The 70,764-nt window shown below is 42.3% G+C and overlaps 1 protein-coding gene across 2 annotated transcripts; it reads left to right on the top strand.

The window, feature by feature from the left end:
• Nucleotides 1–10,860: 10,860 nt before the first annotated feature.
• Nucleotides 10,861–60,763, top strand: rnf152 (ring finger protein 152). Of its 2 annotated transcripts, XM_080489632.1 has the most exons (3): nucleotides 10,861–11,179; nucleotides 43,820–43,896; nucleotides 54,905–60,763. In XM_080489632.1, exon 3 carries the CDS (start codon nucleotides 55,070–55,072, stop codon nucleotides 55,724–55,726), a length of 657 nt encoding a protein of 218 aa, XP_080345758.1. In that variant the 5' UTR covers nucleotides 10,861–11,179; nucleotides 43,820–43,896; nucleotides 54,905–55,069; the 3' UTR covers nucleotides 55,727–60,763. The 2 variants fall into 2 exon arrangements, with proteins under 2 accessions (XP_080345758.1, XP_080345759.1); XM_080489633.1 differs by lacking the exons at nucleotides 10,861–11,179; nucleotides 43,820–43,896 and adding an exon at nucleotides 12,466–12,579.
• The last annotated feature ends 10,001 nt before the right edge of the window (nucleotides 60,764–70,764 follow it).

Raw genomic sequence — 70,764 nt, 5'->3', positions numbered from 1 at the left:
CTTTCATGGCAGCATCACTGATCTCAGCTCTGGTCTCAGTGTTGTGTCTGCTATTCTTAAAAAAAGTTATTGAAAAAGTCAGTGTTTTCTTAGAAATGTAATGTCCCTGCTTGATTCCGCGTTTGGGGTGTTTTTCTTTGCAGTTGTGTGGGTTTTCTCTGGTATTGTCCCACATCCCAAAAACATGCACCAGAGTGTAATCGTGACTGTCCATGTTGTGAAAATGATTGTCTGTGTCCCTGAGTTTGTTCCATGATGAACTGTTTCTGCTATTGGATGGATGAATGGATGTTTAATGAGTGAGATTTCCTGTTCTTACAATTACAGACACTCGCTAACTGTGACATCAAAGAATACAAACAGTAAGTGTAGTTCATTGAGCCCTTTATCCTCAGTACATCGTGAGCCTGGGAATAACATTCACGCAGCCCAACATGCATGTTCATTAGTCAGGCCTCGGCGCCTCGTTTCATTGTGTGCTCTGCTTCAAGGTTGATCAGCTCATGGCGGTGATAAAAAGTGTGGCTGATGATATGGGTAAAACCGACGGCCCGCTCGCCTCCCGATCCTCGATAACGCAACACGAGTGCACGTCATAAAACCATGAGGACCGGTGATTCACTCAAGGTCAGCCTCTGCCCCCGGGTCCCGCTAACTGTAAATCACTCTTTATGCCAGCTAAATGCTTAAAGTGTACGTACATGCTTTCATCATGGTGGCGGAACCCAGTGCCAGACCTGCGGGGGGCTATCGGTCTGCGGGCCGAGGAGGAGCAGGAGGGGGCAGTTCGGCTTCGGCAGTTACAGTAATTCAGCAGATGAGCTTCAGTTCGGTCTGCTCCAGTCAGTCGATGCTGCCCTGTTGCTGTGTGTCCTTACAGCATCTCTCCATGCTGTTCTCCACATGCTGATGACCTCGGCTGTACTCATTGCGTTGCACGTTAACAGCGGCAAAACATCAGGACCATAAAATGGATTTTAGCTTCCTCATGCCACCCCCAGTAAAAACTGCAGCATGCACCAAAGATTGTGAACCACTGCATTGGAAAGCAAGTTATAGCAACAGTTCCTAACATGTTTTTCATTGGTCAACCACCCAAATTATCTTTAACAAAGGCTGCAGACTTTCTCGATGATCTGTTCAAAATATTACAGTGAAGCCAAACGCCAGTGGACACACCCATTCTGACCAACATTCAAAATGCAATGGCACATTTCCCAGAGCCCTGTGATGGACTGATGACCTGTTGTAAATTTATTTGACTTATGCAAATTTAATTCCATCCACTTTAAAGCAGGCAATGCCTTACCCACTTAGGAAATACTGTTTTCAAAGCCAAGAAAGAGCAGTGGTTCCCAATGTCCTCTTCTTTTAGGGTCCCCTCAAATCACCGCGGCTGAGGCTCTCTCTTATAACTGATCCCACCAAAAAAATTGCAGTGAAGCCAAAATCTAGGGGGGGAGGGTACACCTACTCACAAAAATATTACAAATTGCTTTCAGAATAATAGCATTCGGCAGTTTGCCAGGTCTGCACTCAATTCTAAAAAAAAAAGGTCTCAATTTACATTTTTTATTAGTTTTGCAAATCTAGTTTTGACAGCCTGTATTCAGGCAAAATTACCAAGATACCAGGAAAGAATGGCACACTAAAAGGTGGAAGTGGAGTGCACACGCTCAGGAAAATATAGTCTTGTTTGACAAGACAAGCGATATCTCGGAACCTGCAGGGCAAGAGGAAACGAGGCCGCCCCCAAACTGAGGTGGACACGATCAGCGAAACAGGGACCGCGTCAAACTGGGTCAGACTGGCAGAAGATCTCCCGATGAGCTCACGATCATTTGCCGTATTTTTGCGTATGCTCTATTCACGTCTCAGAAGCGAGAATGATTCTGGCAAACTTGTGGCCACGTGTGATCACTGACGTCCATATTTAATGGAATCCGCCCAGATGAAAATAGTGATTGTTGTCTCTTAATTTGTCTGATTCAGTGCAAGATTGGATTCGGCAGCCATTGTATTGATGGTGACAAGCAAATCAACATCAATTTTTTTTCACATCAACAGACATGTTTTAAGATATTTGGTCCAATTAGGACTTCAAAATGATCAAAATCAGACCATTGACTCGTCTCATTTTGTCCCTATTATACTGTCATAAAATTAAACAAACCTCTTGTAAAAGGCTTAAAAATGCCAAAAAGTCAATCCTATCAATTGAAATTCCAATGACTATACTGATAAATCATTCAAAACATTTCATAGCATATCCACATGGCCGTGCTTCCAAACCAACTTGGATTATTTTCTTGCCAAACACGGCTGTGATTATTCCCTTGCTGCATCATTTGCTGGAGAATAAACATAACGAGCTCGCCGGACAAAAGGTCGTCATGACCCCCTTTAATGTGAAACCAGTGGCCCGGGAAATTACACGCTCCTCACCTGCGACTTTGAAAGGCTCGACCCGGTAAATAAACAGTGTCTTGTTTGCTGTCTGCCATTTTCAGCTGATGCCTTTACCGCATGAATACTAACTAACAGGTTGACAGTAGGCAGAATTTTAAAAGAGTTGACAAAAATTGCAATGTTTTTTAACTGAAAATGGTCAACTTCGGCTGCATTTCAGTCATTCAAAACCTCTTACCGGGGTAGACGTGCTGTAATATGCCCCAATAGTCTCTGTGTTTGAAATGTAGGACAATCATAGCAGAGACTCAACATCATCGCGCTCTGGGGAAACAAACACAGCCACTGATAGTGTCCAACAGGAATTCACGGCAACACATCAGTGGAGGCAAGTCCACACTGGAACCATTCATGCCGATTCTCCCGGGGAGAACGTCACATGTATCTCATGATAAAACACAATCAGCTGGTAGCATCACATGGGAATAGACGCCTTCAGGATTCGGAAAAAAAAGAAAAAGAAAACAGTCCGGCCCGGTAAACTTCTCATGGGATGCGATCAGGGGTCATCCTCATCGGACGAACCACCTCAACTCACTCCCCTCAACCTGGAGGAGAAGTGCTTCGACTTTGAATCTCTCCCGAATGGCTGAACTCCTCACTCTATCACAAAAAGACCTGCCACCCTGCGGAGAAAACTCATTTCGGCCGCTGGTATCTCTTTCTTTCGGTCATGACCCAAAGTTCATGACCACAGGTGAGGGTGGGGAGGCAGACCGACTGGTAAACAGAGAGAGTCGCTTTCCAGCTCAGCTCCCTCCGACATGGAATACGAATGCAGCACCAATATAATATGAAAATGATACAAGACACTGATAAAATACTGATATGATAGCAATACGATACTGATACGACCACAGCAAGTTACTGGTACAGTACAATACCCCGATACTTTGTACTGAAGCCTGTGTGAGGGAAACTTCTAAATTGAATGAAAAAAATAAACACCTAAAAAAAAGGTGACTGCAATGTCATTTTAGATATTCTAACACGACAGTCGATCCAAAAACAGACTTTTATATACGCAGAAGTTCTGAGGTTTTGGTACTGATTATTTGTAAAATGGTTCCTGAGGTGCAGCCAAAAGCTGCAGCCTCCTCCTAGATTGAGAGTCCTCAGCATCCCACCGTCTCGTCAGCTCGAACAGCTCGAACAGCTCGGAGAGTTGAGAGCGATCATGTGCCATCCTGTGCAATCAGCCTCAATCACAAAGCAGGACTGTAACGCCGGAAACTTCCCCGTTCTTCTAACAGACTTCAAGATGAGAAAGTTTCTGGAGACTTGCAGATAATAGGCAGTGTGCGCACGCACACGCACACACACAATCCAAAGTGTGTGAGCAGTGTGGGGGCGGAGGAGGTTTCTGCCCTCCGACCATCTGACTGAACAAAAAAAAAACCCTCAGCGTTTTATTCTCTGTTACAAAAGCACATTTCCTAAAATATATCAGTCTTCTTTTTCATTCCCAGTGTGAGCTGTGATGTGCACTTTTCCCGCTTCCATTACACCCAGGCTGAAATTATTGTGCGCCGCCGAATGAAAGGCTTCTCTCGAGCCGCTTTTGTCTTTCATTTCCAAGACGTTCAATCTCACGGCTCCACGAGAGAGAAGCGCCGCTGAACTCTCTCTCTCCCCCGACAAATTGCTCGACTCGCTGCTCTCCGTGCAGTCGTAACGGGGAACAAACGCCCGCTTTCCACTCGACACGCATCGCCTTTCCACTTGACATGCACTTTACACGACGGTGGGAAGATACGTGTGGGAGGGGAAATCATGTGTGAGATGTAAAGCTCAAGAGTCACTTTCTTTTTCTTTTTTTTTTCTTTTTCTTTTCCAGGATGCGGCTTGTCATCGCACATCAACCGGACAGCCGAGCCGCAAACACAACAGGCAATTAGAAGCTCCCATGGCAGCAGTGAAGACTGGGTTTATTTATGGGGTGGAGGGGTGGGGTTATTGTTGGATGTTGCATCCTTTGAAGAGCCTGATCCCAGCAGGGGTTGAATCACCTTTATTTACACGTGGGCAGCCGGAGGGGCTCGTGTTTGTGTCGTCGCTGCTTATGAACACAATTGCACAGCAGTAACACCTTCTCCTCCGATCAGCCGGCTTGTGCGCAGAAACGCGGGCGATCATTTACTCCCCCTTTTCCGCCTGAAGTGGTGCCAGGTGGTGGATGCTTTGTGGTGGATAGCGTCGACAGCGGCGGGGAAAATTTCCACACAAGCGTGTCGGCTTTCATCCTCGCCGCCGTCCCATTTGGAGTCTTTGGAGTCTGACCTAATTCTCCAGGAACGCGAGCGCTCCTGCGTCTCCACGAGAGACAGCTGTCGAGTCACAGGACGCGTGCCAGCGAGCCGATTTCTGACATTTACACGGTTTCAAAGAAAAAAAAAAAAAGTCACATTCGTCATTCGGTTTGATCTGATTCGTTCCTTGCTTGAGGTCAAATATTGAGCTCATTTCTAAAATGGCCTCTGAACGTTGGAGATTCCCTTTTTTTTTGTAAGTCACTTCCTCGGAGAAGTCCTTGTTCCAGTTTAACATTTAGACATCCTTGTGCAAACACGGTGCATTGTTGACGTTGTCTTTATGTTAAGATAAACAGAAAGTGGGTATGAAGGCCATCTTATGGTAGCGCGTCACACTGACATCATTGTGGTGAAAAAACTCTGCATCGCCGCAAAAATCTGAATAGAAAAGTAAATTTGACCCCATTTGCCCTTTATTCTTCAACGCCTCTAGTTAAAAATAGAGGCAGAAAAAGTCCCGCCCGACATGAAATTTGCTGAAAAACCCCAAATTGCTGACGAGGCGATTTGCTTAATCAACAAACTCTTCCCTCTGATCACGTTTTCAATCTGCCTGATTTGAATTTGTAACGTCTTTTCCGGCCGTAGAATCACAAACCTGCGAAGGTTTCGGCGTGTCCGGCGAGCTGCTGCAGGGTTATCGATCGGGGCGAGACGTAGCCCCGCGCTGCCTGTCTGAATGTTTATTTAGCCTACAGTGAGCGGGAGGGCACGTCCTCCGGACGCCGATTCACTCCGCGACGGTCAGATCGTCGATGACTGGCAGGCCCGTCAGGCCGGCCGCGCGCCGCGTGGCGGCTCCTTCAATTAATTGCCGGCGGCTGGGCGGACGAGGCGAATGTGTATCGCCGGGCACGCTTCGTGTAATTTGGGTTTTTATTCTCGAGGAAAACAAAGGGAGAGAAATTGGGGCAGAGCGAGCACTTTCTGACAGAGCCCCTCCGCTCGCTTTGCACAATTGATCTGGCGAGTGCAATTTGCTGGTTTCCGCAGAGCAATTTGTGATTTGAGTGAGGACAGGATGTTTTTAACGGATGGACCGAGGGTGGGAGGACGATGGGTCCTGCAAATATGAACCAGCATGTCAAAGGGAACATAGAAAGATTCATTAAAACACGAAACACGTTCACTAAATATAAGGCAAGACTGTAACCCATTCCCCCGTTCAATTGAGTTGGTTATGCCTTTAGTTTGTTTATAAGTATATTCTCTTTTAAAATCCTTTAGTTTGGAAAATAAAACAAAAATTCAATCATTTCCATCATCAGTTAAATCTAAATTCTTAAAATGTTTAATAAATGGCGTCCAGATTCCCCGCATGTAGAGATGAGCCTGTGACCGAGGTGTGCATGCGCAGCAGGAGTGTTTTAGAAAAGTTGCCTTTCACACCCGGTTGGGAGCCGTTTTTCCAAAAAGATGCACTTTCAGTTGGCTGTGAGCACCGCGGCTGTGCAAACGCACCGCCGATATGCAACCAAAATGTTGGCGCTTTCACTTTTTGTGTAAGCGAGGTGTGAATGCGATACGACTCTGCTTTGTGAGGATCTTAAAACGCTCTTAACCGATGCGTCTCTGCAGTTTCTATGCAGATGAATTTATGAACAAGCCTACATGGCTGATGAGAAGCTGAGTTATAAAGGTTAGCTGAGGGGCTGCAGCCTGATTGAGGCACCAGAAGCCGACATTAGCATTTCAGAGCCGTATCTATTTTCATGAACTCAGTCGGTGTATAAGATTTCTCAAACTCCCACCGGAGCCCCCGAGCAGTATCAGACATTTGTGCAACCCAGGGGGTGGGGGGGTGGTTTGTGTGTGTGTGTGTGTGTGTGTGTGTGTGTGTGTGTGTGTGTGTGTGTGTGTGGGGGGGGGGGTGGTTGGGTTGCCATTTCAGAGTCTTGATGCATCACATTCAGCATCATTATCCTCCATAATTAAAGCAAATATTTTAAAGTCTGCTTACGCTGCAGTGACTCTGTCAGCAAACTCTGGAGGGGCCGCGGCTCAGGCCCCCGACTCAGGTGCTTTCTAATCTTAAACACACACACACACACACACACACACACACACACACACACACACACACACACACACACACACACACACACACACGCACACACACGCACACGCACACACACACACTAAGTAAACAGCGCGGTGTCAGATGCATCCCCACGGTTCCTTTTAAATAATTTAACCCCCAAACTGTGAGCTTCCTCTGTACGTGTCTCATGAGATTTAATCGCATATTTAAGGTGTTTAGCCGGATGCTTTTTCAGAGCGAATCGGAGCTGCAGAACACAGTGCTAATACTTTCCAGAGCGACAGAACTTTCTCTGAGGGAACACAGTCTCACAACACTTCTGTGTCGTTTCCTATCAGTGGCTCGTGTTAGTTTTCACGCTGGCTGCTTTATGTAGCTGTCGTCCACAGTTGAGTCTTTTTCATTCATAAAAAGATGAAACTGTCTCCTCATATCACAAAAAAAGCATTTTCTGACCGATACAACCAGCTAGAAAGTATTAAAGTGCAAATATAAGATACAATAAGATATTCTCATATTTCTTAACTCCACATAGGTGAATATGATCATATTTGTTTCATTTCTGGTCTATTTGATCGAACTGTACATTTTTATTTTACAAGAATGCTTTGTGTGTGGTTTTACAAATGTATACATTTTAAAGTATGCAGATGCGGTCTATTTTTTTGAGTAACTTCAATTAAAAAAAAAAGAAAAAGTCCAAATATAAATTTTTAAAAAAACCTTTAAAGCTAAGATTTGATCAGATTACATGTGTTGCCTCATAATTTGCCCCACAGAACCATATTTATAATATATTACCTCTTTTTTCTTTTGAGCCAATATAGTCACGTTTTGCTTTATTATCAGTGGGACTTCTATTATTTTCAGAGGTTTAGACTTCATATTCAGTTTATGGTCTGTTATTGACTCATTCTTATTATATCAACAAACACTTTCCACATATAGAAAAAATAGCTAGAAAGCAATGAACTGCAAAAATATACATTTTTAAGCTTAACTTTGAGTACATTATAGTAACTGCTTCACATTTTCTCCTTAAGAGCCACAATTATGTAATTTTTATTTTTTTTAGAAAAAAACAGGTTTTCATTCTACAAAAAAAACCTTCTGAAGATTTCTTAACCTCTTTTAAGAGATTGTAGTCATACTTTTATTCATTCAGGTATATTTCATCCAAAATGACTCTCTCATTTGACAGCCAGAGAGCCTTTTTGTTTGCATGTTTGCAGCTGTGGTCTGATTTCATTGATATCATAGAAGACATCTAGATAACCAGCTAAACTGCAATAACACGGGAAAAAATTAAGTTTTTCAAGCTCAAATTTGATCCAACTTTGGCTACGGCCTCAAATTTTGTTCCACAAAGCCACATTTGTAAGATATCCACATGCTAATCATGCCCTCAGTGGTCCTGGTCCAATTGATCAAACACTACTTTATTATTTCACTCCAGGAATGCTCTGTGCTCTTTTTAAAGATTAATATGACTCTGTGCCTGCAGCTGTGTTCTGTTGTAGAGTAATCTTTATTCAAAATGAGAATAAGATGTGTTATTATATCACAGAAGACCATTTTCTTCAGCTTAGCAGGAACAAACTGCAAGAATATCAATTTTTAATGCTTGAATTCGATCAGATTGTGGTAATTGCCTCACACTTTGTACAACAGGACTACATTTTTAACCTTTTATGGTGCAACTAAGCATACAGTTACAGTTTTTAATTGTTTTATTTAAAACTAACTGATATAAGGCAATAAAAATTATAGAACATTCTTTTAGCAGGACTTTATGTGGTGATTGAGCTGAAACATCAGGACTGGGGAAACCGCCCATCGAGAAATTGAGCCGATTTTTACATTTCTTTTCCCAAATACTTGTGAATTGTGAGGTTATTTTTGTATTTTCAAATGGATTTACTAGATAAAAAAATAACATCTAATTGTGTTTTTATGTTTAACACCTACTCTAAAAAAGGCCAAAATATATATTTTTTTAAAAAAAAAGGTCTTGAAATATTGTTTTTTAACACGTAAATGTTGAAATTAATTTCCAAGTATTTCCATACAGACTGAATACAATGTGAGAAGAAAAAGGTTTCCTTTTCAGATTTCTAGGTCAACCAAAAGGGGCATTAAGACAGATCCAAAGGGATAATTCCCTCATCCCGAGGGGCATTTTTATCAACAAAGACTTGCCTTTATGGCAGAAACCCAGAAAAATGGGACACTTGGACTCATCAAAGGGACGACAGAGTGGCAGGAAATACACTTAAGGGTTATTCAGGCCGACAAGCGGAGCGTTTGTACTGATCACAAAGGGGCAATCTGAGTGACAAATGGAACATGGATGTACTTGGAGGCCAGTAGAAGGGGATTCAGTTTATATTTAAGCAACGATAAAAGCACCAGCAGAGCTTATTGGTCAAATTAAGAGGCAGTTGGATTTGTCAAATCAGCAAAAACACAGAAAATAATGTTACAAGAGGGGTATCTATTAACCCGAGTGACTTGAGGGGTATTTAGGATTAAGATGTAGTTTGATCCCTTTAAAAATCCTAACCTACCACAGGGGCAGTTTGGGCTAAAGAGACGTTCATGAGGCTATAGAATCAGAGGTGTGTTTTATCATGTAGAGGAGGCACTTCAGCTTTGGGATAAAGGGGAAACTAAATATTTGAAGAACCTCTTGAGTGACTGGAGGGGTATTTAAATGAAAGGGTAACGCCAGAGGAGCAATCCAGCTGAAATTAATTACCCTGATGGGCAGTTTGGACTTAAGAAGGCATACATGTGGACAGAAAAGAGGAAGAACAGGAACAAGCAGCTGGGAAAAGACCAAGTTTACAACAGTTTGTTACATATAGACAAACTAAGGATAAACGTCTGAAAAAGAAAGAAATCTACACTTTTTAGCTCTTGAAGAACCTAATGAAACACTACACACCAGGGCTGTCAAACACGTTTTAGTTCAGGGGCCACATACAACAACACACATATTACGATTCGCTTGGTTTGGAGCTTCTTGTGGGCCGTTTTTTCCCCACGGGCTTTATGTTTGACACCCCTGCTATACGCTGCATATCACTATGTCACTCTATATCCCATTGCAACTATATAAAGTATATAAATAAAAATTTTAAATAAATCATGGTTAATTATGACACATGAGTCATGTAAAACTACTCCTTTCTTGTCATGTATTTTCTTAATTTCTTATTTTAATTCAGATTTCTTTTCCATGTGACATCCAATAATGTAATAAAAAAAAATAAAAAATTTGTAAGCTTGATTGAGGGCTGCAGAGTTTATGTCCTCATTGAAGTGAAAGTGACTACTATTGTCTAGAAAAATACTAAATCGGTCACATTTATCAATTTCCCCTTGGGGAAATTTCTTTTTCTGCATTTAAACAACCTGTTTGCAGGATGCGGAGGTGCAGCCACGTCAGGGCTTTCCAGGGAGCTGATGAGGATCCAGGGTCTTGTTCTGGGACCACTGTGGAACTCAAACATGTGAAAATATGATCCCAGGTTCACCTCATGGATCTCTAGACCACCACACCTATCCCATCTGCTCTACTTATTTCTGATGATCAAATCACACAAAACCAGATAAAAAGCATTAATTTGGTTGTGGCGCTGATCAGTATTTCATTTCTATTGGTTCGTTGATGCCGGTTGCAGTAGCAGCAGCATCCATCTCCCGGAAGTTCTGAATTTTATCACAGGTTGTCTTTGGTCGCAAGACCATGACCGTCCTTCAACCAGTGCATGTGAGACCTCTTGAAATCATCTTGCGACCCCTCTGAGGGGTCAGGACCCCAAGGTTGAGAATGCCTTTAGGAGAGGAGTGCAATATTTCACCTTGTACACTGATAAAACTGTTTCCATGCAGCTGTCTGCGCTTCATGTGGATTAAAACAAGATCCAACATTTTGTCGCGACTTCACAAGAGCGCGTGCCACCATGGAGCCCCCACCCACGCCACCTCCCACAACAAGCAGCAGAAAGCAGGATGGGCATTACTTTGCGGTGCAGTGGGAGCCGGAGTCATCTCCGGTGCAGCAGCAGCAGCAGCAGCAGCCGTCAGCCGCGCACGGAGGAGCGGCGCGCAGTGCACGCACCGTGCGCACCGCGTGTCACGGAGAGGGCGGAACCGCCGCCGGGAGGAGGCTGAGCGGGGCCGGAGTGGGAGGGCTTCTCGGTGTTTTTCTGCTGGTTGGAAACAAGAAAGAAGCCAAAAAATCCGCCACCCACCTAAAACAAGCCCGAGGAGCGCAGCAACAGATCCTCCAGCAGCGCCGCCGCGTGAGCACACGCTGAGGAGCGCACGGGCGCAACAGCCGACAACAAAGGTGAGAGACGCGTGCGCAAACGGGCACCGATCACCGCGCAAAGTCCGCACAAAGGGCTCCAAGAAGCGCGGAGGAAATAAGTGTTGTTTGTGTCGCTCCGAGCTGCATCTCCGCTGTTTGGCTTTGTGTATGCGGAGTCCTGCGACACCCAAACGCACCACGGAGACTTCAAGTTCAGCGCGCATTTCTGCACCGTTTTCTGGGATTTAATGCTGCATTCGGCATGTGTTTCTTTTTTTTTTTTTTTTTAGCTGTTTGAGACTTTTGTTTTCTGCGTAAAAATGCTCCCCTGACCAGTTCATTCCTATGATCTTGTCAGATAATACACACCTGATATCCCCTCACTCACACAGGGTGTTTTTTCTTCTTGCTCTTTCCTTTTGTCTTGATGAGCAGACACACGAGTCTGCACACTTTTCATGAAAACGAGACTTCAAGTTGTGTGCAAATGTAGGAATAAAGCCTGCATTTCTACACAATACATTTGGATATACTCCTATTTTTTTGGGGGATGTTGGCCACTTCTTAATAGATTTCTTGAAGTTTGGACTGATTAATCATCTCTAATGCTGCTCTGGCCAGATCCTCCAGTCATCTTAGACTCTATGTGCTCTTTGTTTCCATTTCAGTTGTCTATGTGTGCACATTCAATTTGTCTGTGTACTTTTTCACCAAAATCCACGACGGTTTTGTTCATGTTTTATGCAAATTTAACAGGAAAACGTCTATTTCTGCATGTGTTTGCATTTAGTGCCGTTGCATACTTTTTTAATGTTTCAATTTTATTGTGCTTAAAATTGATCACATAGCTTAACCTCCCTCTACACGTCTTTTTTTTTTTAAACGATTTCTTGGTACTTTTAGTGACATTTTGGACACCTTGTTGCTATTTTATACAGTCTCTTCTCTTGCTTTGCTACGTTTTCAATGATGGACCGTTATTCTGTAGACTTTTGCACCAAAAATGCCCGAAGGAGACGTCATGCTGCATGGAGATTTAGGAAAAAAAGCATCAATTTCTGCCCCATTTCTTGGAATTATGCTGAATTTTAATACATTTGCATGTGTTTGTTGCTCTTTGACCCTTTTTCAAATATCTGATGTCTTCACTTGGGCCACCTTGTTGCCTTTTCTTTAATTTTTTATTTTCGAGAGCTCTTTCCATCTTTCTATCTGTGTGTAATCATTGACAGTGGAATAAAAATGCATTTTATTCAGGTGTCTTGAGCAGGCAGTTGAAGCGGACGGAGGAGGGAAAGTGTGTCAGTGTCTCTCGCTGTGTTTTCAGGTGGAGTTACAGGAGCTCCAGCTGTGCCACATGCAGGTCACTGCTCTCCGTGTTAAAAACTGCGTGCTGTTCATCTCAAATGAACGTTTGGTTTCGCTGCGTTCCCCATCAGGTATTCCTCCTCCAACAACTGTGCAATCCCTCGTTTCTTTTTTCTTTTCTTTTCTTTTCTTTTTTTTTTTTTTTACTGCCGGACCGCATCCAACATTTGGGATGTGTCAGCTCTCGCTTAATTCTCAACTACAGTAATTGCCTGCAGGATTAATGTCTTCCAACGGGAGTTAATGCCAGCAGTAAACCTTCACTGCTCTGTGAGCTGTTCCCTTATTGTTTTTTTTTTGTTTTTTTTCTCGTGATGTACAGCTCGAGTCTATCGGCCATCACACATGCGAGGAACCTTTAAACTAAACACTTTGAGGTTGTTTGGAAACAGCATTTAAATGAGGATCACGGTCGAGATTGTCTTACTAGAACTGGTCTGGGGTCTTGGAGTTTCTTCAATTGTCTTTGCAGTTTCCCAGATTTGATGTGTGATGTTCAGACTTTGTATAAGTTACAATAAGATCATTGAAGTAATTATTATTAATATATTATTCAAATTGGTATTATATAGATTAAGACATATATTGTCAAAATATGCACATTTTTGCATTTTTGGGCTCCTAAAACGCAGCACTGTGTGGATGATCGGCCAAAAGCGATGTTTTTTACATGCAACAGCGTTCTGGTGTGGATAGGCCTTTACTTTTCGATCCGCTGTTACCAAGTTAACGTCAGCTTTCCCACTTGCATACGTTCACTAATTTATCTTTACTGAGTAGCTCATCAGTAGCTCTGTTTATTTGCGATCTTCCATTAGTTTCATCATCTAGGGCCAGTAAGCTCACTCTAAATCACACCTTCGATTAGTAAGATAGCATCAGTTACTTCTGATGACCAAATCAATAGATTTTGGCCTTTGGCAATCTGATATATTTAAGTCCAGTTAGCTCACTCTTAAATTGGCCAATGATTAGTAACATAACATTATGTACATATATTGGAGGCATCCATAGTTTTATCATGTAAAGCCCTTTAGCTCACTCTAGAATAGTTTTTTGAATATATATATATATATATATATATATATATATGTATATATATGATAAAATCCACCTTGTCTGTTGTTCAGTTGGCTAATGTGTTCGAAGCCAATCTTGCATTAGATGTTGTCAATGACCCGCTAGCTCCCTCAACAATGAATAATTTGTAATAAAATATGTTATGCAATGTTTGATTAAATTATATGTGAGCAAAGCATTAAGAGCATTTGTTTAATGAATGATCTTACTTGAACCTTGTCGTTCAGTCTGGAAAAAGTCTTCGATGAGAAGCATACCATTAGCTAAGCCTGTGGGGTCAGTACGTTCAGTTTTTCAGTCTTAATGCATCAATCACTTTTGCTTGGACGCCGTCTCATTGTCATTTAGGACCAGTTAACGTCTCCGTAATTCAATTTTGACTAGTGAGATCACATTATCTTTGTTTGTTGGGTCAGTGAGTCCAGTTTGCTCAAGTGTGCTAATGTTTTAGCACCATTAGCTTTACCTTACTTTCAATCTTGCATTAGCTCTGTTGTTTAGGGCCTGTTAGCTCACTCCACAACGACTCTTTAATTAGTAAGGCGCATTAGCTATGTGAAATGTTTGACCGAAATTATTTATGGGCGAGTCTTCCGCAGCATTTAATATTACCAACCTTCCATTAGCCGTGTTGTTTATTGCCAGTGAGCTTACCCTAAAAGAGATTATTCTTTAGCGAGATAACATTACCATTGTCTATTGGGGTTGTAAATTCACGGTACGTTTCATCTTTGTTAGTCTACGTTGTGTCGCGCTAATTTGGGGGAGATTCAGTAAAAAATTGGCTGCACTTAGATTTTTATTGTCTTTGACTTCGTCTTTTTTTTTTTTTTGGAGGCAATCATTAGTGTTTGTCAGAAGTGATGAATGCTCAAGGATCTGTACTGGAGACAACCTGTTGCCATGGTGACAACAACAGGAAGTTGTATTGATTGCCGGAGAAAGACTAAAAAAAGACTTTCTGAGAAGTTTGCTCACTCAAGCACAGACCTAAACTTCATCGTAAAGGACATATTGTCAAATTGCTTGCTTTGTTGTTCTTGGACAACATGACTGGCTGATTTGAAGTTTTGTGTAGTCCAAACAAATCTGATTACGCTCTTCAACTTCAAGTGAAACGTGATGATATGTCGAGGCTCAAGCGGAACGCGGTGGTGCTACTTTCACCTGAACAAACAAACACCAGGAAAAGCATTGCGTTCCTCCAAACGTCGGACATGTTTTTGAAGCTCCCGAGGTTTCTCTTGGAGACTATTCGCTTTGTTTTAAGCTGACTGAGAAAGAGCAGAGGCCAGGAAATGGTAACCTTCATTTGAGGAAGTTGTTAGAGAAAGATAACAAAAAAACAAAACAAAACAAAAAGGGGACTTATGCAACGGTTTTGAAGTTGACGCAGTGAGTGAAACATATCGTATTTGTGCTCTGAGATTTGGTTCTCTCCTTGGACCAAATTTGAACCAGTTGCACCATATTTGTTTTTCTTTTTGCCAAATGTGTTGAAATGGAAACATCTTCCATCGCTATTTTGAATGTTGACCGACAATAAATTGGCGACGTGAAATGGAGTCAGGTTGTAACAGCGAACTACGTCTGAAATATACTGCAGACTGTACCTCAACGCTTCCCATGTGTACACTGATAACTCCAAAACACCAACGAGACTGAAGTATTTTACTGCTCACATTTTAATTACAAGACACATAATAACGGTGGTGTAGTGGTTAGCACTTGCCTCATTCCAACACGGTTTGATTCCAGGCTCGGGGGCCTTTTTGTGTGGGTGGGTTCACTTTGGGATCTCCGGTTTCCTCCAACAGTTCAAAAACATGCGTTCGCGGTTACTTTAAACCTGCTAAATTTAAACTTTGGGCTGCAGCCTGCCTGGAATCGGCTCCATTTCTGTCTCCGCCGTAAAGCCATGTAAAAGATAGACGGATTAAATGAACGCGTAGAACTGGCACAAGAGCCACGTCACTTCTGCACACTCGCTGTCCCAGCTGCAGCCTCATTTGTGGGGGAAATCAACGGCCTTGTTTAAATTTGCATGGCAGCTTTTCTCTTTGTAAGAAGATGCCACGGGGACGTTAAAATGTCAGCAGGATCCATGAGATCCTTAATTAAAACGCCACTTGCTTGGTAAAGAATGGCTTTAACGTCCCTGCCTTGTACTTAGTTCCCTGCATCCAAACCTCTAAGGGAATATGTCGCTCGGCATCACGCTACATCTCCCAATATTTACTTCTCTTTATCTAACAGCTGCCTGCTTTGTGTGAGCAGTCACAGGCAATAAAGGTAAACTTTGCCTTTGGAGCCTTGGAAACAGTCAAGGCTTCTGAAATTGTCCTTCAGAGCTCAACTTCTCCCGTTCCGGCAGTTTTTCCTCTTTTGCTTGATTTGGCTGGACGAGACGATTTGAATTCATGTTTTTGAGGGGATTTTGGAACGTCGCTTTTTGTCCAGAGCCAACAAATATGGTAGAATTATGGCTTTAGTTTGTTCCAGGTCAAATTTAGTCGATTCTCTGCTAATCCTGGGATAACAGTTCGACTCCACTTCCTGTCAGGGTCACTGGTAGGTTCGCACAATTTATTGCAAAGTCATCCCAATAAGAACTTAGACAACATAAAACAAACAAAAAACTGAACTGCGTTAAGATGTTTCACTGTTCTACAGACAGAATTTTAAATATTCATGAAAAGTTATAGGATTAATTTACAAAGAAATGCACAGTCACTTCCAATTCTTTAATTGGTTATCACATCATTTTCATGAATTAATCATGATTTCTTGCAGGGAAACGGAATTTACTGCCGTTATGTCACACGTGTGATATTGCAGTAATGATACATTTGCGATATGTTCTGGAGCTCTCCTACAAACAATGTGATTTAAAACTCTTAAAGTTGAACAAACCTGTATAAATGAACCCTTTGTATAACTGGGTACACTTAATCTACCTAAAATTGATGATTTCTGCTCTAGATATTACTAAATAGGGCAACATACTACAAACTGGTTGTTATCGCGATATCAATATGGCAAAAGACTGACTGAACTGTAAATATTTGTCTTTGTATACCGTGTGTATTCATGCTCTGCATACTCAAAGTTTTTGCCTGGACGCACTGATAAAAGAGATTATTAATCTCAATGTGGTTCTCCTGACTAAATAAAGGCTGATGAAAAAAAACGAATAAACAGAATATTATATAGGAAAGAAAAGTGCCATTAACCATGACTAACTAACATATTATAATTAATTGACAGCCATAATTATTTGATACCTGGTGTGAACAGAGTAGAAGTCTAACAAAAAAAAAAAAATGAAGGTATAAATTTGAGACAAGAGAAAGAGCACTGTTCTTTCATGAAACATAAACATGAGCATCATCTACATAAGTAATTGTTTAAATTGTTTCACTAATTTGATGCATCAGGCCCTACCTCTGTCCTTCAGCGCCCCCTAACTGTGACATTGACCCCAGTTTGGGCACCACTGCAGTGGATCGCTGATTTCACGGCGCTCTCGTGTTGACCGCATCACCGTGATGTTGCCGTCGGCTCATGCGGGATTCCACAACGTTCTCCATCACTCCATCGCTTCGATAACCTTTCGTTGGGACCCCCGCTCCCCCGCTCCCTGCACTCCCCATACATCATTTCCCACTTCGTTCTCCTTCCACTTCCAGAAACGCACCCCGGCTGTCTCCCCCATTAATTTCTCCTCTCCCAGGACGTCGGCAGGTCTGCTTCCACCTCTCCCTCTGCTTCATTTGCATCTCGGCTCCACACGACTGCCCAAGTGTTCTCTGGGAGTCAGGTGGCTAATTGGTTCCCATCTGTTGGGAGAAAGTGGCCTTTACGGGATGTTGCGTAATTCGCGTCAGGAGTTTCAACATATTGAAACATAAATTCCGACAGTTTTTCCTTCATGTTTTTACATTTTTTTTCAGAGAAAGACCTTCTCAGGAAATACACAATCATCTTTATCTTTCACAGAAGTGAAAGGAAGTCGTCTGTTATCCTCTTCAGCTACACATTTCAGCGTGCACTCCCTTCTGGGTTAATACTTTCACTGTCTGTATCTGCAGCGGGGGTTTGTTACTGTGTCAGACGATAAGGTTTGTGCGAGGAAGTGGTAGCGTCGAGCATCGGCCTCGCAAGTCAAAACAGGAAGTGACAGGAAACACGGCAGCGCTTGTTCAGACAAACATGAAAAGGACCGTTTGTTTACCCAAGTGCTACCTGAAGTTAAGCAAACGGCAAATAATTTCACCCAGCAGCTCCTCAGACTGCTGGCTCCCGTCCATACGCCGCTTTACTGCACCTATTTAACATTCAGCGCCAACAGAGGAGGCTGTGTTTGGCCTCGGGGGGGGGGGGGGGCGCGACGAGCCAAATCCAGCTTGTTGATGGTATCGAGAGTTTGCATTTTTTTTTTTTATTATAAATGCTTGTTTGGTGTGTGGGGAATTGTAATTTCCTGAAAATGTGAATGCAGTTTATGGAAACATTCATTTTGCATGAAAAGGTGGATGGTGCAGTGGGATGAAACAACCTCGCCCTCAACCCGGAGGCCTTCTGTGTATCAGTGAGACACTGAGTTCAAGTCTTTTCATCCAAACATGTACAAAGTTATTTGTCAGCCACTCTTTGTGCAATGTGTAATGCTGAATAACTAAATGCTGTGTGTATGTACAGGGAGAGGCCTGGGTCACCGCCCCACCTAAACACTGCATCTGCTCACGTACAGGAATGGTCGTATGTCAACCCTGGAGTTGAACGCAGCCTGTGTACTTCAACACAGCCTGTCTGCATGTCGAATGAGTTTGGCTCACTCTTGTACCTAAACACGTCTGTGTATATAGTATTTGTAAGGATGAGTTTAGGTCACTCCCGTACTCAGACGCTGCAAATCCTCATGTGCACGGTGGAGCCGAGCTCACCTTGTACTTGAACTTCGTCTAAGTTTGTACATGTGTGAAAGTGACACTAGGTTACTTTTCTCCCTCTGTACATGTATAACAATGAGCTCAGGCTACTCTTGTGCATCAGTGTCACCTGTTTGCATATAGAAGAATGACCTTAGATCACTCGTATCTCTGCATGCAGCCTGTGTATAAAGTATTTATAAGGTTGAGTTTAGGCCACTCTTGTACCTGAAGCAATTCTGCTTGTACACTGTGGAGTTATCACACCAGACTAACGGTGTCAGTGGGCTGGAGCCAATCTCAGCTGAATGTGGGTGAGAGTTTCGACAAGTCAACAGTAAAAAAAACAAAAAAATATATATAATGTAGTGTTTGATTTGTTCTTAAGCATTGTATGAATCAAATGGTTGTATGACTTGCATTTTTTTTCTGTGAGATTTTAGGCTCCAGCGTTGAAAATGACAGTAAAAATCCTTCATGAGATCGATGGATTGAATAAATAGAAGTGGCATAAATTGTGCGTGACTAAATAGTCAAAATGTGAATTCAAACCAATAAGGTTTCAATATAGTCCTATGTCACCGTAGGTTTCGGCTGCAGCCGTTGCCTCCGACTGTTTATGCTGAGATTTAAATCACTTTACGGCTGCATTTCTATTCACAATATCCGTCGCACTGAGACCCCCGAGGGAGCTGCTCGTGATGAATCAATTTCAAGCTCTTTTTGAGACCCTTCTGACAACTGATGGGTTGCCGACGCTGACCTTCAGAGACGAGGGAAGGTCTGCATATATCTGGCAGATATAAGGAGAAAAGAAAACCCAGCGAGTAGCAGGAGGCAAAGGGTGAATGGGCAGGCTGAATAGCTTAGGTAAATCTAATTTGCCCTCAGAGAAACGGGGAAGAGGAAGAGATGAGGTTTAAAGTGGCAATCGAAGCGAAGATGACAGAAGTTGCCAGAAGTGCTAGACCTCTGCAAATTGAGATTCTTTCAGGGAATTACACACATCAGGATATTTAATCGTTTTCAGTTTCCTGATATCGAGGATTGGATTGTGTGCGTGCAGCAGCTTTATGAGCTGATAGCACAGTGCTTTCCTCCCTGCTGGCTGACACTCCATTTGTTTAGCCACTTTAATCTAAAATGACTCGTGTGCATATGTACAGACTCGTTCATCCATCCTCAGCAGCTACATTCAATGCTGCCCTTTTTTTTTTTTTTTTCTGGCCCAGAGGAGGAGGAGGTGGTGGTGGTGAGGGGGGAGCTGTGAACCTGCAGCCAGGGATTCCTGAAAAGGATCCAGTTCGAATCAATCACCCTCTTCCGTGGTGTTCCTGTTGTTTTGCGGGCGTCTCCGGCGATGATCGATGCCGTTATTTTCCACGCGCGGGATGGATTGTAAACAGTGACGAATGGCGAAGGCTAATGCATTGCGCGTTGTCGGAGGGAAATCACTTACCTTGCCTCCACAATCCATTAAGTCGATGAGAGGGAGAAAAGTTGGATGTGCGGCTGTGGTTTTGCCCTGGAAGTTGGATGGGATGTGTGGATGCTGCAGTCTGCTTGTAATACATGAGTCTTTGTCCACATGAATTTCTGTTTTACTACGGGAAAGTGTGTAGAGCATTTGTTGGTTGGAGGTTGATAAATCTCCCGTTAAAGCTATTTTAATGGCTTTGGCCAAAGCGATAATGGAAGTAGTTATCTTCTTGATGAATTTGGGTAACTTCTGCTCCGTTGCAACATGCAAATGCTGTCCTTACAGCAATTGAATCTGATTTGACGTCAACTTCTACATGAAAGGTTGCCTTAAGTACTCAATTTTGCATAATTATTACTTAGGCACACCCGTTCAAAGCAAAAATATCACTGCTTTCACTCCTTTTGATGGAGGCTTTTCTTCTCCACTGGAAAGTATTATGGCTTGAAGGATAAACCAGCATGTGTGCAACTGAATACAGCTTGTTCCAGGCTACAGCATGAAGGTCCTCACCTCTGTGAGTCACCTGCAGTTTCCTGTCAGACGTGTCATTGGATTTTTTTTGTCGTCCCCTGAGGACGGACCTCCAATGTGAAATCACACCTGGGTTCTCTGGGATTTTATTGGATTGTTGTTTTTTTATACTGTTCCAACACACCTGACAATCCATCGATCTCACTGACAGCGACTCCAGGAACCCAGAGGGAGCAGGGGTTTGCAGTGAAACTTGAAGGATGGGCTTAGAGATGTTATTTTGGTCTATTCTCAGTGGTCCCACGGTGTGGTGTCTCGCGAGTGAGTCCAGCATATTTGGCTGGTGGGACGGAAACTGGACCAAACCTACCTTGAAGTGTTGATTCAGAGTGTCCGTGAAAACCGTTTTCCAGCTCATTGCATCCCTGATTTTTGTCTTGTAATTCGGATTTATCTTAAACCAGATTCTGCAACATGCTTGATATAACTTTACGGTTATTTGTGCTTGTTTGGTCGATGAGTTATTTTTGTCTTATGTTGGCATGTTTCCCATAATGCCATTGGTCTCACTGCACTCTTGTACTGTTGAGGGCTGTCAATCGTTTTCTGCATCTTATTCAAATTTAATTAATTATTGTCTTTAATATTTGGATTATATTCATATTTTTTTTATTAAAACAGGAATTAAATATAGACTAATCAATAGGCATCTTGTATTTACAGTTTACTTCTTTCAAGCAGTTTTTGCCACGATAGGACAATCAATACATTTTTAATAAGTTAATAAGTATGGGTGCAAAATAAGGAACTTTTTAAAGTGTAAAAACACAAAAGACACACATTGCATTCTGCCCGAGAATGGTCGAGTGTCCAAAAAAAATTAATATTGTACCCTTCCACCATTATGGGTCTGGCAGGTTGAGTGAATAGGAGTGCCCTACCAGAGGCTCCACACTAGTTATTACAAGATGAGGATTCACGAAGCCTTGAAGCTTTCCATCCAGTTGATTCATCACAGGCAGAAGCGTCTTTGTGCTTCATTTGCCCTAGTTTGCTGTCAAGTGAACAATAAATATAACATGAGGGGAGTGATGATAATGAACTCATTGGTTTGTTGTTTGAAGCTTTGAAATGAATTGTTATTAAATCATGCCAATATAGAAAGAATATTATGATTATAATAGTGTCTATTCGTCTGATAGAATGATGGCTGGGATAAGTTAACAACGGCCATATTATGCTAGTTAGTACTCTGTGCATCTTTTATTAAAATGAATCAGCTCATTTTGTTCCCAGACAGACGCAGTTCCTACTGGTTACAACAAGGTTTGAAGCGGAATCCATCGGTTTTGCTGCTTATATTGATTTTCACAAGCCAAATCAACAGTTTCCTGAATCACTCGCCAGGTTCAAATGTCACCACAAACATCAGCAACACAAGCTCTGATAGATGCTTTACAAAAAAAATCTTCCTGGATGGCCTCACGTCGCCATCACCGACATCTCAGCAGTCATTGTTGATTACACTAGTCTGGAAAATCCCTACATTAAACAAGCCTTTTCCCACAGAGAAAAAAATCTTTCCAGGAAGGGATCCTGAAGGAATTCAAGGTAAAATCTCTTCTCTGCATCAACAGGACCTTGAGGTACAGGCGTCTGTGTCTTTGCCTTGGTGGCGTACTCACAAGACTCCGTCAAGGACTTGCTGGAGAGATTATATAAGATGGAGGAGGTTGGGTTCCTCCGGAATTATCTCGATATTGTGCCCATGTCGACATGGCAAGCGGCAAAGATATTCAGTATGTGGTACGGATATTCAATACGGTTCATGGAGCCACTTTGATAAGGTGCGAAAAGTCCAGTTGTCCTGATTCAGATGCCTCAGTTGGACAAACGAGAATATTGAAAGACAAAAAAATTGTTTTGTTAGAAAATAGATGGATCGAAGCATAAGGAGAGTCTAATTGTGTTTCAGATGAAGTGCAAATGGAAGTATTGTCATGCCATAAAGCAAACCGTGGTGCTCAATAGTTGTAACAATGTGGAAAAGCCAAATGGATTAAGTCAAGCGTTTTCTTGCTTTTTGTATGACACATATTTTTAAAACTTATTTTCGGTGTTTGTCTTAATAATGTCTAACGATAATGAAGACACAAGAGGGCTCAGCATGTCTGGGCCTAAAATGTAGTTTATTCCGGCCATCTTCTACACTGCTTTATCTAACTCCCGCTTGTGGCGCCGAATTGAAGGCAGGTTACATCCTGAACACAGGAGAAACACAGAGAGAGACACCATTTCAAGAGAAAATGCCTCGTTTATGCATTTTTGTTTCAGAAGTATTTTGCATTTACACGGCAGCGTTTTGAAAATGATGCAGTTGGCATGACAGGCAATGGGGTTGGTGCAGTTTTATTTTATTTTTGGGAAATGAAACCACGAACACATGCGCGAAGAGAAAATGACCCCATAAACATCAACAATGGTGAGTACACGGATATTCGTATGGACAGATGACAAAGTTGGATCACTATTACGGGTGACTCTCTACTATAAAACGATCAAGTCCCAGGAGAATATGGACTGGGAGTCATGACACGATGGAGACCGCCTTTGTTGTTGTTGTCCCATCTACTCACGCATGTGCAAAAGAACTATTTACTACAGCCAAGATGCACATGAACAGTAGCAGCATTTTCAAAAAAAATATTTAAAGTTTTCAGTGGTTCCGAGCTCTAAAACCACGCTACGGAGGTTTTCTGTTTTCACTGCAAAAACATTGTGTAAACTATGCAACTGAGAACCCCGTCGTTTCTGTTTCATTTACAAATATGATTTAGTTCCCTTTTCATTAGAAGCGTCTGGCAGAGCTGCGGCAGTCAGAGCCTCGTTTGAGTGTATGCATGCATGGCGTTCAGGTGCAGCATCGATCGCAGGTCAACCGTGGTTCGGATGTCGCTCAAAGCTCAGTGCACAGTAATCGCTGCATGTGCATAAGCTGCGAAGAATTAGAAAATGAACACTGAAAGCGAAATGTAAAGCAAAACAGCTTTAATTTGACAGCTTTGAGGCTGGAAAACCATTATTCTGTTGATTATTCATTGACGCTCATTCAGTTTCATGTTGACGAATTTATCCATCCTGGAGAAACATTCTGATTGTGAAATGTGCATTACATATAGAACATAATTCAAAGAGTTATTGGTTCACAGTATTTGTGGATGAAAACCGGCAAATCAAAGACGATCAGTGACCCTGATGGCTGCTTAGAGGCATGAATAGATGTATAATTAAGTTTTTTTTTGTGTGTGTGTACGTAAAGATCACTTTGTGTTGATGATTGTCATTTGTCGGATTGGGGGGGGGCTTTAATTTGACGAGGGCGTGGTGCATGGTCCCTCAAATGATCCGGGTATGATTGACGAGCGGGATTGTTAACGCTCGATTTACGATGAAAGAATCGTAAACACGGGGATCTGCTCGACGGTGCGGCTGGTGGCTGAATCTCGGTCCGGGAGGCAGATGTCGCTGTGGGGGTGGGGGGGTGGGGGTTGGGGGGCGTGTGTGATGGATGTGTGCTATTTCAGATGTATGAGCCTGCGCGGGAATGGTGGAGCTGTGAAGGTCCACGGCGCACGCCATGATGTATGGAGGACTCTTCCGTGAGCCATTTACTCCGCGACAGAGGTGATACAACTCTGCACCTCACCTCTTGACCTTCTGATGAACTGCAGCAGCAGCAGCAACTAATCAGGCTCCCGATTATCAGCCCCCCCCCCCCCCCCCCCCTTCAAGGTGCAACATTTAGCATGTCGATTACATATCGACAAATTCCCATCGACCCCTGCGTGACGGGGCCAGATGCTCGGCTCGCTCGCTGCACTGTCCTGCGCGGAGCATCAACGAGACACCTGACCCACTTTTCTTTTATCCCAACATCTGGGGCCGTCTGCATCGCCTCGCCGGCTCACACACGCCTTCATTATTCATCACTGCGACGTGACACAATCCGAGGCAGACGCTCTTTATATGGACGCATCACCAGAGCAGGAACATCGGCAGCATATGGAGGCTTAATGACGTTACACCGGGTGTGAAGGATAATTTCTTTTGTCTTGTTCTTGCAGGCAGGTGTAAGGAGATACCTCCCTGCGACTGGCCGCACCTCTGCTTCTAATTTGGATTTCAGATTTGACTCGGGGATGGACTTTGAACGCGATTCCGGCTCATAAAATCTGGCTTGCACTGGTGGCAGCCAGACTGGTTGTTAGTGTTTATTTTTTATTTGGCTCCGGCAGGCTGTGGCCCGCGAGGAGAGTTGTTAATACGGTTGTTATCTCAGGAGATGTTTGTTCAAATCTAGGTGTTATTTTGGGATTTTTTTTTTTTTCTTTTCTCAGGGTGACCTCATCTTTTTTTCTGAACCTGCTGGATTTTTTATTTTTTTTCTTTCTGTGGAAAAAGGCTTCAAGCTGGAGGGTAGAGGAGTCACAAAACAGGCCTGCTGTGACTGAGCTTGTTTTAATTTTCTCTCCACCTCCTCCTCCCTCGTCTTTCCTCTGGTGTACAAGGATAGAGGGCCTGAAGGGACACGACTCGACGCTGCTGTGAGGAAAAGATGCACGATCAAGGAAAACTCGAGAAGAAGGACAGATAAAAGGTAGAAGATGAGCTGGGCAGTTTGATTTAAAAAAAAAAAAAAAAAATTCAGTCTAGCTTCAGGCTCAGTCCAAAGTCTGTCTAACTCTTTGGTCCAGATTTAAATAACTTCTCACAAATCCACGAAAAACCTTTACTTCGGGAACGAAGGGTGGACATGGAATAAATTTCACAACATGCCAATGACACGGAAGCTTTATTACCATTCATCACCAGCACTTTGTGCTGAAACAGAAATAACAGAAGTGATCTGTTTTGCATTTTTTTGGTGCATTTGAGAGCAAAATGGATTTAAAATAACCAGATCAGCGGGACAGCTGAGGGGGGAAGCAGCAGTTTGGAGAGAGAGCTGGAGCTTTCAGGTTGAGATGGTTCAAACATGTGCTGAGGAGAGATAATAGATATATTGTAAGACGGTCGCAGGAGATGGAGCTGCAGAGCAGGGACAGAGGGAGAAGACCAGGGGATGGTCGCTCGAGCAGATTTCAAGAATTAAAAATAAGTAAGAAAAGAAAACGTGTTAAAGGAAACTCTTTCATTCTCCTGCACGGCGAGGTGAAGGATAACAGCAATGGCCGCCTCCAAAGTGTCCCGCCTCCCAGTCCGTAGTGTCCTGGGACTTTCAGTAGTTTTATAGTTAAGGTACCTTTGACGTCCGTTCAGATGAACTTGTTGAGTGAATCAGTCATCGGATGACCCACAGGGCGCTCCCGGCTCTCTAATGTGATTGGCTACATCTCTTTGGCAGGAACTGTTAAGTAGCTCCTCCACTTTTTAAAGAAGTAACTATTGACTGTTATTAAGAACAAATCTTCAGTGACTTCCTCAGCACTGATTTATAAGATTTATTCAAGTCAGCTGCCCAGATGCATTCAATTGACTAACTTTGGCTGTGGATGATTCCCCCCCCCCCACTGACGCTCCCTCCGTTTTCATCTGTGAGCCCGCCGTGCTCATATTTCCAGTCGGATCTCTGCGCTTCAGCCATTTACACCCATAATAAAGACGTACTTTCTTCTGGATCCGCCGCTGCTTGGCTGCGCTCGGCTCTGCGAGCGCAGCCAGATTTATGTGCTTGGCAGCGGCTCCACAGATCATCGCCGGACATAAAACAAGTCATGGGTGGCGGGGACGGAGGTGGAGATGGTGTCGAGATGAATAATCTTCATTTTTCTTGCGGAAAGGATACAGTTCCGAGACGGGACCACTGGAATTAGACGCCACATGTGCGATCGCCTCTTACACTGATGGAGGCGTCTGTCACATGAGTCTCTGGAGAATATTGTTTTCTGTGTGACGCGGGAGTGAAAGACAGAAAGGGGGGGTGGGGGAGGGTCATACACGCTCATGCAGTTATGAAATGTTCTTTTAAAAGTGTCCTCATCTCGTCTGGGCCTCTGAGGGGTCTGCAGCAGCATCACATTTACTTCATCCAGCAGTAAAATCCTCCACCGGGCCTCTAATGTGCCTTTACTGCTGCAGGGAAGCGCTTCACTGACTCCGTCCGCCTTTCTCTTTCGCGCTACCTGTTTTTAAGTCTGAATCAGCACACAGACAGAATGACAAACCGGGCCAGGCTGCTTCCCCCTTCTGCTACATTAGCCGTCTGGCGTGGCGGCCCGGCGAGGCTTGGCCCGGCACCTTGCCGGCGGGGAGGTCGGTGGTTACGTGTGGCGGCGCGGCGCAGACGGAATGTTTTTAGCTCAGGAGCACAAAGCGAGACGAGTGTATCTGTATATAGCTTTGTGTCATTGTTTAGTTTAGTTTAACCTTCACATTTGACTAGAAAGTGGAGCTGAAGTCATTTATTTTACGTTTGCATGCACAGAAGAAGGGAAAAACGACACTGAAATAATCACAGAAAAATCAATCTAACCACATGTAATTTCACGTCAGCAGCTTATTTTTGTTGAAGGTCTTACATATTTGGCTAATGCAATTTATTCTTTGAGCAGACTTAAATGAAACTGTCCCTGAATACTATTTTTTAGTCATGTACACAGCTATCAAAGGAATTTGATTAGAAAGTTAAATGAATGTTGAAAAGAAGCTGAAGAAACTGTCAGAAAGATCGAAGACGATTGAAAAGCGTAATAAATATTAAATGAATTACTTAAAATGACATTTTTATCACGAAAATAATTCAACCAGCAAACTGGACACCAGTTATGTAACGTAGAAATTAACCACAATAGAAGTTTTCATGAAATTGTGTCCAGCAAACTTTACAGTAAAGATCAACACCGAATATTATATGTGCAAATTTTGAAGCTTGTGTCAAAGTTTATATATCCTAGAATCGGTAGTTATCTGCTGCATCAATTGATGCAAATGTTTGAAACAGAAATCAGCCTTTCTTTATTAAAAATGTTTTTCAAAAATGTCTTTTTTAGCATCTGTTTTCCAAGATGGTTGCCTGTTTCTGTTGAATGTTTTGCATATTTGACCACAAGACTGAGCATTTTGGACAGATGTGGATTAAGATTTAGATTTTAGAAGAATCGGTTGCATGAGGAAGTCACATTTACATCTTTGAGAGTTGTTGTTGATGTAGGAGAAATCATTTTTAACAGTCGGAAATCATCAGAATATGCTTCGACGCTTGTGTCTTTATTTGAATTATTCTTATGAAACATGCCGGTATCTGTTGCTCTCGCTCCAAGTGTCTGGAAAGCAGAAATTTCAACATCAAAATATTCAATTTGGCAGCCATTTTCCAAGATGGCCGGCTATTTCTGCCATGGTATTGCATATTTGGCCACGTGAAGTAGTTCTTTGTTCAGTCAGTCACACAGTTAGATTTGTGAAGAAGTACAGCTTTCAGACTTGTAGTCGAAACGCCTCATGTTTTTAAGTAAAAACTGAAAACTTTTGTTGTGTTTTGGGTGTCTGTTTACACAACAGTGCAGCTTGAAACCACTGCAAATGCAACTTTTTGAAAACGGCTCCCAAGGCGGAACTTTTCAAAAATGTTTGGCAACTTTCTTTTAAACTACCCTCGTTCTTCCTCTAAATTCCAAGTGGGCATTGTTCTTTATCCGAACAGGAGTACCCGAGTGAAGAAAATATGTGTGCAAATATTGACGTTTGTATCATAGTTTGAAGGATTCTCCTGAAATATGCACTTATATTCAGCAGTATTTGCTGTGAGTGTCTGATAAGTAGAAATGAGCCTTACTCAAAACTTCGAAACTTTGTGCTCTGAATCCCGATTGAACCTCAGTACCTTTTATTCCCCCCAAACAAATAACCAATTCAATGCTATTACTGTCTTAAAAGCTTTTATTGTGTGCTGAATAATGAAAGCATGCTTGTCAAACACATCAGGTGTCCCCCCCACTGCTCCAAACCCTCCTCGTTTGTCTTTTTCTTAATGGGACGGCCGCTTGTTTTCCTCCTTGTGAGCATGTTTCCACACAATTTGAATTAATTGGATTGTAAATTGATCCCACTTTGGAGCCCAAACCCTGGAAGCCGGAGCTTTTGGCCGCATACGACGGTTTAATCTGAATACTAAATGTTATTAAAAGCCTCCCCTGCCTCGCCTGTGTAGGACAGTGTGTACCTGGTAATGAGAAAAAAGCCCCCAGGGCCTATTGCATTCATTGTGCACCAGCATGGGATAATTCAGTAATTAATTGCCTTAGTAGCTGGATGGCGCTGTAATGGTTTGAAGATAAACAATATGACTTACCTTCACCGCTGCTGATGCTGTGTTTATGTCGTCCGCCTCATCCAGAAAGGCCAGCAGGACGACTTGTTGTCAAACTGTAATGTTTTTATAATGAGGAGATCAGAACTTCAGGGTGATATTGCACATGTTCCCGGAACAAAGTCACTCGGTTCAAAAGAAAACGCAGCGCTTCAGCGAGTGTTTTATTCACTCAATAATAAGGCAGGAATCACAGCTGAACTTTAATACTTTAACAATACTGAGGAAATTGCTTTGATTCCGTGGCATAATTAAAAGAACACAACAGCTTAGGAGGGAAATATGACTTTAGTCATACTGTGCTGCAGAAATTTAATTCAGTTACAATACAGTCACAGCAATGAATGAATAAATAAATAAATAAATTGGTCAAAAAGTTGAAAAAAATGAAGAAAATATATTGTACATTAAAAATCTTTTAAATGTAAATAATAAAATGAAATAAAAATTTGAATTGATAGTGAATCAAGCAAACTAAATGTATAATTCAGTAAAAAGCTTTTTAACTATTATTTATTTGAGCATAAAATTTATATTCTCGCCTTATGTGTATTACCGTACAGTTACCAATAGACGCGCAGTGCACAAGGGCAGGCTTTGGGGCGCACGTTTATTGAGGAAACGACCGCAGACCTGACTCGACCCCCTCCGCCGACCCGCCTTCCACCCGGCGACAGACACCGCCCCATGAGAAACATCCCGCGACACGGAAGGAGGGATTTGGTTTAGGGACGCCTGCCGCCCCGGCCACGGCGCGAGCCCAAATAAGAAATAAAATGACTGTTGTTTCTGCATGTTTGCACCCAATGCGAAATATCATATTTTATCAAGTAGTGAGGTTTGTTCTTTCTTCGTGTGCTCTTTGATCTTTGAAAAAGGGGGGGGTGCTCTTCTCGTTAGACGCTGCTCCTCTATTGGAAATTATACGGTATCTAGTCTGTTTTATTGACTGATGGTAGACTAAACCTGTGAGTACATAATAATGGAAAGGCCATACAGTGTTATCGCTGATTGTTTAAAGACTTTGGTTGGAAGTCCTACTGTGTGATGGGTTGCGAGCGTTCTGCATGGTGGTAGTATATCCAAACAGCAGTATTACAGCATCATGGTAACTTTCAAATTTTCTAATCCATCTAAATTGAAGTTGAAAGTAATTGATGTAAATATCACCTCCTCTGGAAGGACTGTTACCTGTCCATATGCTGTTTTGTCTATGTTTAGACCAATATCTGCATTTGAAGTGGGATGAGTTCTGTCATTACTGCTCACAGTGTCTCTTCGTCTTTCTCCGTCAGTTCCCAGACATCCACATCTGCCCCGGTGCTCCATCGGTAACTTCCAACTCGGGTCTGACCTGGTTGACGCTGTCCCCGATTCTGCTCTTCCTTCCAGCACCTTTGTTTTGTTTACAGCTGTCAGAGCTCCATGTGTTGTTTGTCTTGCACTGTGGGAGCTCATTGACCTTAATTTGTATGCAAACTGGGAGGGGCTGCTGGCATCCTCTGATATGGCCTTTGTGTGGTCGCCGCTGTTTGTTTGCATAAAAAGTACTTGATGAAGGTCGGAAACAAGATGAAATAGTGTTGGAGCCTCTTGGTTTGCGTTGCAGTTAAGAGTCCTTTCTCCTCTGCGTCTGTCGTCTATTTTACTCATAAATAGATAAAAGTGGCAAAAAAGAACTGGCAAGTCAACTTGTTCCGTAGTCTCAGTAGGTTCTATGCTGGAGGGCCTTCGTGGGAATCAAACTCTCCCATACTCCAGGTCAAGATGGAGACGGGTTTATTTGTATCCGCATATATTTTTTATATTGACTAAGCACTTCACCCAAACAGCAACTTTTTTCAATCCACAGTGGTTCAAACTAAAAAAAAAGAAGAAGAAAAATGTTTTAGCTCTTTCGCCAACCAGCATGTTTTCTTCTCTGCTTTTGGCCTGAGATGAAGACGGCAGCGTTTTTCGCGGTTTCAGGTTGACACGAATGCATTTTGTGTGCAGGGAACATGTTTGCTCGTCTGATAAGTTTTTGTCTCCTAACCTGGGACGATGTTCACTCAAAGATGAGTGATAGCCGACGAATTGTGTTGCACAACTACTTTTAAGACATTTTTTTTAACGAAAATCTCTTTAAGTTTGACTTGATACTGTAAACACAAGTTATTCACAACTTAAATGAGTTTCAAAAGTAGTTAAAGAGACTTTTTTTTACTTCTCATCAGTTATAAAACGGTAATCAGAAAGCTTCTGGGAATTTGTTCATGAGCCACAATCATAGTGATGCTGGCCGTATGTGGCCCGCAGGCCACCCATGACTGGTCCAGTGACGGGGGGGGATGTTGAATCTTTATTTCTGCCTCTCTAAAAAGCTCCTTTTATGCACCAATTATTTACTATTTCAGTCTTTTCTTGTTCGCTCCCAGCTATTTGACTATACGATTGTATCAAATGGTAAGAAGTTGTTATTTGGACATCTGATTTATTTCCTATTGAGACGACAGTAGCAGTTTCGAGACTTTCAAATCGTCGTGTCCTGATTGTATTTGTCTTCCTAACATTTTCCCAACAGTTGTGGAGCTGTAATCACAACGAAGAGCCACATTTTAAAACCCCAGTTAAAAAAAAAAGAAAGAAGAAGAGATGTTTCACTCTACAGTGTGGGTGGCTGATTTTTATATTTTTTATATTTTTGTGTGTGTGTAATCCCGTCCCTCTGAAACCTCCTCAGCTTTTGTGCTTCCCCATTCTTCTCATCTCGCCTCCTCTGCTTACACAGCCGAGGCTCGGAGGAGGCGCAGACGCTCCTCACAATGTAGATGACAGGATAAAAAGAGAAGGAGCCGGCGCGGCGGAGAATGAATGAGGAAGGGGGAGCGAGGAGGACGGAGGGAGTGATAGAACGAGGAGGGAAAAGGCCAGGGAGGGAGGATGAGCCACGTCTCCCTTGTCTTGACATTTCTCTCCGTCTCCTCTGGGAATGAATACCCTGATATAAATGTTCCAAACTGATGATGGAGTGGGGCAGGAGGAGGGCGAGGAGGGGCTCTTGTTTGATGTGCCTTAGTTATTACACAGTCGGCGTTTATAATTTGGTTTCAGGTTGATGTAATTAAAGGGATCGGGCCTCTGCAGTTTTGCGCGGACTAATTTGTTTAGGAAGCGCTGATTCGCCGCCGGTGATGAGGGCGCTACTACGGCTCCGCCGCCGCAGCTGTTGCTGGTGGTCATGGCAACAGGAGCGGACGATAACTGAGGCGGGCTTTTGCTGGGGGGGGGGGGGGCCCTCACAGGTGTCCATATTGACGTCTTTGTGGAGGTGAGCGGCAGTTTGCAGCAGGTGCTGCTGCTCCAGGAAGAGACAGACGCCGACTGGATCCTCTTGTCTAATAAAGTTCAGGCCTCCACCGGCACGTCACCCGTGTGCTTTCATGTTAAATTACCACTGTGCTCACAACGTGTGGAGCGAAAGCCAGAAAATGCCTCTTAGAATGATTGGAAGTACAACCATCAATCAATCCCATTTTATTATAGACTGAATAAAAGTGCCCGAGTATAGTTAACCTTTAAACACAATTTTTTGAAAAAAAAATGTGTTTTAGTCCTAAGAGGTAGAAATAAATCACGGCAAATGTTGCATATGCTTTTTTAATTCTTAGTGCAAAGTACAGTAAAATGCAAAGAAAACTAGTCCTTTGCACCATTTTGCTGCCTCCATCGTGCACGTTTTTACAAATTCACCCTCAAGCTTTGGATACGATGCGATGAATTGTCATACAAATCAATGCAGTAGCAAAATGTATGTCTAGACTTGGTTTTCCTTGTGTTTTATCCTTTCCTGTTACTAAAACGACATCAAGTACATGAGATAAAATCTAAAGTTAAAGAATTATTGGAAATTTTTCCTGAGATTATTAGGAATCTGTTCTCCAATAGGCCAGATTCAAACCCTTTGGGGTTCAGGTTTCAGCCTACAACCCCTGATGTCTGACACCAGCCCTGTGGCAGTTGGATGTTAGATACTTAAGGCCCTTCCATACTTCCGCAGACCGCTTTGACTTGCACATGGACCAAGGATGTGCACACGCTTCCATTCATACGACATTTCAGTTTTCACTTTTGGACACAATGTAGTTGATCTTTGCAGCCGCTGCAGCTTCTTTCTGTATTTGATTGTTAGAAATGCAGTGACACCTGCTACTTGACACCCTGATCCTGGTGTCCATATTGTCTTTCTATATCTGTGTTGTTTAATTTGCGTTTTTCTGTATCAATGTCTGGTTTTCCCATCCTTCTTTTCAAGGCAAATGGGAAATGCAGAGTTTGTTTGCCCGATTTTTCTGAATGGTTGGCGTTTTGACAGAAACGTGATTGAAGCACTTTTGATATCAGGTGAAAAATGAAGGTGTTGATGCAGATATGAGCTGAATGTAACATTTTCACTGGTGGTGGGGAAAAAAAATGACTGACGGCGCAAAAGCATTTTATTTGTTATTTTTTTCCACTTTGTGCGACATTCATTCCCATTAACTGTGATAACATGGAGTCTCTCCAAATTAGATTTCTGGCGCGTGCTATGAACACGTCCTCGTTCACAGAGAAGGACGAGTCGGAATTAGAGAGCTGTGCGTGTTGGACTCGGCTGCGTTAGATGTTTCTGCCCGTGAGCTGTTTTCCCGGGGTTCTCTTTGGTTTAAAGCCCCTCCGTTTGGCTGGGACGCCGGGCGCCGGCGTGCTGCATTCCCCCCTCGTACTTGATGTCACCTTGCAGGATTTCAGGCTATTGATGTTGCTCAAAAGTTGCCTCTCGCTGGTGTGTGGAGCTGCCAGCGTGTGAAGTTCAGGTTTGAATTTGTAAGCTCAAAATGGAAATGCAGCATTTTTGAATAATAAACCCGGTTTCAGTTTAAAAGCTTCATTACAAACTCGCAATTTTTGTACGTCTTATCAGAGCGAAAAGTGCCACATTTCCAAGGTGGTCTTTGAAATTGCTGCCATTACGTCTGTTATAATTTAACCATTTTGGCAGCATTAAGTCAGACAGTTCTGCTGTGCCAGACTGCGGCTTTTGGGATTGCTTTTCTCTGCGAGGTGCTTGATAAAAAGGAAAGCTTTATCTGCATCCAGAGGCCCAACCTCAGCGGGCCGGGCACTGATCCTGCAGCTCTGCTTCCGCTAAGACAGCCGATGATAATCTGCCCGCTCCTCAGGTGGCCTCGGCGAGAGCGGGAGCCGGCTGTCAGATCAAGCCAGCCGCCCTCCTGCCTCTCCCCGCTTAGTTTTCTTGGGAGAAAAAAAGAAAAAGAAGAAAGAAATATCTTTAACTTTTGCAGGCACACGAGGCAGGTGGAGTTTTCATTCCATAAGCTGCAGGTTAGATAATAATTGAATCTGGAAGTGGTATCGATGGGCTTCTTCGTCTTTGTTGAATTGCATCCAAATATACATGAGATGTCGCGTGTTGTTGGAGATCCTTCGAGCGTCAACATCTCCTGTTGCTCCGTTTACAGACCAGCCAGGTTTTCATGTGCAACTACGCTTATTAGTTACAATCACTCGGCACGCTGAGGCAGCGGCTTGCACTCTTTCCTTAAACCAAGCGCGGTCTGGTTAGGTTCCGGGCTTTGAGCTTTCTGTGTGGCGTTTGAATGTTAGCCCTGTGCTTGCTTGAGTTCTTTCTGGTCATTCCAGTTATACCTTGCAGCTGTCTTACAACATGAACACAAAGGTCAATTGGTGTGAAAGTCAGGATACTGAAATGACCTGTGATGTAAGAGCAAACAGTTAACTATATGATGTGATTAGTTTTTACCGATAACAGTGCTCTCTCTGTTTTAGGACCCACTTGTAATCAGATGCAACTGTACTATGCTTCTTTTTTTTTTTTTTTAATATAGATTTATATACTTTGGACTTTTGGCCTGTTGCTACCAGGTTTGTTGAAATAATGAAGTAAGTTGTCAACACAATCTAGTGTAGTGGGACAAATATGTTGCCATGCAGAGCACGAATGCAGTTTCTTTGGTATTATGTATATTGCAAATGTTGATATTATGATTACATACATTTTTGATTTGTTGTGCAAACGTGAGCACGGGAACCAATAACTTTATTGGTGTGTGCAACAGTGAAGTTACTGCCAAAATGTGGACCCGTCTTGAAATACAAATATAGTAATAGAAGAATTTTCCCTTTTTGCCTTTTTGAATTTGGGAAGTGTAAATTGTGACTCCAGCCAATTGTTGAAGATCAGAATGAAGAAGAACATAGTGGATTCCAACAGTGGAAGAAGAAGACGACATTTCAATCCTATAAAACAATAAAATGAAATAGTTTAACTGTGACAAACACACAAGGCAGGAAGCCATCTATCTTTCTGACTTCCTACTGATTACACCAAACACTCACGATACAGAAAAGCTATGGAAACTAGTTTACGCAATAGAACAAAGCCATGTTATCAATGTAATCAAGGTTATCTTCTCCTCTCCCTCCTCTGGGCGAGGTCGGCGGTGGAGCAGCCAATCCTGGTCTGATGTTGTAAAGGTCACCACTGTGGGTCCCTGAGAAAGACCCTTGACCCTGAATAAACATCAGTTAACTCTAGTCTTTTCTTTTTACATTTTGCGTTCTTGTGAAAACTGTGTTGAACCGAGGTTTGAACCAAACCGTGGAGTCAAATCCTCATTCAGACAAAGCTGTATCACCGGTACCAAAGCTTTGTTTGTTGTCTTTGATTCAAGCAGGCGACTTCTCAGAAAGCAGAGTCAGTATAAGTCCTCTTAAGTGTTTTGATAGTTGAGTTCCATGTTTTCCGGCAGAAGCATCGAGTGTATAAGCAGAGAGGCTTTAGGTCTGTGAAAGCTTCCCAGCTCAATGTTGACGTGTGTCTTTAGTTCCTGGAGTCTTCGTGGCCTCGGTGTGTGTGTGTGTGTGTGTGTGTGTGTGTGTGTGTGTGTGTGTGTGTGTGTGTGTGTGTGTGTGTGTGTGTGTGTGTGTGTGTGTGTGTGTGTGTGTGTGTGTGTGTGTGTGTGTGCAGCCAGCTTGTATGTTGGCCTGTTGATTGAAATATGGCCGCAGTCTCACTCCGCCGCCACTCAGGCGACGCTCGATGCCAAGTGGCTGATTTATGACCTCTGTAGCCCACCGACGCTCCTGCTGTGAGAGCTCCTTCACCCCCCCCCCCCCCCCCCCCATCTGCTTCCGTCTGAGGAGTATTCAACTTTCTCCCCTGACGTTGACCCTGTTTAACTGCTTTTCTTTCGCCCTGCTGGAGGCGGTTCAGCTCTCGCTCGCCGCTTCGACTGAGCCGATGCGCACTTGTCTGGTCCGTTACGAGCGCCGCCGTCAGATGTCGCCGCCACTGATTAACTCCGCCGGCCTCGTCGAAGCTTGTTATCCTTTTCAATTTTCTCCCCAACTGCTCAAGTCATTAACATTTAGGGTTGGATGCAGAACGCCTCAGCAGGTGTTACTGTAGCTGCTTTTTTTTTTTTTTTTTTTCCCTTCATAGCGCGTCCGCCTGCACCTGCGCCGCTGTCAGGATGCGGAAGTATGACAAGGACACGCAGCAGAACCAAAACAATGTCAAGTATGTGTTGTTTCTTGTGCAGCTGCATCCGTTTAGCATGAGTGATGTTATTATTAGTACTAAACATGGACTGACGGCCTCTAAACCAAGGTTCTGTTTACATGGCGACGTTTTTCAAGTGGGGAAAGAAGGAAACTTTCATTGTGTTTTGAGTGTTTACACCAGGACTGCAGTTTTTGCAGTACGGTTCCTTTTTTTTTAAGGGACGGGGAGTTACGCTACTCTACAGTTTGCTACTGATCAATAGTGATTAGAAACTTGGGAATGTAAATCTCGTGTAAGTTCTGGATTAATCCAGGAGTCCTTGTTGTCAAGCAACAGTGCTAAGCAGTTGTCGTTATCGCGATATCAACATTTGCAATATATACGTATTGGAAAGCCGACTCAAAAGCTATAAATGATTCAATGCACTGTGCGTTGTCGCTCTCCATATTATTACTTTCTCCGTTCTTTCCCTCATCTTGACTTGACTCCCTTCAGCCTGGACTTCTTTACTTCCTTGCTCTGTCCATTATTCTGGATGGTTCCCCCCAGATTCCTGAACTTATCCATCGTCTCTACCGCTAATCTTAACATCGTCACCTTTCCATCTGCCTTCCTCTCATTCACTCACTGTGTCTGGTCTCTTCCAGCTACATTACTTTTCTCTCTGTCGGCTTTGGGATGTTCACTCACATTGGGGCTGGCGTGCAATTAGTAGTGAAAGTAGTCGAGATTTGCTTAAAGAACCCTGCAGCAGGAAGGGATGCATTCAAACTGAGGGATGTGTCTTTGTCTGAAGGCTTTGGATCTCCTCTGCTGGCTGAAGCACAGCATGATCCTCACGTCAGTGTTAAGGTTAGAGGGGCTACATGTTGTTGACCACTGCAGCTGTCAGCTGGAACCCTGACGGCTCGTGCAGAAACCGATTGTTTCCTCAGGCTTCCCTTCTGCCAGCGTCAACAACAGAATGAGTTCAGAGAGGCTTGGCTCACGAAGCAGAACCAGTTTCATTAGAGCTACCTTGGAAGCGTGCGGGCGCAGGTAGCCTTTCCCATATTTGGCCTCGGGAGACGCCGCTGAAGGTCAGGTGTGTCAGCCGTGTGTGTGTGCGTGTGTGCGCTTTATATTTGACATTTGTCTGCTTTGTAGCTGCGGGACCTCCCTCTGCTCTGTGTGCTTCAGAGAGGAGGGCAGCGCTGCAGATGAAGAGGGAGATAATCACAGGTTTGTCAGCCGCCGTGTTGGCGTGACGCGCGCGCAGGTCGGAGGGCGTCACTCACCTCATGTGGATGAAGAGGCAGAGGCTCAAGCTCCACTTCCTCCTCCCTCGTTTGGTTCTTTTGTCTTTTCCGCCCACACGTTCTCACTCCGCTGTTGGCTGGCTGCGCTGCAGAACGTCTTGAGTACGACTTTGTGCTTTACAGCGTCTATCCGTTAGGCAAAAATGTAGGAACTATTTTACCATTTATGTCGGGCTAAAAATGCGAAATTCAAGATGCAAATTCAATTTTTACATGAAAATGTAGCATAAAATTCCATTAGAAAAATAACATTTTCTATTTGATTTGTCATTGAAAGTGATTTTCTTCATCCAAATAGAACAACCTTTTATGATTCCAGCATCTTAAGTGTAAATATTTGTTTCATAATATTTAGGGATATATATACATATATTAGGGTATTAGTTATTATATTCTATTTGACCACTTTTTTTATATGTTTTAACTCTTAATTTGGAGGTTTTCATGCAAAAATGCTCAGAAAATCTATTAAAAATATTAAATGTGAGCAGCTTAAACATGTAATATTGATCAGAATAGGAATGTTTTATAAATAATGAATTCAACAAATAAATAAATAAATAAATAAATAAATAAATAAATAGTTGCTAAATGCACTTTAATAACAATAAAGCAACCAGGTTTGCTCCGTCAGAAATCCATATTTATTTTATCAACAACCCTTTAAGACATTTTTCTCACTGAAAATGCGTCAAATTAAAAGGTTTAGACTTCTTGAAAAGGACTGAAAGATTTTGTTTACTTGAGAGTCCATATATTTATTTATCATTTGCTAAAGCAATGCTATGACCTTCTATCTGAACCCGTTGTCACCATAGCGAACAATTGTTTCTTTTTCAATTCTATTCTGCAAAAAAAAATGAAAATGAAATTCAGCAGCTGTCTGACTCGTATTTTCAATGGTCTCATTTATATACCATTGAATTCAAAATGAACAATACAATTGCAGGGTAAGTAATCATTTATGGAATTTTATGCATTTTCATTGTTGGAGGATTAAATATTTTAGTATTTTATTTTCCAAAGCCCCCAAAAATATTGAATTTCAATAGTTGTTGGATGGATTAAGGAAAATATTAATTGGTTATAGCATTGCAATGTAAAAATGGGAAGTGTTAAAGCATCAACTTTGCTGATTGGCAGTATTTACAGTTACTTAATAAAATTATCTATTATCTGCTTTTTGAGGCGGCATTTTCACACTTTCTAGTTTTGTTGATAAATTGGTCAGCTGACATGAACTCTCGCATTAACAGATGACGATAACGACTGTTCTCCATCATGTCTGTAACGCCACTCGGGAATCAAACGCAGTTCCTATTGACCCCGTCATCACCACTGTGGATTCCCATCAGCCTCTGGGGGGTCGTGAGCAACGAGCTAACGACACATCGCGCAGCATAAATCCTGACAAACGGCCATTGCGGCGCCTTCTTTTTCTGAAAAGCTTTTCACCTGCGTGCGGCTCCGTCTCCCCCAGCTCGGCCTATTATCATAAGTGGGTGTTGATGGGCTGCGGAGAGGCGCACTCAGGAGCCGTTTCAGAGGACCCGTAATGGAGCTCCCAATAATCTGCCGCAGGTTCGCCTGCATGCACTCGGCGCGCAGATACACTGTTTAGGCGAGCATGAAGGAGATGCAGGGCTTTGATGTCAAAGCTTCTGTGACGTCGCCATCACAGCTGTCAGACGCGCCAACGTCGCGCTGCGAGTTTTATCAAAGGCCTTTTTATTTGGAGACGTGTACCGCCGGGCGATTGGAAGAGCAGCTACTGAAACAGATCTTAAAAGTGTGACTAAAGCGCGTGGAGCGAATTCCTCCGTAAAGGGGCTGATCTGCGGTCTGTGTGTACAGGACTGCTTCTCGTTTCCGCCTCCGTGTGTGAGATGGTGTGTGCAGAAATGATGAATAATCAACGCTGCTCTTTGGAAAAGTTCTTCACTTCAGACTCACCTGAACATGCTTACACGTCGTGAGCGACTCCTACGACCCTGTTTACACGACGGTGTTTTCAAGTGAAAACTGAAAACCTTTATTGCATTTTGAGGGACCGTTTACACAACAACGGGGCTCGGAATCACTGAAAACACAACATTTTGGAAAACTGCTTCCAAGGTGGAACTTTTCAAAAAAAATGCCCCGACTCCATCTCCGTGGAAATATGCAACTTTTGTGAAACGCTGCTACTGTGCATGCGCACTATGTCTGTAGTAAATCGTTTTTTCTGCCCGTGTGCGAGTAGATAGACAATAATAACAATGGCGGCCTCCAGAGTCCCAGTCCATATTCTCCTGGGACCTCGTAGTTTTATAGTTGAGAGTCCAATGATAGCAGTACAACTTCATCATACGACCATACAAACGTCCTTTTACTCGCCATTGTTAATGTTTATAGTATATTGTTCTCTGCATGTTATGTCTGTGTGGTCTCATTACAAAAACAAACAATAGCACCCACTTGTGGCCCTACATGGAAACTACACTTGTCGCGTTTTCACTTGAAACATGTAAATCGTACATATAAGAATAAAAAATCCTGAAAAAAAATGTTCAGCTCAGAAAAAAGTTTCTATTTAAAAAAAGAAATTAATATCAGTAAATCACAAATACAAGTAGTTATTTTCCTTATGAATGTGTCTTGGTGCTGTGGAGGTTGCGGCTGCAGGATCTATCACAGTATCAGTCTGTGCTGATGGATTTTCCTCAGAAGACTCGGAGAGCTGAACGTCGCTCAGCGTATCGACCCGTGTGGAGACTTCGCCGGCTGGAGGCGCTGACATCGGTCTCTGTGAGATATTCCTTCTCTTGGCTGGGCGTCGTCCTCGGAGCTGAGAGAGATGTACAGGGAGGGATGAAGGGGAGGAGAGGGGAGGGGAGGGAGGGTGGGAAAACAGCCGGCGGAAAACATCTCGGCCATTTCTCAAACTCCAAACTGCACCAGCAGGTGGTCGAGCGATCGCAGAATCCACTGTTTACTCCAGTTGACAGACTTTCATCTGTCCGCCGTTCGTGGATGTCGCCCTTCACTTTCGGCATTTCCAGTCCGTCTTAATGTGTGTTTTCTGACACGGCTGGCCTCGGTTTCCTCTCGGGGACTCTCCGGCTGTTTTCTGAATGATTTCTGCGGTCTGTTTCTGAAGCCACGTCGGCTTCCTTGTTCTAAAGATTTCAATTTGCACTTTAAATAAGAAGGATTAACTATTCTGAACTGGTTTATTTTCATCGGATAAGAACGTGTATTATAAGGAAAGAAAGTGAGTCAACTGGCTTGGAAACCTGAAGAAAATGGGGGGAAAAGGGGGGAGTACTCCAAGCTGAAGTAACGTGTAGTCCACTCACCGCTGAGCAGCTTCTATTGACTGGTAATTAGAGTCCAGTCTGAGGAGCAAGGTCATCGATTCTCCATTGATAATTAGAAATAGGTGGGGTGGGGGGGGGGGATTTTTTTCTGAGGTACAAAGCAGCGTCTGAGGGTAAAACGCCTCGGGGGGGAGGTCGAGTGGGGGGCCGTCTTAGGACGGAGTGTCTGACCATTGTGTTCACGTCATGTGGAAGAAAAGCGACTGGTCGCAGAGATTCACACTTTCTGTCTCTTACTGTCGGGCGACTGAAGAAGCTTCTCGCTCATTACTGGAGATTATCGATTGAAAACCACTCACCAAACCGCAAAGACACAATCGAAGGCCCTGCTGCTCCCCAAGAAACTGCAACTATGAGCAGAGTGGGAAGAAAGTACTTTTCTAATTACTACAATCAGGTTTGTGACTGGAGTTGATGCGTGAAAAATGGTTGTAGAGCTGCTGTCTCTCTCCTGCTCGGCCCTGTCGTCCATGACCCTAAAAGGTTAGAAAACGTCACAATTAGACACAAAAGGATCCAAAAAAACTGATAAAAGAGCAAAAACAACTGGATAAAGGTTTTAAAAACAAACCCACTAAGTTCCACAAATCTAACAATACATCACCAATGAAACAAAATCGCAAAACGACCACAAATTGACAAAAATGGTACGATTGGGCAAAAAAAAGGTTCAAAATTACGCAACACAATGAAAGAAATGCTGAAAAAACTACTTAAGAGTGATACACAGTGTTACCAAAAACACCAAAAACCATAAAAGGAGGAAAAACATTTAAACTATAGACACTAAATGATTAAAAGAAATATGCAAAAATGACTTAAACAGATAAACCGACGAGAACAAACGGCTCAACAAGAAAAAGAGACCAAAATACTCAGACAGATTTTTTACAAGAACGGGAAAACTCCCACAAAAAGGGTACAAATATGATCATTTTAAAGAAATCTGACACGAGGCACAGAATGACAAGCAGACGAGAAGCGTGAGTGCAGGTGTCCCTCGCTTTGTGGCTGTTGGACGTCAATTGAAAGAAGAATGTACAGATAATGAGCCGTTCGGTGAGACTCGGAGACCGGGCAGAACCTCCACTGTACATGTGTCCCATGTTAATCACGTCTTCAGCGATCCTGCAGCGGTGTAAGCCGGTTAATTGTTGACTCTGCGCTGGTTTCTTCAATGGCTGGAGGCGGAGTGTTGACGCAGTGTGGATTACCGAGCTCACCGCTGTCATTGACAGAGGATACAGTGTGAAACCTCTCTCCCTCTCTCCCTCTCTCCCTCTCTCCCGCTCTCTTTCTATCTTCCTCCTCCTGTGGACGCTGGCTTTGCTTCCTATCAGCAAGCCACAGCGCTCGCTCCATCAAACCTGCACTCCAGCCTCCTTTCAGGCCTCCGCGATCGCTTTAATTGGCATTTGAAATCACGATTGCATTAAACGGAAAGGAGCTGTTATGCACGAGGTTTAGTGGAGGTTTCGACATGATCTCAGCTAATGGGGAGTCCGGGAGTGAAATAATCCTCCATTTAAAAACCAGCAAGAGGACTTAATGCATGAAGGTCAAACTCACTGCGGAATGATGTGTTGTAGGCGAGCTGATTGGCTCTGAGGGTCGGCGACGTTTTTTACAGCATTAAATGATACAATGATACTTGTGGAGGAGGTGGGTCACGGCGCAGTTCGGGGGGGGTCGTCCCCCCGTGATCATCATATTCCCCTGTCACATCGATTGTTTTTAACAGTCAAGATCATTTGATATATGAAAGAAGCAGCGCTGCCAACTTTGGATTTTGTCATTTTTGGTTAAGTTTATCTTCCTCCTCAATTTGCAGCATTTTCTTTCTTTGTTTCCAGATTAGATTACTGTATTTTCTGGATTATAAATCACACATGCAATTTATTTTAGGAGGACTTATATATTAAATATACCATCTGTGACCACTAGATGTCACTGCATGACAACTGAACACTGCTGCAGTGCCATAAAAAAACTCATTATTCTGGATTATAAATCACATGTTTTTTAATTGATTGCTTATGTGACTTATATTAAGAAGCGACTTGCATATCAAAATATAACTGTAGTTACCATTTACGACCATTAGCTGTCACTGTATAACAACAGAACAACGTTACTGTACCACTGAAAATCATCCGATATTACAGTATTTGACTGACATAAAAAGCGAACAGGAGAACGGTGGAAAGGAAAAACTCCTTTTTAACACGGGGAAACGTGCAGAACCAGACTGAGAAGTGGAGATTTTCTGCTGTTCTTGTTTGGAGGTTTGAGGATAGAAAGAAATAAAAGGAAAGGACGGAGAGCAGCAAGCAACAAAGATTGTTAGAAAGAAAAAAATGGTTTTGAACCAACTGAATGAAACTCTGTCGTCACGCTTTAAATTCTAAATTATATATATAAACATACATTTTCCCCTGCTAGTAATGTTGTGATTGACTGCAAAGCCATAGCTTGTATTTCTTTCTTTTCTGAGGAAACGATTTCATGCCGATGTACGAATTACCACTTGAGTCTTGAGTTTCTCCCGGGACTATGAGAAGGACCTGGCCTCTAGCGAAGGCTAAAAACATCCGTAAAAATAAAGAGGCTTCTTCACATGTTGTTTAGCAGATTCCCCGTTTAAAACCCCGCGGTGGTTTTTCTCCTCGAGAAGCGTGGTATTTAACCCCGCTTCACATCTTCAGCTGTCACCGAGTGCTCATATGTTGTGTCTCTTGTCTGTTTCCTCTTCAGACTCCTGTGTTTGCTGCCTCGGTGGTCGTTCAGTATTTTGGTGTCACAGCAGATCGGATCAGTTTGTTCCAGTCTGGGTGAGTTAATGTCGACCGTACAGACACAAAATTATGTTTTATTGGGTCAGTTGTTTGTACTTTTGTAGTCGTTATCATTCATTTCAAGTCATCTATTGATTTAGTGTTTAGTTTTCCTTTTTTTGTAGCAGAGAAAATATACATTTACTCATGTGCTTTGAGTATTTACTGGATCATAAGGCTTCTAACACACTGGAAGTTGCAACAAATATTTGGGGCAAACATTTTGATCAAAAACAAAACGGGATCTACATCAATATGTCTGGTATGAAAACACATGTAGTCCACTGTTTTTCATCGCCAATAGTTCAAATCAAGTCTTCTTTCAAATTTGCAGATTTCAAGCTGACAAATATCAAGTTTTTATTTACGTGTTTTCAAGTGAAAACAGGGCGCCTTTGTTGTATTTTGGGTTGTTTGTTTACATGATAATGGCGCTCGGGACTTGGTAGTTTTATTGCTGAGAGTCACAGTAATAGCAATCCAACTTCATCGTCTGTCCATTTACACACATTTCTTAATGTTTAAAATGTGTGTGTGTGTTTTTATTACGCAAACAACCAACAACAAACACAAATCTCTTCTCAAACGAAAATGTACAAACAATGCATTTTCACTTGAAATGTCACATAAACGGGGCCTTTATTGTGACATGTAATTACTGTCGCCAATGAACGTTGGGGTGAAGGTTATCTTTTTGTCTGTGGGTATTTATCTATTTATTGGTATGTATGTATGTATGTATGTATGTATGTATGTATGTATGTATGTATGTATGTATGTATGTATGTATGTATGTATGTTACCAACTTTTTGCAAAAACTATTGACGTGATTGCATGAAACTTTCAGGGCTGACTTGTCTTTATCCAAGGATGGTTCCATTACATTTTGAGAGCTATTGGGTCAAATGTCAAGGTCGTGGATACCAAAAGGTCAAAACACTTTTTTCGTCACAACCCGATCAGTTTCAATCCGATTGACGTCAAACGAATGCCAAATTTTGAAGTTTTGAATTCCCTATCCGCTGATGTGCCACATGATACAGTGCGATTCACAAAGAAATTTTGATATGTATGTACATCAGTGTCAAACAATGATAACATGAAGTAATTCAAATAACCATGACAAATGATACAAGGAGTGGAGTGGTGGATCAAATAAACTTGCAACCCATTGGTTTCCATTGTGACAAATGTGGCAGTGGCGAAGCGAGTTTCTTAATGTGTGCTTTCGTCCAAATTTTTTATCAAATGAAAAACACTGCGTTTTTTTTTTTTTTTTTCTGTCGTTCTCAGGAGTTTAGTTTAATATTTTTTAAGAGGAACCACAACCAAATGTAATCCTTGGGTTTCATGGTGGAGGATATTAATAGTTTCACCCTCCACCTATCTGTTCTGCAACGATTTCTACCCAAAAGGATTTAATCATATTGGGAAAAGGAATCCCCCTGACCCCAATAATGCCTATTAATTCCATATATAGCTTTTAAAAGTGTATCTCGCAATCATTTTCATTATCTTGGAACACGTATTTTTTAATGCTTTTCCTCCTCTTGAGTTTGAAAACCAATAATAAGGAAACACATGCTCAGATACAAATGTCACCGACTTTCATCATAATTAAGTCGTCAGAAATCATCAATTTATCTGAAAAATATTCTTTGTGCAGAGCTTATTCATGCTTTCCCCGGGCCAGCCAGATGTGTGAGTGTGCGAGATTAGTTTGTGGGGTCGAGGATGTTTTTTGGGGCATTTCATCGTAATTAACGTGTCAAAACTGCATCAAAGACATTGAGGCGTCGATGGCGACAAGGTGACACCGAACGGTTGGCGAGCAGCTCCTTAAATGCGGCGCGTCGTCACTTCTACCACCTCCGGTGTTCCCCCCCCCCCCCCCGACGACCTCAGAGTGCGAGCGCCGACAAAGCGGCAGCGATACGACAACGTCTGTCTCCGAGCGTCCCGCCAGATTTCCCGTCTGTGGTTCAAATTGAGTGACAGACTCTTGAAAGCGTTCGCTCGCAGCGTCGCCGTGAGTGCGGTGGATGCGCGAGTCGTGGAACAGAAGGCTGTACGTGTGAAGAGTGCCTAATCGAGTGTTTTTATGCCCCCCCCACCCCCCCCCCCCACGTCTACCTGCTGAGTGTCTTAAAGACTCAAGCTGGGCGTTTTTGAGCTCGTGTTGCCTGATGCTCGAGCACACAATCATCCATAAACGCCCACCAGCGCCTTCCCGCTGCGCCCGCTCGCCGAAGTGCGAATGAGCTCATAGTCGGTGGAAGGAACGGGGGGTCGGAGTGCGTTCACTGCAGCGGTGGGAAGACGTCCTCGCGCCGCCAACGACTCTTATTTACCACTTTCTCTCAGACAAACCCAGATGCCAGGATGCAATTGGCAGAGGAAAGTTCTCCACAGACACCTGTGAAGTCCTTCACACTTTTCACCCGCTGTTTCACAAAGTTTGTTCGCTGATATATGATTGACTGTTTCGTGTATTTCACATGGATATATCAAGTTGAAGGGACACAATGATGAGGAACACAAAAACTTACAACACAAGAGCAAAAGACAAATCAGGATGTGAAATTTAAAAAGGTTGCCAGATGAACGCAAAAGCTAAAACACAAAACTTACAACACATGTGCAAAAGCAATGTCGCTGACAACGTAAATATACACGCTGCAACATAAATTAGAAGGAAACTACGCAGAAACAACGGTCAAAAACATGATTAAAGAAGTTGCAACGCAAATCTATTGTAAAATCTGCAACAGAAACACAAGTCACAACACAAATACAAAAGGTGATAACAAACATACGCAAGCGGCAACATAAATTACAAGGACAAAAACACCAGCTAAAAACATAAATACCAAAGAATTCAACCCAAATACAAAAGTCAAAATCATGAATCCAAAAGCCACAGCGTTAGTTCATGAGCGATGGGTTGTTGTTTTTTTGTTTTTTTCTGGGAGGGGGGGGGGCACGAATGAAGCGTTTTGACCAAAGTTTGTGGTGTTTTGTTAAAACTTCTGGGCCACCGTACTTCTGAGGAAACAAATCACATCATTTCCTGCCTTCAAAGTCCTGAGACACTTTGATTTTTGAGCCACATTGTGCTGGAGAGCCGTCTTTCTTATTTATAAACTTTCTGAACTGCTTCATGAAGTCATTCAAACTGTCGACGGTCTCATTGTCCCGCAGTTAATAGTTTTTAATAAATCCTCATTTACATAGTTTCTGTAAGCAGCCTGCTCGCAGATTAGCTTAATTAAAAGTGTCAGCGCTGTTTGAAGATTTGGGCCGCGCTGCCGCGCTCTCGCCTTTATCTGGCGCCTCCTGGATCTTTTATTTGAATCTTCCAATGGAGATTGAGCCGGCAGCTGGTGGAGTCGCAGCATTCATCTCTTTCATCTGCTTTGAAAATGGCACCATGTCTCAGTGAGTGGATGTCTTTCATCAGAGAGCCGAGAGGGCCATTGATTTATGTTGCTGATGAGGGTTTTCTTTGACTCCTCGTGACCTCCATGAGGATTGATGTGACGGTGCGTGCAGGTATGTTGGAGTAAATATTGTGCACAGGACTCCTGCTGAGAAGAAATGAGACCAAATGTTGCATGTTAGAGTACATAATGACCAAAATCGGTCAAAAAGCAGACAATCAACAACCACAAAGTAATGAAAACCAAACAAAAATACCATTTAAAAAAAATGAATAAATAAAGATTCAACATGTCTCAAATGAAATCTAGAATAGTTGTAAAAGATAAAGGATCAAAAATAAATGCAAAATGGACATATATTGATCCAAAACAGCAAAAATCACAGAAATTAAAAACAGAAAATTGCAGCAGATGAAGACCAAAGAGACAAACAATAAAAGTCAAACAGCAAACCTCTTTCACAAAAACAAAGAAAAACACCAAAAGGAGATTCAGAGACGCCACAGATGGATGAAAACGAGAAGAAACAGTGTTCGATGAATTAAGTCAAATAGCGACAGACATGAGTCTTCAAGCATCATCAAGTGATCGAATAACGAGGCAAAGCATCCAAAACACTGAGTTAAGCAGAGAAGAACCAAGATTAGGTGACAATCTAAACTTCAAATCAGCAGACTGTTTTTTTCTATAGGTAAATCTTTAACTCTGCTTACGTTTAATAATAGACTCGAGGTGACAGAATTCCCAACAATGAGAATCTTTTATTCAGGATCCTCCATCATTTATTCACGTCCGTGAGGAGTTTTGTGCTGAAAAGGCCGATTCTGAGCTCTGATTGGTCCAAAGTTTGGTCTGTTGCACACGCCTGGATGCAGTGGAAGCGCAGTCTGCTGAGGTGGAAATGAACAGCCGTGACTGTGGCGGTGAAGTCGGAGTCAGTTCTACTCGCACGTCGGTAAACTCCAGTTTTTCAGGCTTCTGGAAAATATCTGCTGGAAGTCAAGTGTTGTTGTTGGAGGGCAGAGACGTGGTGGTGGAGGATGAGGACCGTGGGGTGTGGGGGGAGGGGGGGGGCTTCATCCAGCAGTGGCCCCGCCGGCTCTGACGCTCCCTGGATCCTCAAGCTGGAAATTGCCATAATGTGTCGTGCAGGGGTCGACTGCACAGGATTCTATTAGAGGCTCCATCTGCTGTGCTCACACACCCGCATGCACACATACACTGACACACGGACACACGGACACAGGCATGCATGACACACCTACGTATGTATACGCGATCCATGGACAAACTCATCCTCAGACACACATGTTTACATATACAACCTTGCAAACGTGCAACAGATACAAGCACACACTAACACATGCCTGTAGAAAGACACAAATTCAGATCCTTTGCTTAAGTTTTATATTTTGATATAGTTTTGATTGTCCACTCTCTGGGATTTTGTGTATTTGAAGACCAAAGGAGTTTACTCGACTCTTTGGTCTGTTAGGAAGATATTAGGACTCAGATTTTCTCTTTTCTCGCTCTCTCTCTCTCTCACACACACACACACACACACACACACACACACACACACACACACACACACACACACACACACACACACACACACACACACACACACACACACACACACACACACACACACACACACACACACACGCAGAATATATATGTATTTCAGAGTGAATCATTTCTCAAGGACAGGCTACTCTTTGTCCTCATCGCCTGTGCAGTTAACATGAAGTGTGCATGAAAAATGAGCAGCAGTGTAAGTTAATTGAAGTGTTCTCATTATCACACACACACACACACACACACACACACACACACACACACACACACACACTGCCGAGGTGCCTTTTGACCTCTGCAGCTCCTTCATCGCTGCTTTATCCGTTAAATGTACTCGGTGGCAGACGTGTTGACTCCCGTCCAGACTTCTCATGCGTGGGCGAAGGAAATTGACACCAGCTTCATGCTAATGCTAGCTCAGCATGCTGCCCACAGCAGAGGAGACCACAGAACCTTCAGCATGCTCGTTTCTACCGTTATCACTTGTGTTACTTGCTGCACAGATCCCATGGATCAGAAGGCAGCAAAATTAACTTCTAATTAATAAGTGACACAGAATTTCTATCATCTGAAGGGACAACTGCCAGGAAAAAGCCAAAGCATGCAAAGTGTGTATGCTTTGCTTCGTTTATGAGCTCCACTGTCGCGATGGGCAGGTCGACAACAACATTGATCCTTCCAATCGATTCTCATCTTAAAATATCAGTCTTATCTTTGTATTTGCTCTAGTTAGTTAATCTTGATGCTGCCAATACTGTATAAATGCTAAAGCTTGGGATCATCATGTTTAAAGCTGAGATAAAAAGCAAGAAAGTGTAATGTTGTCTTTTTAATAGCTGTAATTTAAAATGAGATGCTGCACACTCTTTTCTTTTAACACTGAAGCTTCAGTTACCTTCAGACATTAAGCTGATGGAATATAGTATTAGTATTACTTCTGTGTCCGTGATAGCGGCTACGGTTTTGCTTGTTATCAGATAAAGGAAATCGGTGGTATCGCACATTACTACTTTCTAGTTGAGCCACACGAGTGTCTGTTAACTTGAATGCTCATCGTTTTCCAAATGCAGATGGGTCCGTTACCATGTCACTGCTGGAAATGGTCCTATCACAGATGGAGCTTCTTAATACTTGTGGCGGCACAGCATAGTCACAACAAGGACTTGAGACCATTTCCACATTAGGCATCGAGTCCCCGGGTCAGTCTTTTCCTCGATGATATGACCTCCTGGAAAAAGACGTTCCTTCATATTTGATGTACTGTGGTGCAGTCAGTATGATCTTGTTAGATATCGTGAGCAGAAAAGTCACTAAATTCTCTTGGAACGTGGAAACGGGGTAAAATGCAACATTTTTCTAAAACGCTGCTACTGTGCATGCGAACCACAGCCGAAGTCAATAGTTTTGCGCGTGCCCGTGCCCGTGTGGTCCATGTGTGGTCTGTTTATTTAGATGAATTTCCTTCGCAGCAGCCATTAAAACTTCCACCTCCTCTCTGAGGACATTCAAGCGGCGTTCAAACCTCCATATCTGTAGTTACGTCAGCGCCTCGGTGACGTTTCGCTGATTCAACCCGCCGGAGGCTTGGCGGTCTCTCCGCCACGCTGCTTCAAGCCACTTTATTATGTCGGCCATGTCGGTTCTGGTGGAGCAGTGTGTAAGTGAGTGTGTGTGTGTGTCTGTCTGTGGTTATTTTTAACTTGAGTGCACTATCTCCTCGACCGATTGTGTGCGGAGGCCCTGAGGGGATGTGTGCTGCCCCCCGCCCCGCTTCCTCCTTGTCGGTTACTCCTAGAGGACCACGGGGTGTGTGTGGGTGGTGACGGAGACCGCCTGCCGGTCACTCTGCATCGTTACTAAACCAGACGCACAAAAAACGTGCCGTTTCGCTCAAGTATGACTAAAACTTCCCCGTTTCCCGCCCCTGAACCCTTTCCGGGGACGCTCTGGCGTGTAGGTGTGAAGGAAAGTGGGTCAGGGCTGGCGAAGCCTCGGCGTGACCGATTAATCACACAGTTAATCCACAGCCGTGATTCCTGGCCGTCGCGTCTTCACAGACGCCACACAGCGGTTTTCATTGTTATCTCATGTGATCTGAGTGAATTGAAACAGCAGCTTAACTATGATGCAAAACATTCATTAATATAAAAAGATTTTTGTAAGATAACATTTTCTTTTTCTTTTATATTTGTTAGATTAGCTGCACTAGCAATATAGAGCATAGCAATTTTATGTTTTATTTTCAGATTGTTACTTTTTTGGAAGATCAATTGGGACAAGACACTGATAATTAGAATAAGGTAGATCTGTCGTAGGTAGGTACGTAGGTCGGTATGTAAATAGGTGAGCTATAGGATAGGCGGGTAGGAAAAGGGAAGGGTACTGTATATATGAAGGTAGGTATTTAGATAATAGGTAGATGGATTGGTAAAAAAATTAAGTAGATGCATTAGTGTGTACTAAGGCAGACAGATTTTTAGGCAGATAAACAGATCTATAGACAAGTAGGCAGATTTTTACATGGGAAAATGGAAAGTAGATATGTAGGTAGGTAGGCGATACGTATGTTCGATGGGAGGTAAACAGGTCTGTAGATAGTGAGGTACATCATGGGTAAGGTTGATCAGTCGATGGATTGGTTGGTAGGTATTTATGTATAAATGTATATATATGGATGTATAAATATGTAGGTAGGTGGATAGGTAGATATTCAGATAAATAGATATGTAGTTATGTCGTTAGATTGGTATCTAGAGAAGAAGAAGAAGCTTTGCTTCATTACAATCTGCAGGTTTTTGGAATGAGGTTTTTAATCTGCCTTTGAGCACAGCACAACTTCAGCTGGAATAAAAGGTTGGGGAAGTGACTTTGTGTGAACCCAAAGGTGCACCTTTTTTGATATTCTGCAGCTTCCTTGCCATCCTTGACATGTAGGAAACGCGGGGAAAGGAGCCGACAGGAGTGGGGGAAAGAGAAAAGTATGAAGAATTGATGTAAAGTAGAGGAGGAAAAGCTTTTCTGTCAGAAGAGGAAGACAAGAGGGAGAGCGGTTGGCTGTCTGGGAATATTGAGCCACAAAGCATTTATGTCAGATCAAAGCTAATCCTTATCTTTGGGAGAAGGATTCAGTAATACCCCGGGCTGTCTCACCCCCTCAAGGGCAGGTCTGTGCCTCCAGTCTCCCTCAGCTCGTCTTCCTCGCTTCTCCGTGGGGCTTGTGGGATTTCTCAGCACCTTTTTTTTTCTTTTCCACGACTTTCACTTGGCGTGGAGAAACTAGGTCAGTTGGGGTGTTCGGGTGGGGGGGGTTACGGAGAGGAGTGTTTTGCCTCAGGGGGCTGCTTCACGAGGCGGGGGTAGGAGATGTAGAAGATGCTGCAGATGATGCTGACGAGAGCGGATCGACTTGACGGGTTAATGAGGGTTCACTCAAGAACTCGTGCCGGAGAGTCTGAAAGACTGAGAAAACCTGGTAATCATCGGTGTTCCGACTTACCACTACTTTTGACAGGAAGGCACAATAATACTATTCTAAAGTTAACAATGTAATTACAGTCACCTAAGTTTCACGGGGCGAGTTGCTTGGCATTTTTATTGTCGGTAACACTCGATGCTGCAGAGCTGCTGTTTATCGGTCTTGTTGCTATTGTTAGCATTAGCATTATTTGGGCTTGTTGGTTCACCATTGACGACCTGGCCCCGGTTGTTCAAAACTTTGTTATTTTAACCACTGGTTAAACCCTAACGGCCGAGTTAAATTCTTAATGGGCCGTTAGCTAACCGACCGTTAAATACGCGTTGTTCAAAACATGGTTAGCCGTCAGCTAACGGCACCGTCAAAATTAACACTGTGGTTAACGTCATACGTTAGCGCCAATATATCCCACAATTCCCCAATTTTTTTATATCTGGTATTGCAAAAAATGGATAACCAAACGATGTCTTCCACGCTGAGGAAAAAGCAGAAATGTATTTATTTATCTTTAATTTGCTGAACATAAGAGAAAAAGATAAAACAAAAACAAAACGCACACAAACACAAAACAAATCATAACAAAAGTGCTACTCCCGCCTTATCAAAACATAATCTTCCCATATTAAACTTAGAAATTTCAAAAATAAATAAATGAATAAATAAAGTCAATTTTAAGTGTTATTAAGTTAATAACAAAAATTTAGTCGAAAAATAAAGTCTGAGGAGTGTTCATATTTGGGGTCTGCATTTTTCCCAGTTGCTCCGTCGGGTTGCTCTGTTGGATGTTTAATATATTGAATCAAAGCCTCCATATACTCTCAAAGATATGTGGTTTAGACTTTAATATACTGTATATGTGACCCTCTCTAATGGCATGCCGGCAACCATCTGTCTTGTCCACTGTGTTATAGATGGTCTCTGAATAGTTTTTCAAACCATTGCGATGGTTCGTTTATTAGCAATTTCTGTAAAAGTGATATTTAATCCCAAACTTTCACTTTTCTATCACAGCCCAAATGAAGCGAGATCAGTCCAGCCTCTGCTCCCAGCATACTCGGCAAGAGCTCGCTCTTATCTGTCAATGCCACCTCGGCGTCCCCACGGGGCGCCACGACAACTTTAATTGCCTGAGATCCTGTTTTTGATAAGAGACCGATATGTACGGTGCTGCAGAGCAATCAGTGGTCACCTTTTCCTATTTTTGCCACCACTTTATCCTCCATCCCTCCTCCACCTCCTCCTCTTCTTCCTCCTCCTACTCCTCCATCTGTCTCGCTCTTCACTCTTGCCGTCTACCCACGGTTGTGCCCGGAGGTACGGCGGCTCTGTCGACATGGCAGCAGTAGAGAAAGTGAAAGAAAGGAGAAAATAAAGTGAAAAAATAGTAGTCTCTCTTTCCTCAGCAGTTTTCACACTTGACGATTTTGACAAAAAATAAAGCCCCTGTTTGGTATTCATTGTTTTCGTGGTGCTATTTTGACAGGGTTTAATCATTCGTAAAAGCAAACTATCACAGCTTCTGCATGGATTAGCACGGTATACGTGATTATGCAGGGACGGAGGAGGGGGTAGAAAATGTTTATTGAGGAAACAGAAGAATTACCTCTATTTGGCACATACTGAGGCAAGGGAGTGTTCTGAATTTATCCAGGCTGCATGTGCAATATAGTTAAAATATAGTATTTGGGGAGTGATAACAAACCTCCAATGCTAAAGGTGGCCTTTTGCAGCTGAGGAACAGGTCCTTCTTTTTCAGCAGGAGGACCTGGAAAAGTCATGCATATAATAATTAGCTTGAGGCTGAATCAGGTCACACTTTCCCCACCCTGATTACAACTGGTTCAAAAATGTTGCTGCTTTTTTTAAAAGCAGTACATGACCTAGTTCACCTGTCTAAATGTCTCTGCACTGACCTACAATTAAATCTATGGTCCATTAAGGAAACATATTTTATACAGAATTGTATGGAATCTGGAATTCTCCAATCTGGAAGCATTAATTTTAGCTTTAGTTTTTTGGCTGTTCTTGCTTTTTCATTTGTTTGAGTAGTTTTTGTTCAAATCTTTGGCTATCTTTAGAAGATTCAGCTCTATTATTATTATAGCTATTTTAGCCTCTTATTTTTGCTGTTTTAGCCGTTTTGATTGCTTTAACAGATCTGGCCATATCTATTACTATTTCTGTCGTTTTAGTTATGTTTTGTTGTTTGAGTTGATTTTGCTTTATTAGCGGGTTTAGCTAACTGAATTGTTTTCACCATTTTCGCTGAAGCTATTACACTTTTTCCCCATTTCTTACTACATTATCATGGATAAGACTTTATCTTTGTCTCTCTCATGCTGTCTTAAATTTTGTTAGTTCTTCGGTTCTTTTCTGTCTTTACTGTTCCCTCATCCTAACTGGTCCAGACAGATGTTCCCCAAACGGATTGTTGATGAAACGATGGAAAAGAGAGCCTGAAAGATGCGTCCCTTAACAGTGCTCTTCATTTTTCTTCTTCTGTTGCAGATGAAGGGCGATGTTGCCACAAAAGGGTTGTGACCTCACCGAGAAGTCGACGGCAGACACTGCAGAATCCTTTCGACTTACTTTATAACCTTCATCGGAGCAGCAAGACGTTTCCTCTAGACCTGTTTGATTTAACCGCTGTTGACTGCCAGTGACTTTTTAAAGATGGAGACTCTTTCCCAGGACTCACTTCTGGAGTGTCAGATCTGCTTCAACTATTACAGTCCCCGGCGGCGGCCCAAGCTCCTGGATTGCCGGCACACGTGTTGCTCGGTGTGTTTGACCCAAATGCGCAGCAGCCAGAAGGAGATCCGTTGCCCCTGGTGCCGCGGCGTCACCAAACTGCCCCCCGGCCTGTCCGTTTCCCAGCTCCCGGACGACCCGGACATCATCACTGTCATCGCCATCCCCCACACCTCTGAGCACACGCCTGTCTTCATCCGCCTCCCCAGCAATGGCTGCTACATGCTGCCGCTGCCTCTCGCCAAGGACCGGGCAATGGGGCTTCCGGGCGAGCTTGGGTGTCGCTTCCTGCCTGGCGCCCAGCAGAAAGGAGTGACGGTGGTGACCGTGCCCGAGCAGCAGCCTCTGGGTCTGGCCATGGGTCTAGATGGGATAGGGATGGGGATGGGGATGGGGCTGGAGGGTGGCGAGGGGGAGAGCAGAGTCACCGGCCCGGTGGGAGGAGGGGGGAAGGGCTCCACGTGGTCCGGTGTGTGCACGGTGCTCCTGGTGGCGTGCGTGCTCCTCTTCCTCCTGGGCATTGTCCTGCACAACATGTCCTGCATCTCCAAACGCTTCACTGTCATCTCCTGCGGCTGAAAAAGGCCGCCGGGACCACCACAGACCTCTCCCTAGATCCCTCAAACCGCTCCTCGACGCCCCATCTGCCCTGCTCAAGGAAACTGCAGAGCGATGTGGAGAGACATGGTTGCCGAGGACAAGGGTAGGAAGGAGATCCATGATATCCCATTTTTATCTTTGGAATTAAAACCACCACAAATCTCTCTGCTGGTCTCCCACCACCCTCCATTTCCTCCATTTTTTTTTCCCCCCTGAAAGAACGTTTCAGGAATCAGCCCAGATCTGACGGACCTGTTTAGTCTGTGGTTCATAGAAGTTCATCAGTTGTCGTAGAGTTGTATAGCGAGTGCGTGCTCCTCCAAGCTGGTGCAGGGGTACGGAGAGTCGGGACTTAACGACCCTCCATCCTCTGATGCTGCAGGAATTAACGTCCAAGGAACCAACGTGTCAACAATCCCAGGAACTTAAAGTCAACAAATTTCTTAACTTTTTTTTGTATTCATACGACCTATTCAGAATGAAGTGGTTATAGATATTTAAGGGGGATAAAAACACATCTGGACTACACAGAGGTAGAACTTGCTTAAAAGAAGACTAAATGGAAATTACAATTCATTTCAGTTCAACTTTATTTACAGTATATAGCACCAAATTCAACACAGTCATAATGATCTGATAAAGTTAAATTGTCAAGTTCCAGCCTTGCCAACGTATGGATTTGCTATTTCCGGTTTTATATTTATTTTGATATAGATATCTTTGTATTTTGGCCAGTTGGTTACAACTAAATTTCTCAATAAACTTTTCAAGGTTGCAGTTTTCTGTAATTCCAAAAGACAGGGTTGTGAGCTGATTGCATAAAAGGGCTTGAATTACTTACAATTTAGGTCCAAGATACAAAACTTTGTTGGCCTTGGACTAAGACCTGAATCAGGAGATTGATCACATTTTATCTGTGCACTTTCTAGTGGCAGTGGATAAGTGGTCAAAAGGCCGGCATTTTTTAAGGTTTGAAAGAAATTGTCAAAGTCTCATTTTCTTAGTAAACACATAGTACCAGCGTTAAAATGTCTCAACTCAATACTCAATATCTTTTAGATCCTAAAAGCTGTTTTGGTATTTCTGACTTTTTTTTAATCTTCTGGGTTTATATCAATACTTTCTTGTTAGCAAGCGAGCATGTGCCTCTCCATGAGTTACATAAAAAATACGGTCAAGATATAATTCTATACGTTGAAGGGAACAATGTGGGTTAACACAGTATACTAAGTATTAGTATTTATTAAACAGTCTAAATGGGGTGATTTGTTCTGCATTTTTATTTTTGGGAGATATATTAGAAGAAAATTAAACATAACATAGAGGTTTACTTGATTTTTAAAATTTTTATTTAACTTTTTCCTCATTGCTTACTAGCGCAGTAAGTTTCTTAGGAACGTTGCCAGTATGCTAGCCTTCTTAGCAACCTCCCTCAACAATAGATTTTCTAGTATTTAGAGTTTAAACAAAGAAACTGAAACTCGCTGAAGATTATTTGAGCACTTTATATATGCTGCTAATTAGGAGGGTTAACCATTTTGTCTATATTCTTTATGTCTAGCATGCTCACTGCACGCTAGCCCTGAATGTAAATCCTGCCAAAAATGCTCATTAACTTTACATTTGTCGAGTAAGAAACACATGAGGGAAACATGTTTTTCTATAAATTTAAGACAGGTTTTAAAAGTTGAACGAGAGGCCGCCGATGGTATAATTTGATTACATGTTACATGCTATACCTCATATTCTGAATAAAACCTATATTTTTTCCCTTTACTGTTGATTTCTAAGGATTATAGAATAAATAAAGGCTTTCATGTAATATATGTATATTTTTGAGTTTTGGGGAGATTTTCCTTTACTCCTACATGGCTAATTAGGAAGTTAGCAAGCTATTTAGCTCCTATAAAAAGGACATGTTTACTATTTATGAGGGTATGTTAAGTTAAAACGTGTTGCAACTGATAAATCTGTGTTGCAGCTGTTAGAAAATGAAGTTTGACACCCTAAACGCAACAAAAGTTTTCCGTATTCACTTAAAAACCTTGTGTAGCTGGAGCCTAAGCTACAGTCTTAAATGAATGCACAGATATGAGGATGGTATTGATCTTCGCATTTTAACAGCAAGAAAGCCAACGAGCCAAAATGCCAGGATATTTATTTCAGTAGAAATAATGCAGGAGTTTTCATTCCTGCTATTTTTGCACCAGTTTAGCATTTTCTTTCCCACAGACACTTTTCATCAAACTCGCTTCACCCCGCCTTGCTTCAAACCACCATCCTGTGATTCCGCCCGCGGCCCTGAAACACACACACACACACATGCACACACTATCGACTTCTCATCTTAAAACCTTCTTTAATTCAGAAATGCTGGATACGTCGGCTCGCCGGTGCAGCGGTGCGTGTGTGTGTGTGCGTGAGTGATGGGTCAGTGTCGGGTCAGGAGTGGGCGGTTGCTGCAGGGTTCCTGTTAATGAACACTCCATCGATTTATTTGCTTTTGAATATCCTTCCGCAGAAATGGAAGTTTCTAGGTATTTGTTTCCCCCCCCCCCCCCCCCACTTTTTTATGTTGAGGCAAGCAATTAAGTCGTGTTTTTTCTCATTACAGTGAAAAAGCGGCGTGTACAGTACACACAAACAGGGTGAACTCTTTTTGTTCAGTGGACTTGTTATGTACAGAATGATTGTAAGTCTTTTTCCTTCCTCGTGATTAAGTTGTGTTCCACTCTGTTGGCAAAGTTGACATGACATGCCAATGATTTTTTTTTATTTTGCACACAAAGAATGATATGATGGGCCAAAATAGATATATGTAAAAACACAAATGCACACTTGTTCACTTCAATATCATTTCTACAGATATTTATTGCAATCAAGCAATGAATGACCGAGGAACGTGAGAAAAATATGAGATTTAATGCATCATAATTTCTTTTTTTGCCTCTAATGGTCGTGTAAAGTCTGTTCGTATTGCAGACGCATTGACTTAAGTTTGGCTGAACCGGTTCGTGCGCTGCATGCTGCTAGCTGGTTGCTATGAAACTGTATCTGAAAAGGCCTTTTTGAAGTTGGGTGTAGCTTTGTTGAAAGTTGAAATATTTTTAGCTCCGAGCTCACTGCGCTGTAGGCTTGGAAAAAAAAGAAAAGGAAAAAGAAACCGCTTCTAATTTCTCAGCACTTGAGGCTGAAGTGGTTTACTGGCACGACTTCCTTCTATTATCCCAGATAAATCTGGGATAATGCCATTGCCAGGTAAAATAAAATGGAAAATCGCTGATGTAACCAGTGTTTCTCAACATTATTAGGAATTAGAAATGAATGTACGGGATGTTCTCAACGTTTATTAACACCTAATGTAATGAACAAGTCCCTATTTGACACTATTACAACATTTTCCCTTTAAATTCAACCAAAGTATCCTACGTTGGATTTGGCACCTTCAAAAGGTTTTGGCTGCCCTATAAATTGGTTCCCAACATGAGGTCCGGCACCGCCTTTGAGGGCCGCCAGAAATAAATAAGGAGGAATAAGCACGTTTTTTTCCTGCTTGGAGTTTAATCAAATTTAATTTGCCTGTGTTAAATTATATATAGTGGCAGAAATTGTGAAGCGAGAGCACACAGTAAAAATGTCCTGTTGCTTTTATTTATCCTTTTTTGCTGTTGAGAGTGAGTGTGGTCTCCAGACTCGCTCAGAGGCAAGTTAAAGGGTCTCCGGTGAAAAACTACTCTTTAAATTATTAATATAATTTATTTTAATATAATTGACCAAACATTTTTTTAATTTAAGTGCTATAATGCAAATTTGAACATTTATCCCTGTTCCAAAAAGGGAGCTAAAATACTTAATTTCACATTTAGTTGTGTTTCCACAGAGGAAAGCACCTCAAAAAGACAAATATTAAACAATTAATCTAAGGTACACAACGATGGGTCTTATATATGAAGTAATAAGAAAGAGAAGGCAATGTATGGTTGACCAGATTAAATTGAGGTTTTATATGGTTTTAATTTTTCAGGCTTTCCTTCCCACATTGAATTAAAAAAATACAAAAAATACGGAATATATTATCCTTTGATTAGTGTCAATTCTACAAATCTACTAAATGCCACAAACATGGGGTAATTGGGCCCATTTCTACCACCTATCGTTTCTGTTAGCTGTTACCATCACCACACAAACACTCCTACACAACTTTTATATCACAGTTTGAGGATAGACAGTTGTATTGCATTCTGGTTTCACAGTTCATATATATATATAAAGAACAATTGATTCAGTTGAGGTTACAACTTAAAAATCACTTTATTGAAGTACAGGAGTAAATATTGGGCACAAATTTGTCAAATCTTAAACAAAATAAATTAAAATTCCTATCATGGTCTTCAGTTGGTACCAAGATACACAATCTAAGCATCCCATGCAATTCATTTACATTTCATTGCTGTTACATCATCCAAATTGTTTAATTTTCTGACACCCACAACAATGAAAACAAAGACTCCATTCAGTAAAAGATAAGAGGATGGGTATGTATGTGTGTTTTACGGTTTTTCTTTCACACTATTTATGATTACTTTTAAGATTGTATTGGCCTGACAGTAGTGAAAATGATCTGTTATCTGGAAGGAAGCACTAAAAATGCTGTTATACTCAAAACAAAGGCATGAAAGAAAATCTCTTTTAGACCTCATGACATTCAGCCTGTGATTCTTTTTACACATATCCCGATGAGAGAAAAAAACAGTTTTAGAATCTCCCTGTAGTCTGTATTCATTGTTTTACGAATCAAAAACAGCTCTGTATGACATTTTTGAATCTTTTTTCCTGTCTTTGTTTTTATTTTTTTACAGAAAATTAAAGAGAAGCGTAAAGGGAGGCTTGTCGTTTCTGTGCCCGTGTGTCTGTATAAAATGCTGTGAAGTTCCTGTTGTAGATTCCTTTTTGTGTCGGCTCCCGACGACACGAAGCAGCAGTTGTTTCTAGTGAACTATTAAAGCAAACGCTCTGAATCCGAACAAAGGACTCCGGCAGTCTTCATTTTTAGTCATTATCACCATTTCCCCACTATTAAATGTCTTAACTCTGAAAGATAAAAACAGCATGAAAAGATAAAGAAAAAGCTTCCTCCCTGTAACTTTGCGTATCGAACTTGCAGATTTCACGGTTGAGTGGACGCGCGCTGCCTCTGTTTACCCTCAGGAACCTTTTTTTCTCCTCAAATATTTATTGATAGAGTGTCACGGAGGTAATTAACGCTCTCCGGGGGCCAATTGCAGCCAGTATTGCTGCAACAAAACACCTCTATTCCTCACAGGCAGCAGCCGTTGCTAATGATGGCCGCCCTCCCTCCAGACTGCTCAGCCTCAGCCAGCTCAGTGCTTTATTTCTACGACCTCGGAAGGGCTTTATTTATGGGCGCGCTGGTTATTCTTAAGGCAACATCGACGTCATGGCTGTGAGGGGTTTGTAAAAGGTCTGTACCTATTTCACAGCTAATTTACATGCTCTCAGTTCAAAATATGGAATTTAATTTGGTTTTAATGTTGTCTGTCACACCCAGTGTAAAGATACATGATCAGTGTATTAATCCTCATGTGATCAGTAGACTGGAGTCTCGTGCTCCAATATAAATTTTTTTTCTGTATTTGTCATATGACCTATTGTATGTAACTTTTGCATTTATATTGCAGCTTTTCTTTGTTTTGTTGTTGTTTCTATTTGTAATGCCGTTTTTGTATTTGTGTTGCAGCTGTTGTATCAAAGTTCATTTTACATGGTGGTGCCCCTGTGTAGGAAGTGTCATCAGGCTAAACTATAGCTAAAGGACGTTTGCAGATATTTCTGGCGGCTCTCACTCAACTTCCCATCATATGAGTCGGGATGGACATACTGGTGCATCCCGACGCTCCCTGAATCCACCCTGCGATTATCATGCACACGTAATGTTACAGGAACATGGTCTGATATAAATGCAGACTGCAAACTCAATGTCCCATATTTCCATTTATCTACTGAATTCAGTAATCTGTGCTCATATTTAAAATTTAATAAGTGCCTATTCATTTTTAAATTATATGAGGTTGACTTGAGAATCCGTCTAACTTTTAAAATGTATTAATATTTCACCCTACCGTGACACAGAGTGAAAGAATTAGTCATGTAAAGCAGATATTCACTGACGTTCCCTGATCCTCACCTGCATGGCTGCTGGTTTGCATTTCTTTCTGAATCATGAGCGAGGAAATTCGAGCTCCGCCGTATCTCCGGCTCGCAGCGTTCAGAAAGTTCGTCACAGGAACTGTTCTCTTGTATCTCTGTATTATGTGAGAGCTCTCGAGGATGTATCATGAATTCTTGGCATAAGCTCGAGAGACTGTCATCCGTTTAAGCCTGGCAGCAGATGAAACTTCTTTCCTTCGTGCTGAGGGGGGGAAAAAAAAAGTTATGGTTCCCATTTGTGGGAGGCAGCGTTGGGTGACAGTGTGCAACAGAGTGAATAAAAGCAATATCAATTTTTCAGAGAACACTCCTACAGTATGTCAGAAAACTTAAATATTTGAAAGGATTAGAGGACAAAGTTCTCCGAACGGTGGTGTACAGCATGCACATGTTTTTCTAGGCTTGTTTTGGAAGATGTGCTCAAGATGAGGTGTGAACTTTTCAATTTACTGAAGTCATGGACTTTTGACAAGAGCTGAGGCTCCATTCCACTTTAAACTGGTTGAAGTCCACGATTTCCTGTAAGTCTTGATGGTGTCTTGAACTCCTGGATGGACCCAGAAATGGATCAGGACCCTACTAAAGTCCCACGCACGTCAAACATGGCCGAACAGCTTCTGTCTTTGTTGGTGAGAGACGGGGTGCCGAACATTCTGTGGCTTCACTGTAATATTTAGTAAGTGATTGATCATGGAGAAGGTCTTCTTTTATCCTGACCATGCCAGATGAAAATTACTGCTCCATACTGTTACGGTCCACGTTTATTTTCTTGTGTTCTTTTTGAGATCTGACTGTCTCTGGTTTCAGGCTCCTTGACTTTCCCTCCTCGTGCCTGATTGATGTTCTCTGAGTGTGTGATTGTATGCACCTGGTGATCGCAGTATACGTTGGGCTTTAGGCCACATTTACACATACCCTGGGTTTTTATAAAAATTGATATTTCCTCTTCTACCTTAAAAAATAATTTAAAATCTTAGTTTACACATACCCGCATATACACCAAACCTGTAGGTGGCAGTGTATCGAGAAGCACAAAGCCATGATTGCCAATCAGAATCCTCGAAAAAAACACCACGTCACGAATTGTGAATTAAATATCCGCCTGCACCCCTTTAGATGCAACAAAAGACGGATTTTATCCAGATCACCACTGTGGCCGGAGTTTTCAGGAATCATCATTTGTGGTGAGTCGTAGCTGCGTTTATGTGTACATGAGCCGTCCAAACACAGAGAAATATTGACATATTTTTCAAATACCAAGGTACGTGTAAACAGGGCCTTAGTTCTTTGTCTCCCTGTTCTACTTTTTCAATTGGCCTTTTGTTCGACTACAATTCTTCCCAGACCTCGAGTGATTATTGGATTCTGACCCTCATCGGCCCTCAAGCTGGAAGCTTTGGTTTCTATTGGGCATCTTCTGTGTGTTCTGGTTGTTGGCTCGTCTGTGTTTCTGTGTGGGCAGTTCTCTCATGTCTCAGTCTGTGTTCCTCTGTCCTGCTTTCCAGTGCCGCAGTAATTATCTCCTGTGAGCTCGAGGACTTTGTTATATTGGTCATTTAGTTTTTTGGTTTTTCGTGTTGGTATAAAGTGAAGCTCTGACGTCTTGAGTCCTCCCCTGAGCCAAACACGACATGCTTTTACCATAATGGCTAACAGACAATGAACCGCCTCCTTTTTGTCATTTCAGTCTTTAAGTCAAAGCCAACAAGAAAAACAAGCTTCGGCAATTCCTGCGTTTACGTCTGAGCTCTCGTGGCAGGTCGCTCCCCTCCGGGACCGTCGGATAAATAAATGTTTTAACTTCAAATAAAGATGCAGAGGGAAAAACACTGCTGGTGCTTTAGTGGCTGTGGAGCACAGGTGCGGGTAATGACAGGTTAATTAGTCTGCATGTGCGTGGTGGTTGTACTCTCAGTAAGTGATGGCTGGTGGGTGTTCAGGGCACCGCGGCCCTCATTTGCATTTTGACAGCATCCACAATGTGGGAGAAGCCCATCAATCAGTCCGTGCTTGAAAAATTAATCTTTTTCTGGCAAATTGAAGGTTTGATAGAGGACTCTTGATGGAACGGCATGAATTTTACTGCATTTACCCAAAAAGAAAAGCATGAAGAATCAAATATGTTTTTAATTTCCATTGTAAAATCACCCTGCAGAAATTATTTAGATGGTAATTTTAACAGTTACAGATAACTTTAATGAGCAGGTCTCCATGAAAAATGAATTAAAAGCAACGGCCACTCTTTGAAAGTCGTTCACCACCAATTGGAGTGTTTTAATGCCAGCGAGTCAGCTACGGATCTCAATTTGCACATTTCTTCCAGGAAAACTCCTATTTATTAAAAGTCATGCATGATGTGAAGTCAACCCCTTAAAAGCACCTGCTTATTCCAGTCTTTATTCTGATGTGATCTTCCACTCTTCACGCATACTGAACAAGTTCAGATACAATTTTCAATAACTCTTTTCATATAACGTTGGAATATTATCATCTATGTTCGAAGTAACGCATCTCAGTAACTGTATTTGACAGTAACACGTTATTAACTGATCACTGTCATGTGACGATTTATTCAATTACAAATACTTACGCTGCTATCTCTCTATGGTTGGTAATTTTTTATTTTATTTCCTATAGGAAAACAGTTAGAGTTGCAAATCTGCCATTTCTCTCTGTCCTGCTCAACGACCCCATATTCAAAGGTGTTGGTTACAATTTCACTGAACTCCTGTTTACCGGGGCAGACGCCAATGTGTCACGGAAACACGACGATATTGCAGCTTATGTGCGCAATATAAACAAGTTCAACTGATGCAAGAGGAAAGCATTTACACTCAAATCGCGCAGTAGAAAATATGAAAAGCAGTAGGCGTCCAGTATAGTATAATTCACGACAATACAACTGTAGTCACAGGCTGAACAGCATCATGTTGTGTTCAGCTGCATCGAGTTTGGCTAAAAACAGTGACTCAACAGCAGTAAATTGTCCAATTTGTGGTGGAAATGTGTTTTCCTTTAATTGTGCCTTTTCCACACAAACATCCCTCGCTGAGCTGTGTTTTAGTTTCTTTAATCATGAGCAGAAAGTTGGGCAACACCTGAGAGGCATTCGAGGACAGTCCTGTCAGGTGGGATTTATTTTTATTTTTTTACAGTTCAGAGTGACCATTATGTGTGATTTTTGGAAAGGTGTTTCAGGACAGTGCAGAAGGTCTGTCATGTCAAGAGTGTGTGAAACAAGCAATTTACAACAACGAAACAGCCCCAGTATACAATGATTCTATTAATTCATGTAAAGGGCAGAAAGAGGGCAGAGAGCAGAGGAGAACGGACAGACTGGTTGGAGACGACAGAACAACAACAGCAATCATTGGTGTCAACCATAAAGGCAAAACTGGAAAGAGGCTGCAATCCTGCCCATTGTTCTCTTTCAGTTGGTGACCTTACAGTCAGTGAAATATCCTAAAATTATGACTTTTACTACAAAATGATTTGGTCATTTTCTCCTCGCAATGGATAAACAGATGTTTGTCTGAAATGCGGACTTATCCAGGTTGCTCTGAAGTGTTCGGTGCGTCGGACTGAAAATGGGTTAGTCAGTAATGAGGTCAAAAACAAGACTCCCTGCACTTGATTTAAATCCGACTGCACAGGAGTCAAAACACCCTGATAATAATCTGATTTAATTCCTGCTCCAGGCCCATGGAAGTGCATCGGAGGCATGGCACGTTGCAGTCCACAGCGGACCTTTTTGCTCAGACACACTCTCACTGTGACCTTTGCCACGGTTGGGGCAGATGGCCAAACAGATCCTGAACCGCCTCCAAGTCCCCCCCCCCAATCCGCCACCCCCCTCCCCGCTCCAGCCTTTCCTCCATCGCCCTCCGGAGAGAGGCCGAGCAGAGTCTCGACTTTTCTGCACATCTGGCTGGAAAAACATGCCGGGATTGTTGTTCCGGCTCCCGGTGACGTCACAAGTTCAAGAAAAGCTCATCAGGGGGACGGAGCAAGTGGGTTTTTAATTTAAATGGATACGCCAGCTCCTGCGTGTTCGCCTCATTTTCTTCGCAGAGGATGCCCACAAGGTAGCGGCGGGGTGTAAACAACAGATGGTGCGGTTTATCAACGGGCGAGCGCTCGGCTCCGCTGCTCGGCTCCCGTGTTTTTCTTTGAGAAAAAGTATTGTTCACTTTAAGTGGAGCTCGAACCGGCTTTCCTTCCTGGAAATCCCCGACTATAACCCCTCGATTCCCCCTTGTGCCGCTACATGTCAAGCACTTAATCGCACCGGTTGACACTCACTGGTTCTCCTGGATTTTTCCTTCGACTCCTCGCTCTGACTTAATTACTGATTTAAGAGTTTTTCTCCTTGTCGCTGAAGAGGGGTGCAGAGGATCACTGGGATGCTCATTAGGAGATGGATTAATTAGAAATGTGGTCAGCAGGGGGCACTGCTCGTTGAGAAGTGTCCCTTTTGTTGGAGTCATCTGTCAGTCTGGTTGCCGTTAGTTGGAGCTGGAGATGGTCTGCCGGGACTTTTCAAGTTTTCATTTACCCTATAAAGTTAGCTTTAGCTGTCCTATGTAATATTTACTCCCCGTCTCTATAGACCTGAGGTTGGCCACAGCAAAGATCAACAATGTGCGACTAACTTTGCAAAACTCAAATTTATAATATTTTTAAGAATTTTAAAAACTACATATTAATAACAGCTTAATTTGATCTATCTTAGATGTTTTCATCAGTTTTAATCAATATAGCTGTTTTAGTAGTTTTGGCACTTTTGGTTTTTGTCTCCAGTTTAACTCTTCAAACCATTTTGGCTCTTTGGCAGTTTTACCCATTTATGTATTTCAGTTCGTTTTATTCTTAACAATTTTATATATTTTTTAAAAGCTACAATAGCTATTTCAACTGTTTTAGCTATTACAGCTGTGAAGGTTGACATTTCTCAACATTTCAAGGGTTTTAGCCAGTTTAGCCATTGTACCCTTTCAACCATAAGCCACTTTGGCTGTTTTAACTGTTCTAGATATTTTAGCTGTTTTTAGCCATTTTAATAGCTCTTAAAGGTTTGAGTCATTTTAGCTGTTTCAGTGGTTCTGATGTTTTTAGCTATTGTAGCCAGTTTATCTGTTCGAGCTATTTTGGCTGTTTAACCGTTTTGGTCTTTAAAAAACCCCCCCAAAAACCAAAACATTTTTCATTCGCACTTTTAGCTTTTAACAAAGAGGAAGAAGGAAAAAAAAAGCTTTTATAGCGATTTAAGCCAGTATAGATGTTTTAGCATTTATCAACATTTTAACCATTTTAGCCACTAAAGATGTTTGTCATTTTAACCGTTTAGCCGCTTGAGTAATTTTACAAGTTTAAGCACTTTCACATACATGTAAGTTTTTGAAAGCTTCAAGTAGCAGTTAAAGGAGGGCTTAGAGCTAAATTTGGCTCCTGAACCTTGTTTTGCACACCCCTGCTTTGCATATACAGAATGAGGAGTAAAGTGGAGCAGAAAATGTCCCAACAGCAGTTTCAATAATCAAATAATCCTTTTGAACTACTTACAAAACAGGAAACAATTGTGGATTCAAGCTTCTTATGTGAGGATTGTCAGATTGTTGCTATCTGATAGTGTCACAGTCCTTTAGGAGCTCTGGAGTGCTGCGCAGACAACAACAACAAGCAAATGAAAGATGACACAATGGGAACATTTTCTTTTTTCAGTAATTGAAAAGTCAAATGGATCAGTTAATAATACACAAAGAGTGCCAGGAGCGAAAGTAACACAGCAAAACAAGAGTACTGCTCCAGCACAGAGTGTATGCTTCAAAACATAAAGTTTATGAGCTAAAATTAATTGAAGACTCAGCGTTGTCCGTTCACAATGCGGTGGTGTAGGTGTCACAAAATTGTTATTCCAATAGAAATCAATCCTCAATCAGCTGTCCTCAGAACAGAAACAGAAATATCACATTGGATTATTTATGGTCTTAAAAAAAGCCTATAACCCTCGACTGCATTGACTGAAATACCACATCTCGTGTTATGTGACAATATTCTAACATTTTAAAACCAGCGTCAGTAAATGCCCTTATATGCCGTGAATAGCATTTTAAGAACCCTCTATAGTTCACCATTTACTTTTTAAAAAGTCTATAAATTTGCATGAATTTGCTTGGCTCTTTGTGCGATTGAGCTGGTGACCACCACCACAGGTGGTTTTCACAAAAAGCACCTTAAACATTATTTGCTAAATTTATTTGAGCGTACATTTGCGAAGGTACGCTAGTTTTTGTGTATTAATTACACAATTGTTTGTTGAAAAGAAAAAGTCTAAAGTCTAAAAGTCTTAAATTAAGGTGGTTCAGATCTGCACACATCCAAAAATAGAACTTGTATCATTCGCACAAACACACACATATTTTTTTTATTTTTTTTTATCCACTTCTGTGGTTTCAGAAGTGTCTGAGCGGTTTGTTTCAGTCTGACCTCTGTGGTTTGAGGAGTAAACCATCTAATGGATCGAGCATTTCATCTCTTCAAACGACAAAAAGGGGAATAAACAAACAGTCTCACTTGATGACTCAGAGATGTTTATTATGTTTGATGGAAGAGGCCAGAAACATTAAAAAACCCGGAGAAAATAAAGTCTTGAGAATTGAAAATTGCTTGACATGCGTGATCCATCACTCTTTGTTTCTCCTCTTTTATTGTGCTGGTATTGTTCCAAGGTTACCAAACTGTCAGCTGGGACCTTTTTGGTAATCTTGTTAGCTGCCAGCAACTATTGCCCTCATTGTGGTTATTGTCAGTAAATGAGACCCAGCAGAAGAATAATAACCAAACAAACATGGACCTTGAAGGATAATGTGAATTAATTTCACTATGTTCAAAACAAAAAAGGTTGCCCATTCAAAACAAGACGCCAGACGTCCAAGAATCCTTGAAGACGCCAACAAGTTGGAAAACTGTTGTTTGTCCCACATGTTTTTATCCAGAGCTACACTGATCGATCTCAGAACAACAGAAACGTGGTTCCGAAGAAAGCAAATCAGCTTGTTATGCAACCTCCTCATCCCGTGGAGAACACGAGGCAAATAATACTTTGCCACCCAACCCTGTCCTGAGCTTTGACTTACGCTCTGCCCTATGATAGACCCATCTCTTCCAGCACTTTCATCACAATCCTCCTCCAGGTTGTTTTTTTTTGCCTTGATCCCCTGAGCTGTTTCGAACATGGTGCAGACATTCGATACTCCAAGATGAACTTTGGTTCTTGGCCCCAGAAAACTCAGATTCCAGGTGCTACTTTGAGTCCTTCCTTTCCCCTGTAACCTGTCCAGCTTGGTTGGACCCCCACTGGTTTTGCTCTTAGGCTCATTAAGGCACACAAGCTTCCCCACCACGACAAGATAACAGCACGCAGGGAAGAAATCAGCTTGTATATTAATTAAATGTGATACAATTTGACCCCAATATAAACACTTATTATTCAAAATTCGCTTTGATACTAATTCAGGATTATATAGAAATAATCCATCATTATCTTTAGTTCTTAGCCAGTTTCGGTGCCTCAAGACTCCTGATGGTTTTAATCTTGTATTTTTTGGATCTCATTCTATCGTTCCTTGTCTCATATTGTTAATTAATTTACTAGTTCCTGTACGGTTATGGGGACTTCTGTTACCGTTGTTTCAGTACTTTTCGGGTTTCGTTGCGTCTCACTTATCTTCTTTTCACTGGTAGGTTTCTATCTCGATTGGATCACTGTCTGACTGTGGTGGGATAGTTTGCATGTCTCAAGGACCCCTAGAGCTATGTTGGCTGGTGTACATTATTCCTGGTGGGGCCGCCCATCCCGAACAGGACGAAAGGTACAGACCAGAGGAAGAGAGATCCTCTATGGCTCCAGATTGGGGGTTGAGTGGTGGGTTTATAACAATAAAACCTGTAATAGAAATTCTCGTCTTTCTGGGGAGGAAGCTCCCAGTGCGACAGGGTTCCGATCAGGGCTGAACTGAATCAAGAGGTTCTGGGCAAATTAAAACCACCACCTAAACACCAAATCAGTTATTCATGGTAGCTGATGGCTCATTATTGGTGATTGACACTGGTCTGGCCCAATCACAGCGGAGAAGAGAAAGGTCAAGCCCTCCAGGCAGATGCTCAAAATTGTGCTAAGCTAGCAACTTTGGCGCTACAGCAGCCAGAGCCGACGGACCATCAGCACTTTCCGTGGTAATTTCCCAACCCATAATTGAGCTATCGAGCCAGAGATCGCCTTGTACGGAGGGGTGAGTTAGTTATGTGCGGTATAAATAATAAATACTCACACTAGGAAACCTCAGAATGACAGCGGAGAAACACTCAGCTAAAAACTGCTAACAAGCAACTGCAAACTAAATGCATGTCCGACCCGAAGCAATTCGATGAGCATGGAGAAATAAACTTCGCCTTCTTTATGCAGCCCACACAAACATGGTGTCATATGAGGAGCTCATTAGCATGAAGAGACTACAGAGTGAATTTTGAAGAGGAAAACTGCCATTTTCATTTTTATACTTCTCTCACTTTTACACGGATACTGGATATACTTTTACTCATTTCTAGCCGAATTGGGCTACAATGTCAGGAGGTGGTTTAATAAATTTTTTCAAGTGGAGATAAAAATGTCAAGTTTCTGCTGTGCTCCATTTGAATTTATCCTGACCCTGTGACCAATCAGACACGTCTGTGGTCATCTCGCATGTATTAGCTTTACTTTGAGACCAAGAATATTCATAAAGCCCTTG

Source organism: Lipophrys pholis (genome assembly GCF_963383615.2).
Source record: "Lipophrys pholis genome assembly, chromosome: 20".
NCBI classification, from domain to species: domain Eukaryota; kingdom Metazoa; phylum Chordata; class Actinopteri; order Blenniiformes; family Blenniidae; genus Lipophrys; species Lipophrys pholis.
Note: the sequence above shows the minus strand (reverse complement) of the source record. Positions and strands in the feature narration are given on the sequence as shown.

Excerpts from the sequence above, each read along its gene's own strand:
- rnf152 (XM_080489632.1), top strand. The coding sequence starts at position 55,070 with ATGGAGACTCTTTCCCAGGACTCACTTCTGGAGTGTCAGATCTGCTTC.